The 55,461-nt window shown below is 36.9% G+C and overlaps 1 long non-coding RNA gene across 2 annotated transcripts; it reads left to right on the top strand.

Annotated features, from left to right (window-relative positions):
- The first annotated feature begins 23,000 nt into the window (after positions 1 to 23,000).
- LOC131144101 (uncharacterized) lies at positions 23,001 to 46,107 on the top strand. 2 transcript variants are annotated; one of them, XR_009133694.1, is made up of 3 exons: positions 23,001 to 23,111; positions 45,486 to 45,658; positions 45,830 to 46,107. It is a non-coding gene; the product is annotated as an uncharacterized LOC131144101 (long non-coding RNA). The 2 variants fall into 2 exon arrangements; XR_009133695.1 differs by lacking the exon at positions 23,001 to 23,111 and adding an exon at positions 36,690 to 36,858.
- Positions 46,108 to 55,461: the final 9,354 nt, after the last annotated feature.

The following is a 55,461-nucleotide window of genomic DNA, read 5'->3' as shown; positions in this document are numbered from 1 at the left end:
AGTCTAGCTAACCTCTATGCATTACTCATAGTCTTAATTGTTGCCTAATTACTTTGTCTTACCTTAATTCGCTATTGGCCCGTGATATTATTTTTTTGTATTCTTCTGTTTAAGGAAAATGTGTCTTTCGTTTTTAAATTTTCTCTTGTTGTTTAACCAATGATGAGAAAAGACATAAGATCAAATTATGCCAAACTCATGAATAGTTAGGTTTAGTTGAGCGCGTTAGACCATTATAGATATCATGTCAGGTGAATATATGCAAGTTAGAATAGATCAAATGCAAGACAACATGGACTTGTTGATTATAACATAATTACTGATGAAGATAAATTGATAGATCGATTAGTCTATCCCTTGCTCTTACAAAAAAAAATGAGTTATCATATTCATTCATTAGTCAACACTAATCTCACTCTTTTTCATACACCAATATTTGTTACTTTAGTCATCATTATGTCTGAGGAAAAACTCTTTAATGATCTTGTTTTATAGGAGATTACTTGGTGCTATTGTGAAAAATTATAGACATGAAAAATTTTAAAAATACAAATTAAAACAAGAAATATATGGGAATTAAAATTTGAAAATGAGCACTAGTTAACATTTTCAAAATTAATACAAATTAAAAAACCTAATTGAACACATGTTCTTTACTGTCCTTGAAACAAATAATAAATAAAAAATATGATTAGAATAATAAAATGCAAAGGAATATAAATTGAAAATAGTATAAAATGAAAAAAAATAATTATAATTATTTTAGTTACTTATTATATTTTCAAATTCATTTCTACCGATGCTTTGAGAACAATCCTATTGTACATCATAGTTAAAAAATGGTCTTGTTTGATTTGGGTGCGACCCATTCTTTTGTATCTTTGAGTTTTGCTAAATTGTGTGGGGTTGAGATCCAACTCATGAACGAGGTATTGTCTGTAGCTACACCATCTGGGACTATATCATTTTATAGGAGGATGTTAGCATATTGCCCAGTGTTAATTCAAGTAAGGCGGCTACAGGCGAATCTTATGGTATACGACATGTTGGGGTTCGATGTTATATTGGGGATGGATTGGTTGTTCTCCAGTTATGCTACAATCGACTGTCGTAGGAAGGTGGTAGTGTTTAGACCTCCTGGGGAGCAGGAGTACGAGTTTATAGGGTTATGTGTGCTTTCGACGCCACAGATTCTATTGGCACCACAGGTGAGGAGGCTACTCTTGGACGGGTGTCAGGGGTACCTACCTTATGTGAAGGAACCGCCGCGAGATGAGTTAAGACTTGAGGATATTCAGGTAGTCAGCGAGTTTTTGGACATGTTTCTAGATGATTTACCCGGTTTATATCCGGATCGGGAGGTGGAGTTCGCGATAAAGTTACTACCTGGCAAGGCACCGATCTCTAAAGTTTCGTACCGGATGGCTCCAGTAGAATTTCGAGAGTTGAAGGAGCAGTTGCAAGAATTACTGGACAGGGGTTTCATTCGACCTAGTGTTTCGCCCTAGGGAGCTCCAGTACTGTTTGTGAAGAAGGACGGGTTGATGCTTATGTGCATTGGTTACGGTGAGATTAATAAGGTAATTGTGAAGAATCATTACCCTTTGCCTTGTATCGATGATTTCTTTAACCAGTTGCAGGGGACGTAGGTTTTTCAAAGATCGACCTACGGTCAGGGTATCATAAGGTGAGGGTCAGATCTGAGGATGTTGCAAAAATGGCTTTCCGAACTAGATATGGCCATTACGAGTTCTTAGTCATGCCTTTTGGGTTGATAAATGCTCCGGCAGTATTTATGGATCTTATGAACGAGGTTTTCCATGCGTACCTAGACCGGTTCGTGGTGGTATTCATTGATGATATTTTGGTATACTTGAGAAGTTCGAAAGAGCACGAGAACCATCTGAGGTTAGTATTACAGATTCTGCTGGAGAAGAAGTTGTATGCTAAACTGAAGAAGTGTGAATTCTAGTTGGATCAGATTGCATTCTTAGGCCATGTGGTGACTCGAGACGGTATATCAGTTGATCCTAGCAAGATTGAAGCTGTGGTTGACTGGGTAAGGCCGAAGAGTGTGCAGTAGGTTCGGAGTTTTTTAGGACTGGCAGGTTATTATCGTCGGTTTGTAGAAGGGTTTTCTAAACTGTTTGAGCCTCTGAATCGATTGACCAGGAAGGGGGTGAAGTTTGAATGGACCAATGATTGTGAGCAGTGTTTTCATAAGTTGAAGCACCGACTGGTTACTACTCCAGTTTTGACCATTCCTTCGGGGGATGGTGGGTTTGTGATTTATAGCGACGCATCTCTAAAGGGTCTGGGGTGTGTGCTTATACAGCAGGGTAGGGTAATAGCATATGTTTCTCGGCAACTAAAAGAATACGAGAAGAATTACCCTATGCATGATTTAGTGTTGGCTGTTGTTATATATGCACTGAAGATCTGGTGACACCACTTGTATGGTGTACAGTGCGAGATCTTTATTGACCACAAAAGCCTCAAGTATTTCTTCACGCAGAAGGAGTTGAATATGAGGCAGAGGCGGTGGCTTGAGTTGATTAAAGACTACGATTGCACCATCAGTTATCACATGGGGAGAGCTAATGTGGTGGCTGATACATTGAGTCGGAAGTCGAAACCTACGGTTGTATCTGCAGTTGTAGCTCAGCATCACATCAGACAGGATCTGGAGAGCTCAGATATAGAGTTGGTGCATGGTGATCATCAGGCTTTCTTTACTAGTTTGGTGGTCCAGCCGACTTTGTTTGAACGTATAAAGGCCGCGCAGGCTAGTGATGCGGAGTTGGTGGAGGTTATGAAAAAGGTACAGTAGGGATTGGCTACGGAGTTCAACATCTCTGAGGGAGGTGTGTTAAGGTTTGGGACCAGGCTATGTGTTCTGAACAACAATGAGATCAGAAGGATGATTCTAGAGGAAGCACATCGTTCGTCGTATATGGTACATCTTGGTAGTACAAAGATGTATCGGGACTTACGCGAGACCTTCTAGTGGTCTGGTTTAAAGAGGCAGATTGCTTAGTTTGTGGAGTAATGATTGACGTGTCAGCAGGTAAAAGCTGAATATCAGATGCCGGTAGGGCCGTTGCAGCCTTTGCCTATTTCGGTGTGGAAATGGGAGCATATTTCCATAGATTTTGTGATCAGATTGCCACCAGCACTTCACGGGCAGAATGCTATCTGGGTGATCATTATGGTAGATTAACGAAATCTGCTCACTTTATACCGATGAAGGTTAGCTATCATTTAAGTAGGCTTGCTGACTTGTATGTGCATGAGATAGTTAAGATGTACGGGGTACTTGCGTCCATTGTATCAGATCGAGATCTAAGGTTTACTTCTCAATTCTAGACGAGTTTGTAGGAAGCACTGGGGATGAAGCTTACTTTCAGTACAGCGTTCCACCCCTAAACTGATGGACAGTCAGAGAGGACGATACAGATCTTGGAAGATATGTTGCGAGCTTGTGTGTTAGACTTTGGTGGTAGCTGTATACAATTTATGCCACTAGTAAAGTTCGCTTATAACAACAACTTTCAGGCTAATATCGAAACGGCACCGTTCAAGGCTTTGAATGGTCGGAGATGTCGATCTCCTTTGTATTGGGATAAGATTGGTAAACGTCAGGTGTTAGGACCTGAACTTGTGCAGCAGGCATCTAAGAAGGTGGGTTTGATCCGGAAAGGATTAATCAGCTCAGAGTTAGCAGAAGAGTTATGCAGATGTTCGCCGTCGTGAGTTAGAGTTCGAGGTGGGGGGTAAGGTATTTCTGAGAATCGCTCTGATGAAAGGGGTGATGAGATTTAGGAGGAAGGGCAAGCTGAGCCCGAGGTACATCACATTCGAGGTTCTTGAGCGAGTGGGTCCGATAGCCTACAGGATTGCACTACCCCTAGCATTCTCAAGGGTCCACGATGTATTTCACGTATCCATGTTGAGGAGGTACGTGCTGGATCCATCACATGTTATCAGTTATGATGATTTGGAAATTGGGGATACTTTAGTGTATGAGGAGATACCTATTCAGGTTCTGGACTGTAAAGTTCAGAAGCTTCGTACCAAAGATATACCATTAGTGAGGGTATTGTGGCGGAACCATGAGGTTGAGGAAGCTTCTTGGGAATTGGAAACAGAAATACAACGGAAGTAACCGCAGTTGTTCTAAGTATGTGTATATTTCTCTACTTTAGGTTGGGATAGGTGGTTAGTCGTTGGGAGTGTACGTTATTGTGAACTCCTGAGACGGTTTATGTTTGTAACCACGGTATTCTTCTGCCATAAGTGAGGGTATGTATGTATGTGTTATGATGGGGTTGTATTGTAGTAGTCACCGGTTTCTCTCTAGAGTTGCGTGTATGTGTTCAGTTGTATGAATGAGAGATTGCAAATTTCGAGGACGAAATTTTTGTAAGGAGGGGAGACTGTAAGAACCCGAACCGTGATATGTGGGTTTAAATAATAAAAAGAAGGGTAAAATTGGAATTTGAGCGGGCTTCATCGACGAAGGCTTTGTTCTGCTTGTCGACGAAGTTTATAAACTCGTCGATGAGGAGAAGCCGCAAGATTTTGGGAAATCGAGAATCTCAGGCTTGTCGATGAGGACACTATTTCGTCGACGAGGGTAGCCGGGTCAAAGGCTATAAAAAGGAATTTACATTACTTCTCAACTAAGAAATCTAAATATCCTCTCTCTATCTTTCTAGAAACTCACCATATACTCTCTCTCTCTCTCTAGAATTATTCACCGTTCATCGTCAGATTCAACAATCCAAAGTTACCACGAGGATCGTGAAAGGATTCTCTACAAGTTCTACAGATCAGATTTTCGGTTCGCCCATTTTCGAATTTTGGCGTAAAATCGAGGTTAGGCTCATTTTTCAATTCTGATCTGGTCGTTTTGTAGAGAACATTTTTGTGAGTACCTTCTGTACTGGGATTTGTAGGTTTTGGAACTCGATTCGCTGTTTAGGAGTCTTGGAGTTCGGGATTTGTTATTTGGAGGAAATTAAGGTAAGGGGAATTGTGTTTATATCAGTTATTTTTGAAATTATACTCAATAGAACTGTGATTCACAGTCCTCTGTGCATTTTGGTTACTCATTTGGGGGGATCTAACGGGTAAAACTATGGATTTTTCATGATTACAGTTTTAGGAAAAAGGGGGTATCGGGTTGCATCCCTGGTTTTGTTGGAAACCAAATGTATATGATGATTTATACTGTGTTATAAGGATGGTCATGCCTTAACTTGTGTAACTATATGTGTTTGGAAAACCATGATTTTAGATTACCAAATGAGTGTAGTTTGTTTGGTTATATGAGCATGCATGTGTTGTATTTTGGTTGAAATGCGAGTAGGAACGGGGTTCCGAATTTGTTCTAGGTACTGAGAGTGTCCGATTTTATATCCATGGGCATATGAAATCGCTAGGCCATGTTTGGCAAGAGTGTCCAGCTCTATATCTGAGGGCGTGAGTCTTACCAGCAAATCACCAAAGGGTGTGGATCCACCAGTTTGTGCTGGTACGATGCCATGGGAGTCTGGGACTAGCCATGTGCCGGTGGCGCCGTGTTTCGCGGGTTAGTTACGAGCCAACGCTGGATATCGCGGGTCGGCTTCAGGGCGAAGGGTGTGATAACACCGGGATTGCTTGATCATGTGTGTATGCGTGTATGCACTGTTGTGAAATTAGTACAGGAATTGCATTTAACTGTGTATATGTTGCGTCATGATAACACTCAAATGCCACACACCGATATAACATGTATTCTTCCTTATTGAGAGGTGTCTCACCCCTACTGTATGTACATATTTTTAGGTCCTTCGAGTAACCAAAACTAGCGTCCTTGTGTTGGGAGCGTAGTGGTCGGTGTACTGCAGGTAGCGCTTGGGTAAGTGTTAGGACTTTTATTTTGTGGGTTGCCATTTTGAGATATGTTGGCCACCCGATTGTACGTTGTCTGTTGGAGCCTTGATTTTGTTCTTGTATAAACTCTGGTATGGTACTGTATGTATATAGAAAAACCTTTTTCCACTGCGTATATGATTGTATGTGGATGTGTACTGGGTGCTTGGGAACCCCACGGGGTCGGACCCTCATCCACTGTCCTGTGTCTTTGGATGGTTTGTTTAATATCGAAACAGGTTAGATTACATTTTCAACCCTGGCTCCCATTTTCGGGTTCAGAGCGTGATAGGATATCTCTGGCGCATCTATTCTTCTAATTCCCACGAAACCTCTTCAACTGCATGATTGCGCCATAGTACTTTTACTAGTGGAATCCTCTTTGTGCATAGTTCTTGTTCCTTCTGATCCAAAATATGCACTAGCTTTTCTTTGTAAGACAAGGCATCACTAAGTTTCATTGCCTCATAACTGATCACATGGGAGGGATCTGGGACGTATTTCCTCAACATGGATATACAGAATACGGCCATGAATTTTGGACAGCACCGGTGGTAAGGCTAACCTGTAGGCAACTGGACCCACTCTCTCAAGAATCTCGAATGGTCCAATATACTTAGGGCTCAACCTACCCTTCCGCCCAAACCTCATAACCCCTTTCATTGGTGCCACTTTCAGAAACACATGATTCCCTACATCAAACTCCAACTCTCGTAGGTGAGTATCTGCATAACTCTTCTGCTGACTCTAAGTTGTCCTGATTCTGTCTCTGATGTGTCTGACTTTATCATAATTCTGCTGGACTAACTCTGGCCCCAAAATATGTCTCTCGCCAATTTTGTCCCAATACAATGGAGGTCGACACCTCCTACCATATAACGTCTCATATGGTGTAATCTCAATCCTGACCTGGTAGCTATTTTTGTAAGCAAATTGAACTAACTGCAAGAACTGTATCCAACTACCCCCGAAGTCCAGTGCATAAGTTCGCAACATATCCTCCAATATCTATATAGTCCTCTCTGTCTTTCCATCTGTCTAAGGATGAAATATTATGTTGAACGTCAATTGAGAACCCATGGCTCTTTGCAAACTCCTCCAAAACTGAGATGTGAACCGTGGGTCTCAGTCTGATACTATGGACATTGGCACGCCATGCAGTTTAACTATCACCTGAATATACAACTCAGTCAATCTACTCATGGAGTAGTTAACTCTGATGGGAAGGAAATGGGCAGTATTCATCATCCGGTCTACGACTACCCATATGGCATCCTATCCATACAATGTCGGCGGTAACCTTGTGACAAAATCCATCGAAATATGCTCTCATTTCCATTCAGGAATGTGAAGTGATTGCAATGATCCCGCTAGTCTCTGATGCTCAGCTTTCACCTGCTGGCATGTCAAACACTACTCCACAAATTCAGTTATCTCTTTCTTCATGTTGGTCCACCAAAATAACTCCCTAAGATCCCTATACATTTTAGTGCTTCTTGGGTGCAATGTATAAAGGGATCGGTGTGCTTTCTCCAAGATAATCCTCTTAATCTCAGGGCCGAGAGGTATGCACAGCCTGGTGTGGAACCTCAAGGCTCCATCATCCGAGATACTAAATTCTGTTTCTTGACCATCCTACACTTTATCCATAATCTTCACTGATTTTGCATCTTTCATCTGAGCAACTTTAATTCTTAACCGTAGGGTCGGCTATAGTACCAGATTGGCAATAAATACCTGGTGATAACCCTCTACTAGTTCCACCCCAAGTCTTTCTAAATCCATTTGAATCAGATGCTGAATCATCCTTGTTGACACTGCTGCTCCTACTAATTCCCAGATCAGAGCATCAACTACTACATTAGCCTTTCTCGGGTGGTAACTGATGGTGCAGTTGTAATCTTTTATCAGCTCCAGTCATATCCTCTGCCTCATGTTTAATTCTTTCTGTGTGAAGAAGTATTTCAAAATCTTATGATCTGTAAAAATATTACACCTACCCTCATATAGATAGTGTCTCCAAATTTTCAACGTGTAGACCACCGCGGCTAATTCCAGATCATGGGTAGGATAGTTTTTATCATATTCTTTCAGCTCTCTAGAGGCATACGCTACAACTCTCCCTTGCTGTATCAGAACACATCCGAGCTATTTATGTGATGCATCACTATAAATTACGAAACTCTCTTCTTCTAAAGGAATTGTCAAAATCGGTGCAGTGATGAGTTGGTACTTCAACTCTTGAAAACTCCATTCGCATTCATCAGACTACTCAAACTTCACACCTTTCCTGGTCAATCTAGTTAGTGGGCTTGACAGTTTGGAAAAACCCTCAACAAACCTGTGGTAGTACCCAACCAATCTTAAGAAGCTTTTGATCTTCTGCACATTCTTCAGTCGTACCCAATCTACCATCGCCTCAATCTTGCTCGGATCTATTGAAATACCACCCCTAGATACCACGTGTCCAAGGAAGGTAATCTACTTCAGTTAGAACTCGCACTTCTTGAATTTCGTATACAGTTTTATTTCTTTCAGCACTTGAAGCACTATCCTCATATGTTCTTCGTGCTCCTTCAAGCTTTTTGAATACACCAGTATGTCGTCGATAAACACCACTACGAACTGGTCCAAATACTAGTGGAAGACCCTGTTCATGATATCCATAAACACTACAAGAGCATTTGTTAATCCAAACTGCATAACCAGAAATTCATAATGGCCATATTGAGTCCTAAACACCATCTTTAGAACATCCTCCACCTTGACCTTCACCTGATGGTACCCAGACCGTAGATCTATCTTCGAGAAAGTCTGTGTCGCCTGTAGCTGGTCAAACAAATCATCAATGCAAGGAAACAGGTATTTATTTTTGATAGTCACTTTATTAATTTCTCTATAGCCGATGCACATTCTCATCGACCCATCCTTATTCCTCACAAACAAAATCGGCGCTCCCCATAGGGACACGTTGGACCAAATAAACCCCTTATCTAACAGTTCTTGTAGTTGTTCCTTCAATTCTTTTAATTCCACCGGTGGCATTCAATACGGTGCTTTAGAAATTGGCGTTGTTTCCGGAGTTAGGTCAATTGTAAACTCCACCTCATGATCAGGAGGTAGTCTCGGCAAATTCTTTGGAAATACATCAGGAAAATCCCTTACTATCGGGATATCCTCTAACCTCAGCTCCCCTTCTGATACTTCCTTCATGTAGGCCAAATATCCCTGACAGCCCTCCAACAACAACCTCCTCGCCTGAATGGTGAATAACATCTATAGTGGGGTACGCACATATGTCCCCATAAATCTGTACTCCTCCTCTCTTGGAGGTCTGAATTCTACCTCTCTATGATGATAGTCAATACTGGCATAGTGGGCAGCTAGCCAGTCCATCCCCAAAATCACCTGAAACTCATGCATCTCTAAAACCACCAAATTAGCTAATAAAAACCTCCCCTGAATACAAAATGGATAGTTCCAAAGTACCTTCCTATATAACACTACAACCCCAGTCGGCGTAGAAACTGACAAACTGATGTCTAGTGGCTAAGTTTCTATCCCAAAAAATTTAATAAACTCTCGTGCGATAAAAGAGAGAGTCGCCCCTGAATCAAACTAACTGCCTCGGGGTGCCTGGTGACATCCTTAATATGGTCTAGGAGCAGGCGCATTCACTGGCGGTGCTCGACAGTCTCTCGCCATGTGGCCAAGCTGATAGCATTGGTAACATACCATCTCTTTGACCTAACACTCTCCTGGGTAGCTCTTGTAGCATCTGGGATAAATAGGGGGCATCAGTCTGCACTGTATCACTTGATCTCCCATCCCCTGTCTTCGACCTCCTCTACTCTCCTACCTTCTCCAAGGTCCCTGGCTAGAACCTGCTTGGAAATCGAGAGGCATAGGCCTCTTTCTCTGGCTCTATGCTCCAGCACCTCTATGTAGGCTGGTCTCAATCACTGTAACTTTATCTACCAGCTCTAAAAAGGTCTGGACCTGAAAGCCCACTACCTGCTTATACAAACCCTATCTCAAGCCCAAGTGTAAAAACTCTGCTGCCTTCACATTTATGATGGTAGCAAGGAAGTATCGCTCAAAGAATAACTCCCTGAAGTAGCTCTAGGTCACAGTTATAGGCTTAGGTCTCTACTCCTCTAATAATTTTGCTGATCTCCACCAGCGTTATGCCTCCCCTGCCAACTTGAATGCAGCAAAGGATACTTTCTTCTCCTCGGTACAAGGGAGCACTGCAAACATCTCCTCTATATCTTGGACCCAGTTCTCAGCCATGAATAGGTTAGCCCCTTCGGAGAATGACGAGGGTCTCATATGCGTGAACTGCTCAATCGTATAACTCCGCTCCCCTGAGCTCCTGGCCATCTTTGTCATCACCTACTGGGTGACACTACGTAGCACTGCATCGGGGTCTCCGCCGCCCATACTGGAAGGCCTTGTCTCATCACCTCCAACATGTGCATTGCTACTTCTAGGCTCCATCCTGAAAAAGATACAAGACAGCCTTAGAACTTTATCATCATAACACCACTAATACACTCAACAAACTAAAACCTATAAAATATTCTTTTATAACCATTCATCTTAACGTCCTCAATCCAAATTTAAGATTTAGTCCTACCACTCAGAAACAAGAACCGACGATAGTTTACTATGGTTTTCCTGAAGTCATCACCCTAGGAAAATCACAAAAACAATCACGAAACTCCTGCCTCCAGGCCGCAAGATAGAACCCTAAATTTCAATCTCATCCTCTAACAACAACTGACTTATATCTCAACATACCCATCTTATATTCTCATTAAAACGCATTCCTATACTCTGGTATTGTATTTCGCTGTTTACTAAAGTTTGTAGAACCTAACAACCTAGGCTCTGATACCAAACTGTGACGCCCCGATTTTCATATCATTTTTTTTGTATAAACAATAATCAATAAGTCAATCATCTGCCACGTCACAAACTTTGATACCATATCAACATAACCAACCCGAAGGGTACCGGATAAATAGTCAATCTCATACAAACTTGCCTAACAACGAAAGTTAATATTTACGAACCATCTAGAATACAAATACCAGAGAACTATCCATCCATATATACACATATCTATACACATATCCAAAATCAACAACATACCCTAGGGGATTACACAAACACATCCCCTATACAAAACACTTACCCTGACTATCAGGGTACTAGCTCCCCTCTATCTAGGAGCTCTATCTCCTTATCTATCACGGTTCCCTGAAATATTTAAATATTTAGGTGAGACACCTATCAATAAAACGGAATAAATTATTTACAGTGTATGGAACATGAGTTATATCATAATATATTCATTTTAATGATTATATCTTTTGAGAAACTATACAAATATGTACTCATAATCATATAGTTATAAAACATAATTTTATAAGCTTTGATACCATTTCTCATACTCATACATATACAACCAATATTTATCGGCGAAAATACCTGAGGATAGGGGAGATTACATGCTCATACATGTAACGCCCCTCTGCTCTAATATTGTTTGTAACCTTGCTCGATTAATTCAGGTGCGGTTACAACTGATACTTATCAAGGCACTCACCTTACTCAGTAAGCTTCGGGCAAAGAGTTTTACTTCGCCCTAATTATTTTTGTCATTAAATTTACACTCTTTCATTTGTCATTTTCATTCCACAATATAACTCATGAGTGTCCACCAATAACAAATACACATTCTGTCTATAACTCATGGCTGCTCTGAGGATATTCACATCGTCATGCTTCCCCCCATGACCGAGTTGTGCGACCCGAAGGCTAGACCTAACCGCAATTGGCCTACCCAGTGAGATCAATAAGGAATTTTTCTGTCTGTAGTACGATTGGCCTGTCTACACTTGGTTCGGACTCTAGGTGGCAAAACTAACCATCTCATTGGCTCAATCGACTGCCACGCCACACTTTCCACGAGACCGTGTGGTTGCACGAACACCTCACTAGCAACGGTACCATGCTCTCTATCCAATAATCGTCCATCAGGGTTCTCATTTCACATTTTAGTATTCACATTTCAATATTCACATTTCAGTATTCTCATTTCAGTATGTTGGTTCATCTCATCACATCAGTAATATTCTCATCATTTTATGTTTCATTCTCATTATATAAATACACATTTCATCTCATAATAGTACATATCTCATTTCACGTATTTTAACATTTCTCAATAAAACATATCGATATTCCTTATTTCCTCGTTTATTATATAAAATATTTCTATGCCTATATATTATATTCCATCACTTTCTAATAAAATACACATTGGTATATCACAATTCATCGTTTTCAATAAAACAATTATGCATTCTACTTTTCATCATTTCCCATATTTCAAATCTCATATCCTCACAATTCAATATATAAAGCATAACTGGGTTTCCCCTTATCTTCATTTCTGCATAAAACATTTCAATATATATATATATATATATATATATATATTGAAATGTTTTATGCAGAAATGAATATATATTAGTCTCATTATTCTCAATGCAAATCACATAACCCAGTTTCAAATACATTTCCAATATAAATCACATGCCACACAATTTTATTTGATATTCATATCATAATAATCATTGGAAAAATATCATATTCTCATTTTTACATATTTACTCAACCAGTAATTTAAAAAAAAAAAAATTACTGTTATAATTTATTCCTCTTACTTGACTTACTGAGAGGCCTGCTAACAACCCTAAATCCACGCCTCTCGGTGTTCGAAGTTCAAAACCCTGAAATTCACATTTACCCAACTCAATCAATTCAACTCCCAGAATAATGTATCATTCAGTATTTTCCTAGGCCCCAAATACTCTAAATTAACAATTAAACCCTAAAATACCTTAGTTACCATGGTTTTGGAGTGGTGCCCAGGGACCCCAACTCAACGATCCGCTTTGATTAATTTGTAGAGAATCTCCCCACAAACCTCGTGGTAGCTTCTGATCATTGAATCGGGCTAAAATCGGCTAAAATTAAAGAGAGAAGGTGGGCTGGCCGTAACCTAGAGAGAGAAAGTGAGGGAGAGGAAATTTTCTCGCTGAAAATCTGATTTTTGCCTTTATATAGACGGCTGGCCACGTGTAATCATCGATGAGAATATAAGCTTCATCGACGAGTCAATGAAGACCATTCATCAACAAAATCAATGGGTTCGTTGACGAACCCTGAAAATCTGAAATTTTCCCTAGCTCTCGATATCTCCTTATCAACTAGCGCAGGACACTCGTCGACGAGTCCCTGCTGCTTTGCCCTGTAAATTTTCTTCCTTTATTCTTTTCTTTCCCTTTCTTTTTCTTTTCTTTATTTTTCTCATTTTCTCATAAGTTAAATTCTCTAGATCTCTACATTGGAACTTAGGTCAAGAGATAAAGGTGTAGATTCACAAGGCTTACATTGACTTGAAACTAATGGTAAGCCAAGATTTTAACTCTAATGAAGCTTGAGACTTGATAATGCAAAAGCACCTATTGGAAGTAAAGGAACACATATTCACAAGGCATTTGGTGACTAGTAATTGATGGAGACCAAGATCTTAAGTTTAGCAAAATTTAAGACAAAATGATGCAAAATTGTTGAAAGTAGAGGGTTAACCTTGCCCTAACAATCCTTCACAATAATGTAAATCTACTAAAGTGTTAATGTCAAAGTAATTAGCTTTGGCCTTTTTTTCTAATTGTAATCTTCTATGCTTCAACAACCCTAACCTTGGCATTTTCAATGGCTTCACTCTTCTTTGCTTTGGATTTATCTTGGGCCACCCTAAACTTAGTTTTGGTATAAGTTGATTTTTTTTTTTTTTTGGTGAAGGATCACAATATACGGGAATTGGGTTCAATTCTCAAGGCACCATTGAACATCCATATTTTTAGCTAAATTGAGCCTTATAACATACAACATAGGAGTTAACTATCAAGCTCTCACATTTAGGCCAGATTACATAACCATGTAAAAGGAGAGATGACACATCTTGATAAAGTTTGGAAATTTTGGCTCATTAAGGATTTGTTAGACATCTTATATAGCCCCTTCTTGTCCTCTAGCAAAGATTACCCCTTTAAGATCATACTTGCCTCTTTCTCATTAACAATGATGGACTTGTTGGCCCTAGGCTCTTTCAAAAGTGGATAAATAGGCAAGGGGTAAGGAAATATGGAAATATGCCAATCCCACTTGCTAGTGTGTAGTAATAACTAACAAAAGGGTCCTAACATGTCTTTTTTTAGTCTAGTTCATTGACTGTCAACTTCTTTTCTTAAGCTCATTAGTGGGAAGCCTTTACTAGCCTCCTTCCCTTTATCCACCATGATAGTGGACTTTGGGTTTCATCTTAGCATCTTACTCCAATCTTTTAATTTAGAAAATTAAAAAGGAAAGTAAGATCAACGTCCCTACAAGGTACAACTAAGTGGTTAGATCATAAAAAAGTTAAATAACAAGAAAGAAACAAACCATCCTAAGCAAAAATTGTGGCCATATTTTTGAAGGTAATCAGCTTTCCAAATGAATTTAATTCAACCCTATTTAGGGCCACACTAATTTCCATCTCCTTTTGGAAAAGGAATAGGCTGACCAAGTGTTGCATAGAGTTACCCCACTCCATGTCTATACCCCAATCCTTCTTCTAACTAAGAAACAAGAAGTCCTTTGACTTCTTATAAATGAAATTTGGGGTTTTGGGCATAACACTTTTGCATTCCCTTTGCAAATAAGTAATACTAGGCCACATCATCAAACAAGCTTTTAATTGTGGAAAGATCCTAAAAGACATCAACCTACATTTAAACATCACTTTTAACTAAAAGATAAACGAATTATCGTAGGATACACGAACCACAAGGGGCTAGTTAGGCTAGAGCAAGAATGTAATGGCAAACAACTTTTCTGATTAATGAAGGTAAAGGAAGATTTAACCTAGCCTTGAAATCATTGGCATAAAAGCAGACCTTACCAAGAAGAATGATATCAACTTTATCAAAAGAAGAAGAAAATAGGATGGAGGACTCTTCAAGGATGAAATAGAATACCCTAAAAGCAGAAAGTCAACCACAACCAAGGGTCACCTATGTTGAAGGGTTTAGACGTCTTAGAAAATCTTCCCACAAAAGAAGAATCTCTACCTTTATAGTTAGGGATTGACTTCATTACTAAGAGGATATACTAAAGCAAAGCTAGAAAACTCAATTCATATGCCCCTCAAATTGATTGATGGTAAGGTAGCACCAAAAGACACAAACTCATTGTTACCTGCCATGTAACGACCTCAAAATCTTACTATAAAGTGAAACATAATAAATAAAATGATCAACCCGAATTCATGGGTAGCGGGGACACCTGACATAAACAGCGGAAACCTAAGCAGCAGTAAAAATAATTTACATACATCAAACCATTAATTACATAATACCAGAGTCTACTATATTCCCAAAATACAGTATTTGAATTCAATCTCCAAAACATCAAAATAAATCTAGAATCTTACAACAAAAATCTCCTGATTCTAACTCAAAGCTTACCCTTCTAGCAAGGAAGCTCAACTCACTCAACGGCGGTCACGACCCGCCGGTCTCTCAGGGTCTCCTGAAAAATTAATTAAGTTCGAAGGTGAGACACTTCTCAGTAAGGGAAAATAAACTAAATACAGTTGTGTGGCAACATGAACATTAAAGGCAATTATACATATACAGTACATTTCATATTTCTGTAAACGTCTATCATATCGTACTGAATAATCATATACTTTCATATTTGCTAATAAATCATATCGTACATAAGACATCTGTTATAACTGATAATATTGAAAACATGCACAGGATGAATAACTAGCTGATGTCATGTATTACCCCCCATGACAGGTTGTGCAGCCCGAAGGCGGGACCTGACAATGGCTGGCCAACCACTGCCGAGCCAAAAATGTCTGTAAGTACGATGGGCCTGCCACACCCTGGTCTAAACTGTCAGGTGGACGTCCACACTCTACTGAAAGCCACATCGACTATCCATCTCCCACCCCCCTCGTGGGGTGGTTAGCACTAATCTGATCATAAGTATCTGATCTATAAGCTACGGTACCGCGCTCTTGAACTGAACTGAACTAAACTAAACTAACATCCAGGTTCTAATAACATATAATACATGATAATATAACATCTTTCATAATTTCATAAATACGGCCTCGTACTGAACATTTCATAAATACGGCCTCGTGCCGATTATTTCATAAATACGGTCTCGTGCCGAAATCATTTCACATATGTATATCATTCTGAAAATAATCAATTTATCATGTATTTTCAACCTCATAATGTACTGTATTCTTTCATAATTTCTCAAAACATATTTCATTCCTATCATTGTCATATCATGATATTTTTCCACGAAAAATAATATTCATGCCACACCTTTGCTGTATAAAACCATACATTGTATTCTAAAATCATAGTTTTTGACATCTCATACATACATATTCATTTCAACATATTAGCAGTATTTTCCCAAGTATACAATTCTTTCGTAATATACAGATATAATACATGCTTTTCTAAAAGTAAATTTACTCATACATAATAATAATTTGCATGGAAAATAACTACTTTAGTTTATTCCCTTACCTGACTACTGAGAAAAGCCCCTATAAACTCTGGTCTCACACCCGTAGGATTTCCTAATCAATACCCTAAAAATGAAAACTTTCAGTACTAAACTTCAGTATTTTCATGTGTATATCATTTCTTATAACTACCGTAAGACCAAATTTGGCTTAAAAAGTCTTACCTCAACTCAGGGATGATTTCCAACTTACTTTCACCAACGATTCGCTCTGATAGATTTGGAGAGAACTTCCCCAAGAGCGTCGTGGTGGCTTCAGATCGTCGAACCAACGGAAATCTGGCCCGAAATCGAAGAGAGAAGAGAGAGAAACCGAATAGAGAGAGAGAGAGAGAGAGAGAGAGAGTAAAATTTTGCTAATTTTTGACATTTAAATCCAGGTTTTTGATATTTATTGGACTAGATTCGTCGACGAGTCACGTCATCTCATCGACGAGTTCTTTAATAATTTCGTCAACGAAACCCACTCCTCATCAACGAAATTTAGTTTGCTCAAAACCTCTCTCAGTATTTCCTCGTCGACGAATCCTATCTTCATCGACGAGATCCTCTTATACCCTCGTCGATGAATCCCCTGTGTTCGTCGACGAGGCCCTAATAATTTCCCTTCCTCTTTATTAAATTACATTATTATTATTCGGGTTATTACATGCCATGTGATCAAAAGGTGGGCTAAATAAGATTGTTACCTCAAAGAATCTTCTTTAGACTCACTAGAAGAAAAAAAAAAGACAATATATAACCAAAGGATGACCAGGAAGTATGATGAAAATACAAAAATGGAACACTAGAGAAATAGGAAAAGGAAGAAGAAAGTTAAATTTGGAATATTGGAGTAATTGGCCTAACATGGAGTTGGAAAGCATTGGAAGAAGAGACTTCGAATATGAAGATTGCAAAAATTCAAAGCAATAAAAAATGTCATAATTCGAATGCATTAAAATATTGTTCATGAATGATATGTACTGAGTGAGTATAAATGGTTAGAATGCACGCTCAGAGTCACTAATGATCATAAAGGGACATGTGCTCCCTATGCATTGAATTGTCTTTGAATATGGACTGTGATGATTCACATAGACAGAGTTGCAGGGATATTGGTGTTATTTCAGGGTGACTTTGTGGACAGAATCGTAGGGAGACTTCTTTTGCCATCTTAGGGGGGTTCTGTGGAGAACCGATATGAAATGTCTACCGCTTGGTACCCAAAGACGGGCTGTGATGTTTGGGATATGTCAAAGGTACCCCATGGTGGTGCAATGGGGTGTTTCGGTGGGCAACAGAGTGGACTGTCAGTTGTGAGATTTGTTGAAAAATATGCGAGGGGTTTTGGTGATAGAAGGTTTGCAGTAGCTTTTGTGTTTACTATTGTGGGAAGGCCTTGTTGGAAGCCCAGGGTGAAGTCTTCGGGTGAAACATTTACAACTGAATCAGAGTTGTTGGTAAAAGCTAAAGCTACCATCGACAAGTTCAAGCGGCATTGCTTGGACTTGGTGTTTGTCTTTAGTTGTTAGACGAGAGGCAGCCCCAACCTAACATCCCAAGTTCAAGGTGGAGCAGCGAGCTCATGTTTTCAATTTCTCCTAAAGGGCATATGATTGCCAAGGTGAAGATTGTTGTGAATTGTGGCTCACATACTGAGTGGATAGCATACACAAAGGGAAAACATGAAGGGAATCAAGCAGCAACAAGGAAAACAGTCAACGGTAAGGCTCTAATTGTCAATAGTTTGGAGTAGGATTTTAGATAATTTGTATTCTGTCTGAAACCTTGGATGGTTTGGCTCGGGACACCTAGGGCGGATTTCAAATTTTAAAAGATGAATGTTTGTATGGTTGGGGTTGGAGGGAAAACCTTCGGAAACTCTATATATATATATATATATATATATATCATATGTGATATATTTAGAGTGTCAGTTGATAGTTGTTGAGAGAATTGAGAGGTTCTTGTATTGATCTTATAATTTACACAAGAAGATAGTGAATCCTTGTCATTTGCTCTTGTGGATGTAGGCATTTTCGAACCACGTAATTTCTTATGTCTTTGTGATTGTCATTGCTTTCATTTACTTGTTATGGTTGTAGATTATTCTGTATTTTCATCATTAAAGTGCTACATTGTGTGATTGATCATTTTACACAAATATATTCCATTGTGCTGTTTGGGGGTTTTACATAACACATTGGCACTAAAAAGTTTGACATAATCAGGTTGACATTATCCACATTTTTAAAAGTCATAATAAAATCCATGAAATTTAGTAGATGATTACGTTCACACTTTAACAATTTGGCATAATTATTTAGTTAGATATTTTAGTTTTGCCTCTTCTAGTGAGAAATCAAATATTAAAGTCAAATTACTAAATAGGAATGAAATTTATCACATATTGCACCATGTAGACTGTACGCAAAGTGATGTAATTATAGATTTTATACATTACATAATCACTAGCCTTGATTAATTAGTAGTGCTAATACGCGCATATTCGCCCTTTTTTAATCCCATTTGTCATATAAAAAATCTTCAAGAATGTTAAATTTTTTATTTTTATTTTTTGAAATTTGGAGGACAAAATTGAGTATTGATACCATTATTATGGGGTTTGCAGTTAAAAGATACGCAAATGCCAAATAGACGATAGAAATTTTATTTGATTATTTTGTTTATATTATCGAGCAAAATTCAATGAGAAAAATAAAAGCAAGGATGTCATGTCATCGTGACAACACAGACACAACACATATAATCAGTATAGAATCAATTCAATATATAATGTCTAATTATATTTTCAAAAGTGGTTTTGTTGCTTTATGTGGTTAAATAGTTGTAGGTGTCATACTCTTTAAAGTTATAAGCCTTCTCTTTTTGGTAGATCGAGTTTTTAAACTTCAAACGCTATCATATTCTTTTCAAATTTAGAATATGAGTTTCGGTGCACAACCGAATAAAGTCTAACTTTCTTTCTTGTCACCAAATAAAACAAAAATTGATTGATTTTAATTTTTAACCTAAATTTAATTTGACGAATTAATTTAAAAAAAGAAAAGAAATGAAGGGGGTGAAAGGAACAATATTGAGGTGGAATGGACCACAAGCATGTGGTTCACTTGTTTTTAAAGATTCTTCATTCTCAACCCCCGTGATTTTAGAAGCTAGCAACATTACCTATTATATATATAAAATTTTTAAACTAAAATAAATTAAAAGCTTGATTGAACAAATGCTCATGTTTGTCCCTGCATTTGCGAAAATAAAATTATTATAATTATTTTACTTTATTTGAATTTCGGAGATTGGATTTGGATATAATTTGTGTGGATTTTAAAAAAATTAATATAATTTTGTATTATCCTTTATCTAAATCCGCACAAATCCAAATCCAAACTTCGAAATCCATACATCCAAACGCTATAAAAAATGCTTTTAAATGGCTTTTATTTTTTTTAAAAATTTCATGAATATTTTTATATTATCATTTTATTTTAATTTTAAGTAAAAACTATTTGCACTTATTCCACAAAGAATAATTCTAGATAGTAAAATATTATGACAACAAATTATAAAAAGAATTGTTAGTTTTTTAAAAACAAATGAAATTGATAACAAAAGAAAAAAAATTGATATGAAAAAAACATGATGTTTTTTTTCATAATCTCTTTATTCACTATATAGAAACAAACCCCACTCCCCCCTCCCCAAAAAAAATAAAAAAACCAAACAAACCCTTATAAAATTCATGTAACTCTTATATACCACAATAGTAGAACTGTTTTTTTTTAAAAAAAAAAGAAAAAAGAAAAAAATGGTTGCTATGTAGCATGCCTAGTACTATAAAATCTTTGAAGGCCAAAAAAATTCTCAACCTTAAAAGCAAAAACATAAGCAAAGTAAAAGAAGAGACAAAAGCAAAAGCAAAACAAAAGGCTCTCCAGTTGTCTGCTCTATGCCCTCCAAAGTAGCTGCACTGAGAATGATGATCAGTCACTTGATTAGTAGCCTTTACCCATTTTCCAGTCCTATGTATAGTTAGTAGGCGGGCGCAGAGCTTTGGACTGCAATCAAGCACAATATTTTAACACATGATTGCTATCCCCATGATGAATTCCATTCCTATGTTGATTGTCTAATATGCTTCCATAAACACTTTGTTTTTAGCTTTTGCTCTCTTAGTTGGAAGGTGGACTCGGCAGATATTTTTTTTTTTTTGGTTTAGGAAGTCAAAGCATTATTTGCATTCATGCTTCCATTAATAAGAGAAACCCGACTAGGGCTAGAGTTTGGCGCCATTATAATATATGTTTTTTGATAATGGACAATCTCCTTCTTGAGAATTCGGGATGAACTTATTGCGCTGGGACCTTTTGGGCCAACAATTATTAACATTTGGTAATTTTGGGCGTTTTTGTATGAATCAAACCTAAAATCTTTTATAGTCTCTTGTCTGTTCTTACTACTAAACCATAATGCTCACGATCAACTTCGGAACTATTATATTGAAAGTCTCAAGTTTTAGGCTGGGAAGATGATGAAAAAGTACATCAAATAACAAACAAAATGCTTCTCCATCACATTATAGGTCTTGTTCTCAATGAAAAAGAACATGGATTATTGTCTTCTTTACTTCCAGGTGTAACTATTGTCAATACCTTTGTTGATAATTCAAATATCTTCGTTACCACCATCGTTCACTTCTTCGTTGGCGACCGAAATGCATTCGTCGAGAGAATTGTAAGATTACAAACAAATGAAGATTGAAACATACTTGTTATCTTAGACCTTTAACGATCAGAAAATTGTTGATAAATCGAGTAAAGAAAACTAATTACAGAAGATAAAGAAGGAGAATTTCTTAGGAGAGTTGGAGAGAAAATTATTTCATCTATACTATATAAAAATATGAAAAATATAAATTATGTTATGAAAAAAAATATCCATGTATTTTGAAAGAAAAAACTAAAAACTCCTAAAAAATATAATTATAAATTAATTTGTAAACAGAAGTATCATTATTTTTAAAAGTAAATTTATATAAAATTAATCTTTTTAAAAAAAATAAATTTTTGTATTATATATAGATGTATGGATGGTATAAATTATTTTATTAAAAAAATTATTCTTATAATTTGAAAGTGGCACCAAATATTTTTAAAATAAGTAAATTTCAATAATATATATATTAGTAAAATAATTAAAATTATAAAATTACATTTAGAGTGTAATTAAATTTCCATATGTAGAATGTTTGTGCTTTATAAGTTAAAATAAAATACTATTTTTTTTATAAATAATTTTAGATATTCCCACTTTAAAATTTATAAACTAAATTAGGGTAAAACTTATTTTAAAAAATTATCTAAAATTTATTGATAATTATAAAATATTTTATACTATTATTTACATGCTACTGTATTTATAAATAACAGGGTTGTGTTCTCGGAAAATGATTTTTAAAAATTTCACATATTTTTTTCTTTCGGTATTGATATTTAAAATTGGGCATCTAATAGAAAAATTAGTACTTCCCCCACTCTGTTCTTGTTTTCTCTCACCCCAATCGCGATCTACCATCATGCTTTCCTGAAATTTCCCCAAATCTATTTGTGGTGCCGTCGGTGTGGCGTCGCCGGCCAAGTTCATAGTAGTAACCAATGCCTTAATCTCCTTGTCTTCTTCTTATATGCCTTAATCTTGTCTCTCTTTTTCAAAGATTTGATGGGGAATTTCTTTTGATTGTTTAGGGATTTGGTGCTAGTTTGTCTACTGATAAACGGTAGGAGGTGAGGATTTTTTCCAGTGCTGAGTAGACGCAACTACCATAATACCATTGGTGGCATAGAAATAATGGTGTTTTCTAAGCTAAAAGCCATTTTAGGAGGAGGATGAGCTCTACCTGCGTGAATGGAGCTCAATTTATATTTGATTTTTTTTTTTGATCTTTTTCTTTTTGTTCAATTGGGAAGCCTGGCCATGGGAGATAGCCCATTTCCCATTTCATATTCCTTCTCATCCCTCTTAGGAAAGACTTATAACATGAAAGTCTCAAGTTTTAACCATTGGGATGCTTCTAATGCTGCTTTTGGGAGCATGAATTTCTGGCCTTGGTTTTGGTTTGGATGGATTTGGACAAATTTTAACATCATAATTTATATTACATTTTATCCAAATCCAATATAACTCTAAATTCAAGGTCTATCCAAACATAGAGTAAGGGTTTAATCTTAGGAGAATCCTAGTTTTTAAGGTAAAATTAATGAAAAAGCAAAAACACAGAGGGGAATGAGAAGAATGCATTTATATCTTCTTTTGGAGAAAAATATGGTTAACTGATTCTGCCTCAGCCTTACATATAAAAAACAAATCATGACTGTAAGCCCTCTTTTCTGCAGATTGTTGAGGGTTAAAAATATTTCCATGCACGGGCTTCCAAGCAAAAAAGGCAACCTTTGAATGGACTACTGTCCTCCAAATGTGAATCCAAGGGGAGTTGTTGCAATTTGTTCCCAACGGTGAGTGCTTCTTTTATAAAGATGTGACAGTGAAAATGCCATTTTTGTCCAATTTTGGCTCATTGGGGATGTTTTGATGATGGAATTTGTATAGACATCTGTAGAAGTCAGAGGGTGTGTGATGTTCCCAATCTGCCATATTCCTTGTAAAAGGAATGTCCCAAAAAATTTCCTGATCAGTGATTTGGAGCTGATGACTGATGAGGGCATTTCTATCACAAGCCAAGTTGTAGATGGAAGGAAATGCTGCTCTAAGATTATGATTCTCATGCCACACATTGCGCCAAAAGTAAACATTGGCTCCATTTCCCACTTGAAATGTTACAAATTGGAAAAATTCATATTATAATTATTTCTATGTATTATTCTTTATTATTATACCTAACTTATAAATATTTATTATTAGTTAATATTATTAGTAATTTATTCTATAGTTGTATATATTGACATATTATTATTTATATGTATATTATTAAAGCCCCCCCTCCCCCCAAACGAAACCTCCTCTTTAATGGGTTTGAATTTTGAGCTGCCCTCCCCCCTCCCAAATTGATTACCTTGGCTCACTTTGCCCATTTTTTATTTTCTGTTGGTCTACATTTTGGAGATGCGGACAAAAATCAGGCAACAACATTCTGGCCATTTTCTGTGGGTTCCATTCTTGTAATATGTTTGCTCTTCACCCCATTTTTGTATTTTGTTTTTCCTATAACCCCAATTTGGTAAAGAACTCAACATAGATATGACCATAAGAAAAAGGTATTTTCTAAGTAACCTACTCTTCCCAACCCCCAACACCCCACCTATTGGGACCAATAAGGGATGACAAAGATCCTCTTAAATTTTTATGAGCAAAACCACGCATAGTGTCATGATCCCACATCGGGCATGTAATTGGGAGATCTTGGTTATACAAGAATTGTATAGGCTTCAATTTTGTGAGGCGCTTTTTATTGGAAAAACCATGAGGCCCAGGCCAAAGCAGATAATACCTTACAGAGCTACTCTTGCACGTAGCACCTATATTGCATTTCCTTAATATATCCAGCATAGATTGGGGGTACCTAGAAAAGTTCTTTTCCTTTGTTCAACATAATGAATTGCAAGTTGATGGAGATAATGGTGGATTCCTAGTATGTGGGATTTGAAGAAACTTCCATACCTACCATGACATAATAATAATAATAATAATAATAATAATAATAATCGTAATGCAAATGAATTTAATTATAATTTTTTTCTGCAAGAAGATTAATGAGAACAGTTTTATCTTTGTTTGACCTAAAGTCAATCTCGAGCAAAAACCATAGTTGTATTTTCTGATAGTTTCGGTGAAGAACAACCTTTACTTGGTGATGCTGGGGCAGCATCAAGAATCTGCAGCCATGAAAGAATGTAGGAGAGGAGAAGTGAAGAAGAAGAGGGAAGAGAGGAGAGAGGAGATATAAGGGGGAAACTCACGTAGTCACATTCAGTTCAAATCAAATTCAACATCAACTGTCTACAACATAGCTTTCACACACTATTTATAAGGAAGCTTGTTCATATGAAATTACACATAAACTCCTAAAACTACATTACATTATAAACATACCCCTAGAATACACAAATACTACAAACAAGCCCCCAAGTATGCATAGTATTATACTAATTAAACTAGACACATGATAAACTACTAACTAAACCCAACAATCCCTTAACCTAAATCTTCTTAAATATTCTCCAACATGGATCTTCCCAAGGTCTTGCTTCTTGTCCTACATCGAATCTCCTCTAATTACAAAAATTTTGGCCTTGAAATTTGAAATGCTGGAGGATCAGAAGTAAGAAGCAAACTTGGATTTTTCGAATGCTAGTGCTTAAACCACACCCTATTGGCAACACCATAGAATTGAATTGAGAATTAGCATCAATGAACATATCAGGGATGACAAACTCAACAATAGGAATCTTTGAGAGACTTTCGATGCCTTCAAAAACACGTGTTTCCTTGCTTGTAGTGTCTTCAAGTTGAGTGATTGTGATTGATTCTTTGTCTTGGTTTATTGGTAGAGTGGACTTCAAAATGATTTTCTTCCCACTAAAGTGGTACATATATGTATTCTCATGTCCTTGAGTCACACCAAAATCATCCAATCAAGGAGAACCCAGGAGTACATGGCCAATCTTCATAGGTATGATATCACACCAAACATTATCAAAATAAGCACCCATGGATAGGAATCAAACATCTTAGAAACATTGAAGTTAGTGTTATCAAACCAAGATATCTCACGAGGCTCTGGGTGAGGTTCTAGGTGAAGTTGCATACAAGTGACCCCATTTGTAGAAACTATATTCATAGGGCATCTTCCATCAATGTTAATTTTGCAAACATTTCCTAGAAACTTGAGAAAGGCATGGAAAAACTTAAAATTGTGCCCAAGGTATGCTAGATGGCATTCCTTTGTCCAATAATTTGTCACCATATTGCTGGATTTGTACATATACTCACTGCAACTATAAATCATCAAATGTCCTTAACACAAGTTGGCCACAATTCTCAATCTAATTCATGCAAAACCAGAAGTTGACTCTCAGTTCTCAAGAGCTATCTTCTAGCCACCTTTAATCTCGAGTATCATGTAAAAATGAAACAAAATTCACTTATAAACTCACAATTGCAGCAACAAAACCTGATTTTTTATGGTGGCAATGACAATTTCTAGCATTTTGTGCTAAACAATCTCGCTTGCTTGCAAAATATTGCGTCCACTATCAAAATATCTCCTTGCTGGTAAAAATATCATGGAGGAAGCTTAAAATCTCGTGACTGGAATAGTTTCTTGGGAACTGGAAAATACAAGGCAGATTGGAAATTTTCCTCATGCACATTGCTGGCCCGTGGAGCGAGTGAGCCTCCGGCGATGAAATTTTTGGCAGAGGTAGATCAGAGGGTGGGGAATACAATAATGGTGGTGGTGTGATGAGACAAATACAGAATGTTGGGCATTTTGAAGGGCCGATGGTTGGGGAATCTTCTGCTGGCATGTGGAGATTTTCCGGCGGTCAGACGGCGATGAAACTTTGCAGGCATGCCTTTTGATGGTGTCTGTTTCTGATGGTGGTGGTGGTGTTGCAATATGTGGGAATTACGGTTTCGAAGTCAGAGGCATGATTGTAATTTTTCTGGAAAGTTGCAGAACAGTGCAAGCATGCTGGTTTTTGGCTTCTGCAAGATTTTGATGTCGCAAAGGGCAATAGGGGGTTGGATTGAACAGAAAATGAGGAAGAAGATTGAGCAAGAGCAAAGAGAATTGAGGGGAGGGAGAAGAAGTTACAGAACAGAGGAGAGGGAGAAGAAGAGAAGAAAAAGAAGCGGCAGCGGAGGGAGAGCTCTGATGTCAAATGATGCAGGGACAGCATCAAGGATCTGCAGCCATGAAAGAATGTAGGAGAGGAGAAGGGAAGATAAGAACTGAGAATAAGAGAACAGAATGGGGGCAGAACAGAAAATTAGAGGAGAACAAGAAGAGAAGAAAAAAGAAGCAGCGGCAGAGAGGGAGAGAGAAGTTACAGAACATAGGAGAGTAGGAAGGAGAGAAGAGTGAAAGGGGAAGATGGGGGAGCTGAAATGGAAGAATGGAGATCAAGGTTGGGCTTTGATGCCAAATGATGCAGGGACAGCATCTAGGATCTGCAGCCATGAAAGAATGTAGGAGAGGAGAAGGGAAGAAGAAGAGGGAAGAGAGAACAGATGAGAGAGGAGATACAAGGGTGAACTCACATTCACTTCAATCCAAATTCAACATCAACTGCCTAGAAGATGGCTTTCACACACAATTTACAAGAAAGCCTCTTCGCATGAAATTACACATATAACCCCTAAAACTTCATTATAATACAAACATTGCCCTAGAACACACAAATACTATGAACAAGCCCCAATACACATAATACTATACTGATTAAACTAAACACATAATAAACTACTTACTAAGCCCAACAATCCCTTGAACCAAATCTTCTCAAGGGTCTTGCTTCTTGTCCTACATCACTTGCTCTTGTGGAGAAAGCACATTACAGTCATGCATACTTCATCCTTGGGATTAAAAAATTGCTCAGTTATTTATGAAATTGTTCTGCCGCAGCCTCTATGAAGAACCTTTTTGACTTTTGTCAATTATGAAATTGTTCCTTAGCCAGTTTACTTCTAAGCACACCCTGAAGTCAATTTAGGAGCTGGGTCTCTCTATCTCTCTCTCTCTCTCTCACACACACACACTCACCAGAGTTTGAGTTTTCTTTTATTTTCTATACTTTCTTGGCAATCTAACAATGCTCTCTACTTTGTTCTTTTCTTAATTTAATTCAATCTCATTGTTTATTGCTAGGTGTTTTTTCCGATTGGATTGGAGAATAAAGTTCATTGATTTTAGCATTTGGAATTTGTGAGAGCAACTCATTGAGTGCAAGACACCAACTTGAAACGAAATGCAGGTCCTTTGGGATCACTATATGAAAAATTTTACTATTTACTATCGTTATAATTTCCATGTGCTTTTTGAAAAAAAGAAGGTATTCTCATCATGATTCATCCAATATAACTTCTAGTTCTTTGAAATTCAAGCATTGAATTCTGAACACCAAATGAACTCCCTTTCTAGTTTCAATTTTTTTTAATAGAAAAAGAGTTCTTTGATAAAGATGGGCTAAAATTACAAGAAAGGAGGATAAGATACCTCCTAAAATTCAAACATAAACAAAGAGATGAAAGCATTACATCAAAGCCCCTTTCCAGTCCTTTGAAGATCCAACAGCAAATTCCTCGAAAGAAACCCAAATATTGAGCCCAAAAAGAAGCCATGATGTAAAGCTATCCCAAAAAAAATGCAGGGAATTTGTTTTGCCATTGAAAACAAATTCCTTTCTATCCAAAAAATTGTCTAAAACTGCACATGTCCATAAAGCTATTCCCCTCTTACTCCTCCCAAAGCCAACATTAACAGTCTGGTGAAGCACCATAGCCTCCTAAAAACTGAGGAAGAAAAGACCCAAAGCTAACAAATGATAGCTGGTCTCGCTTGCCTCCAAACACATCTTACAAATATCCAAACTTATGGCCCTGTGAAGCCTCTTCATTTGCAGCAAATCATTAGTGTTAAGAGCCAGAATCCACATAAAAGCCTGCTCTTAAAAGGAACCTTAGCCACAAATAAAATGGTTCAGAAGAAAAATAGAAGGGCTCGGCCTTTGCAACAACTAGGCAAGAAAATATTTTTTTGGAAAGCAGACCAGAAGAGTCTCTAATCCAAATCCTCATATCACCACCCATTCGAGGAACAAAAGAATCCAGCACTTGCAACAGTATGGTCATATCCTGAATTTCTCTCTCATTGAGATTTCTAAAAAAATGAAAATTTCCAAGAAAGAGAGCCCTCACCCAAAAGAAAAAGAAATAAAAAGCATTAACTGAGGCATTATGCAAGAGAGACACTCTGGATGACGGAACAAAGATTACAATGAAACCTCACGCACGAAACATCTTCCATAAAATGGATATGATTCCCATTCCCATCACAGTAACAGGTTAAAAAAAGAAATGAGCTATCTCGGAAATCAATTTCCAAGAGCTAGTATAAGAACTACCCCTAGTATCCCTCCTTTTTCTATGCAATTGATACTTGCTTTTAGTAACCATGTGTCATGACGATTCAACCTCTGAGAGGAATCTTCATAACCATTTACCAACTAGCAAGATTATTTCAGACACCAAATTCCCGAGGCCCAAAACTCCCTCAGATTTAGGTCTTCTAACCTTCTCTCAGCCAACTAGATAATCCCTCTTTTTTCTTTCCAATACTTGACCACTGAAAATCTCTCATAATCCTCTCCAAGTAAGTAGCCACCCCTGCTGGAACTCTAAAGGGAAAGAAAATAAATATGGATGTTGGAAAGAACAGCACTAATGTTAGTGAAATATTTGTTAGTTGCTTTTTCTGGATTGCTCCTAGCCTTTTTGGGGAGATGTTTCTTTCTCCCTTGTGTAAATTCTCTTCCTATTAATGAAAAACTCTTTTTCTAAAGATAAATTTTTAGAAGAGAATATGATATTTTAATAATTAGGTTGTGTTAATGGGGGTACTTTTGTCCTTAAGACGTGATAAGAGAGCAGACCTGGAGCTGTACGATTGTATGTAGCATCCAGGAAACTGCTGCTCAGTTCTTTCCTCTCCGTTTCTCTTCTTCTCCTTCTCTTCTTTTCTCCTCCAACTCTAACTTTACAACATGGCATCAAAGCATTGTTCTCCTTCCAATCTGATTTATCTGAATTGGTTTTGATACTCTGTTTTCGTTTTTTTTCTTATCCTTCCCTAATCAATCCTCAAATCTGATTTATTGGTTGGTTTGAGAGTCGTTTGAGGACACCCTTTTTCTGTGTTAGGTTATGAAGCATCCTTGGCAGGAAGCTGTGTGTTTTCATGGTGATTTGTTGATGTGAACTCAGTTGTACTCTGTTTCTTGTATGCTGCTGCTGCTGCTGCTGCTGTTCTTCTGTCACTCTGTTTGTGATTTACTGATGATGCTACTTTGTTGACGTGTATTTTTTTGCAATCTTGTACTGATTGCTGGTTGGTTTCAATTAGTGATCAAATATTTATTTCTTTTTTTCTCTGCATTTGTTTCCAGTTGCTGCCAGCTGTAATGCTTGGAGCTGCTGCCAGGTTGTTTATTAAATGCTTGCAGTGCTTTTCTCTGGTCTGCTCTGTTATTGGTGGTTAAGTTATTCTTCCCTGGATATTGTAAGCTCTGTGGTCATAACTGCCTATTGAAGTTCTGGATTATTGGAGAGTTTAAGTGTTGTAAGTTCTGTATTATTATTATTATTATTATTATTTTATTTTTTTTTCTGAAGCCCTGTAAGTGCGTTTGTGTCAATGTGTGCTGCTCAACTGCTCAAACTCCTTCCCATAATAAGTCAGCCATGGATACTAACTGTAACTATAGTAGGGAAAGTTTTGGAGAATGGGGTTTGGATTGTGGTCGTGGCAGCAGTTGCGTAATATGATGAGGTGTTTGCCGTGGCAATTCTTGAATCTGCACACTTTGTGACAAGGAAAATCATACCTTTAATCGTTGTTGGAATCTCCTTGGGAAACCAGCTTGGGCCAGTAAATCTCTTGCAGAAGGCGATTCTACTATTGACATTTCAAACGCACCTAGCCACTCTACTGTGGAGTTGAGTACATCATCCAACATGTCCTGAGAGGAGTTTAACAATTTTTTTTTTCATGGTTCAACAACTCCAAATTCAGTCATTTTGCTACTATGGCCTATTCAGGTACAATCAAACTTCTTGCCTCTTCATCCTCCTCACCTTGGATTATAGATTTTAGTGCCTCCTCTCATATGACAAGTACTCCCAATTTGTTTGAGTCCTTAGACCCCAATTTTTTACACTAAGGTTACTCTTGCTGATGGTTTGTTTACATTGTTTTCTGAATTTGGGAATATTCTTTCCATTCCTTCTATTCCTTTTGTCCATGTTATATGTGCCTAAATTTCCCTTGACCTTTCTACCAGTTAGTCAACTAACTAATTCTCATGATTGTTTTTTGACCTTCTTTCTTTCTTATTGTGTTATTCAAGATCTCCAGATGAAGAAGAGGATTGGTGGAGTGCTTGAGAAGGATGGCTTGTACTATTTCGATGATGGTCATGGTGGACCCAATTCTTGTCATACAACTTACTCAATTCCTACTCATGGTGCTTCTCTTGATCATTGGCATGCTCGTCTTGGTCATCCATCCCTTCAAAAACTACAATTTTTCATATGTTCAAGTCCATTTCTCGTTTTGAGTGTTTTGCATGTAAATTGGGAAAGCATATTAGGACATCTTTTCCGTCTAGAGTTAAGTCTTGTAGTAAATCATTGTTTTCTCTTATTCATTCAGATATTTGGGATTCATTTGGAGTCAAGAATTTGACTGGTCATCAGTATTTTTACTCATTTCTGCTAGGAAATAAAAACTCAGTTGGGCACCGATATTCAAAATTTTTTATTTGATAATGCACTTGAATTTATCCAAAATGAGCTTCAGTCTTTTTGTGGACAAAGGGATTATTCATCAAACATCATGCATGCATACCCCTTAATAAAATGGAGTAACTGAATAGAAAAATTGACATTTACTTGACAAAGTACGGTTTTTACTCCTTCATATGCATGTTTCTAGAAACTTTTGGACTGATGCTCTTCTTATAGCTTGTTTTCTACTCAATAGGATGCCCTCAAGACTTGGGGGACAAATTTCCTTCTCCATTGTGTACCTAGAAACATCCATGTTTTCTATTGTGCCTTGTGCCTTTGGGTGCACATGTTTTGTTCATGCTCCAGATACTAGTCAGGACAAGTTCTCTCCTCTTGCTGTTAAATGTGGCTTTGTTGGGTGCTCAATAACAACAACAACAATAACAAAACCAAGCCTTAAGCCCCACTAAATGGGATCGGCTACATGAATCCATTTCTGCCAAATTATGCAATCATGGACTATTTCTTTAAACAAATTTAGGGCTATTAAATCTTAACTCATGATTTCATTCCAAGTTATTTTAGGTTTATCCCTACCCTTTCTACTACCCCTCACAACAACTAACTCACTCTTCCTCACTAGTGCGCTACATGGCCTATGTTGCAAGTGCCCAAACCATTTGAGTCGTCCCTCCCTTATCTTATCTTCTACATGAGTTACATATACTTATTGTGAATATGTTCATTTTTTAATTTATTGTTCAATGTTATACCATTCATCCATCTAAGCATTCTCATCTCGGCAACTTTCACTTTTTAGATATGTTGTTTCTTAGTTGCCCAACATTCTGATCCATATAGCATAGCTGGTCTTATAACCGTCCTATAAAACTTTTCTTTTAATTTTAAGGATATTCTACAATCAAAGTACACTTGAAGCACTCGAGAACTTAAAAAGGATATAGATGTTATGCTCCCCACACTAGTAGAAAATATATAGTGCTAATGTCACGCTTTTTTAGGGGACACCCTATTTATCCAGTTTTAGGTCCTCCTTGGATGAATATATTTTGTTTCCATCAATGATTTATGGTCCTCCCCCCCTCTTGTGTTGATCCTCCTATTCTTACCCTTATCCCTCTCGTGAAATCTTCTGCCCTTCTTCCAAATCTATTCATTACTAATCCAAAGAAACAAATGAAGGTTTATGAACCATGGAAAGCAAGCACAGACATCAGTATCACCATGCTGGCACTTCCTTTGCCAATCCCTATTTCAACTTCTGTTTGTGGATATCCATCCCAATGTGACTTGGATGTGCTCATTGCTCACCAAAAAGGTACTCGAACTTGTCACTCATTATGTTTCTTTTCTTCACCTTCCTTGTCCTATGCGTTCTTTTGCCTTGTCTATTCCTTAGTTTCTATCCCTTCCTCGCATGTTGAAGCACTTGCTAACCATGGGTGGAAGCATGCAAAATGGATATAGAAATGGATGCCATGACCACTCCAGGGACATAGGACTTGGTGGATCTTCCTCATGGTAAAAAGTTGGTTAAATGTCATTGTCTACACCATCAAATTTCTTTTAGACGACTCCATGGAATAACTTAAAGCTCGGTTGGTTTCCAATTGGAACACCCAAATGTATGGTATTGATTATTTTGGGACCTTCTCTCTGACTGCTTGATTGAATTATGTTCGTGTATTGATTTCATAGGCAGTTAATTCTGATTGACCCTTATATCAGTTGGATGTGAAGAATGCCTTCTTGTACAAAGATTTGCAGGTGGAAGTATACATGGAGCAACCTCCTAGGTATGTTGCTTAGGGGGAGGATGGTAAAGTATGCCAGTTGCATGAGGCCATTTATGGTCTTAAACAATCTCCTCAAGCCTGGTTTGAAAAATTTAGTGTTGTAGTTTCTGCATTTGGCTTTATCCAGAGCTGATCATTCAGTTTTTGTTTACAAAATGGAGACAGATGTTATACTTCTAGTTATTTATGTTGATGATATCATCATCGCTAACAGTGACCATAGTAAGACTGCAGATGTTAAGCAGTGGTGTCAAGCAAAATTTCAAAAGGGCTTGGGTATTCTGTGTTACTTTCTTGGTATTGAGATTGTAGGGTGTAGGAAAAGGTTGAATCTATCTTAGCGAAAATATACTTTGGACTTGCTAAGGTGATACTGGTTTTTTGGGAGCTGAGTCAGTTTATACTCCTATAGATTCTATGTGAGGTTGTCTAGGGATGTTGGATCGGACACTGAAGACAAACGTCGATATAGACAGTTGATTGGCAAGTTGATCTACTTGACTATCACTAGACCTGATGTATCTTTTGCAGTGGCGGTGGTGAGTCAGTTTATGGAAAATCCCAAACAACCACATTGTGGTGCTGTTTGTAGGATTTTGCAGCATCTCCAAGGCTCTCCCTGTAAAGGTTTGATATATAAATGTAATAGAAATTGTGAAATTGTGGGATAATTCGATGCAGATTGAGCTGCTTCTATTGATGGTCGAAGGTCTACTACTGGATATTGTACATTTGTGGGAGGTAATCTTGTTACTTGACATAGCAAGAAACAAACTACTGTAGCAAGATCTGGTGCTGAAGCTGAATATCAAGCTATGGCTCATACTGTAGGTGAGCTTATGTGGCTGAAGTCTTTTATGTCAAATATGGGATTCTTGCTAACGAAGCTAATAGATGTATTTTGTGATAATCAAGCTGCCATTTATATTGCTAGCAATCTACTATTTCATGAGAGGATGAGGCACATAGAAGTTGATTGTCATTTTGTGAGGGATGTTGTGTTGAAGATATTGGGCTTTGTGGAGCCTAGTTTCATTTGATCCGGATGATGATGACCCGACCCGAAATAATGCTGCGTGGTGGCCCAAGCCATACTCATTTTCCCCTGGGAGAAATTCTTTGGGCCCGTTTTGTAGCCCATTCAGAACCCTATGCGCAGCATATAAAACAATTGTTTTTTGGTGATTAGGTTAGACCGTCATTTTGAGAGCGAGAGAGAAAATCATTATACGGCTTATTCTCTGTATTTTTCTTCCTGATAATAGGGAAATCCCTGCAACTCCGTGGACGTAGGCCAGATTGCCAACCACGTAAATATTGTCTTGTGCGTGTGATTGTTTTTCTTTGGCGTGGATTGTTTCTCTATTTTTTTTTTGTTTCTCACAAAATTTGAGAATTTCATGTTAATTCCCAATAGAAGAAAGTCGTGATCTCCCTTTGTGAAATCTGTCAATCAGCTAGACAATGCTTTTACGAAGCCTTTATTAAGCTCGCCTTGTTTGTTACAAGCTGGGTTGGGTGATATTTATGCACCTCCAGCTTGAGGTGGAGTGTTAGAAGAGAATACGGTATTTTAATAACTAGGTTGTGTTAATGGGGGTATTTTTATGCTTTAAGAATTTATTTTTATTAATAATATATAAGAGGGCAGACCTGGAGCTGTACGTAGCCTCCCGGAAAGTGCCACTCAGTTCTTTCCTCTCTTTTTCTCTTCTTCTTCTCTACTCGTCTCTCCTTCTCTTCTTCTCCCCTCCATTCTAACATTACAACATAAATAAGCCTTTTCGAACATTGCAATCTGCTACCCTCCCTCCACTACCAGCTACCAAGAGGTAAGAGGATTTGCACCAAGAGGGAGACCTGAATAACTAGGAGGCCAGTCTAAAATGGTACAGTACTACAGTGAGCTAAAGTGGCAAAAAGCCTCTAAATCTCCTTTGCCCATATTTATACCTGCAACCCCCCACTGTTGAACATGTTGATCTTCAATCCTGAAATTTTCTCAAGAACAGATGACACCTTAGCCAAGATTTTATAAAGACTAGTAACTAAACTTATTGGCTAGAAGTCTTCCATTTACTTAGAATGTTCCTTCTTTTGAACGAGGGTAATAAAAGTATATTTAATACTTTTTTCCCACCACCCTGTTGCAATGAAATTGATTATAACATATGTAATTTTTCTTTTTTGCAGCAAACAACGTATGCATAAGATATATAGAGGCTTGATTCTATGACTGTTGATGCTTTCTTTAGTTTAATGCATACAATGGACTGGAACATAGCATGCTGGCAAAAAAGAATTAGTATTCTTAGGTTTGCTCAAGTGCAGTGGTGGGATGAGCTGATAGATCCTCCATCAAGAACCCATCCTATGTCCTCATTATGATGATAGCATATGGATGAGTGCATGCTTTGGGTATCATGACTGTATTATTGCCCATGTCACAAAGTCGTAAACACAGGCTTGACATTACCAAAACTTAATTTGATTATATGCAAAAATCCCAAATTTATTTTTTTTAGGCCCATCAGTCTTAGGATGGTTATAAAACATGAAATATATCATTCTTAAACCAAATCATCATAAAATCATATATTTGCAGTCAAGCTTCCAATGAAAATTGCAAACCCTCTTTTGATTGCAAGTTTTGTGTGGAACAGTTTTGGAAACTGGATTCTATGGACAGATGGTAAATGGGAAACAAACTGCTGCTGAATCAGGCCTAAACTTGTATAGTTCTAAAAAAAAAAAATTATTGGGCTATAGAGTAGATTACTGTTAAAAATCAAACTGCTGATGGTAATCGGCTGCCACATAAAACCTTCATCACTAGAGGTGATATTTAGATGGCAGGGAGAGACGACAAATGGGAAATCCAAGTTAATGGATAAGAATCCTTTTCATTGACATGCATAGATTTTTGGAGGAGGTTGCAGGGAATGTAAATTTTGAGGACTGGTCTGGGATATCCAAAGATGTTTTAGGTTCTCTGAGGCTTTTTTTTTTTTTTTTTTAGGGTCCTTGGTGCCAAAACTGCTGTGGTGCCAAGAAGGCGATGGTCCCATGCTTGGCCTAGCATTCTGTGTGCGCGCGCACATGTGTGTCTGTCTGGGGATATGTAGCTACTCAGTTCCCATCCTGGCTAGCAAAGGTACTGGGAAGGGGAGTTGGCTATAGTCTTGATCTCAAGTATCTTCACCCAAGTGGCCTCTTCTTCAATTGACCCACTCCAATAATGTAGTATCAATATATCAGTTATATAATAATATATGCACATGCACTCTCACTCTTTTTGGGCTAGAAGCAATGGAGAAATGATTGAAGTTTCAAAATGTACACATGCACTCTCTCCTTCGTCTTCTTTTTCTTTTAGTCTGTGGTACCCTTCCAGTGGTCACATAGGGTCCTCCCACGAAACTAAAACCCCCAACACCCCTCCTACCCCTACCCCCAAAATCACACACCTCTTTCTAAAATTGGGAGGAATCTGCAATATGGGGATTTGAACCCTAGACATTCCCCAAAGGTGCCAAGATGTGAACTGCTGAGCCAAAGCCAGGTTCTACACATGCATTCTCTTGGCTCTTGTTATTTACTTCTAAGTTTCATATTTAGCACGATTTTTTTTGCTTCGGGAATGGGGTGGGAGTGGGGTGTCAGTAAGTGGATGTCAATATCTAATCTTAAGGATTGAAATTATCTATCTCCATGCTGGATTCTATTATCTATAGTTTATATGTTTCACAGGTGTCCCTGCTCATGAAGATGTTTCGTTGCCCATTCTAATTCATGTGGTCAACAATGCATCTCAACTTACCAAGAGTTTCTTATTCCCCATCCTGAAAGGCAGTTAGTGATTGGATTTGATTGCAAGGATGTTTGCGTTTGTCAATACAGAGTCATTTGCATCATGCAGGTGAAATTTTCTTTTGTATACCATTCTGACTAAGATAATAGTTTTCTTTCAAAGTCCATTTTGACCAAGATAATTTCATATGCTCTTTAAATCTATGTTTTTGAAAACCAGTTACATTAGACAAAATTAGGAAACATCAGAGAATTTGTATGTTAGATGTAGCCTGTGTCCTAGTATCAGTGTTTTTTAGGAGGAGAAATATGGTATTATGATCAGTAAAAGAGATAGACAACAAAGGTCACTTTTCTATCAGAAGGTTTCATTAAAATCAAATATAAGATTTTATGAGAATTTAATAGAAGAAGTTTGGAGAAAGAAATACTTCAAACTAGATTCTTCTAAAGCCAACTTTGAATAAGATCCTATTGTGACAGATCTAAAAAGAGTTAAAAAAGGTCTAGAATCACAACTAATAGAGATTGAAAGACAGATTAGTCTTTATCAATCTAGAATTAGGCAGTGTGAGTGGTAGTTAGAACAACTCCACAGAACTCTAGGATCAGAATAAGACGGCCAAAATCTCATTCATCTTCAAAAATGAAGGATAGTCAGTCCATCACGAATAAAATTATAGAAATAATGAAAAGTTATGAGGACAAAATACAATCTCTCAGTAGGGGAGAAGACCCTCAAACGTTTCAAGTTAGAAGTAGCATATTGGGAAGATATACTGCTAAAGACTATGAAGATGCACAGGAACAAGAGGTTCAGAGTGCTCTCAGAGACGTTGATGAAACAAAAGTTTTGTCAGGCATAACAGAAGAGTGACAAAGGGGGAAAGGAAAATTAATTAATAACAAATTTATTACCTTTTCCTGATATCTTTCTGCAACCCTGTTCAAAGCTGTAACAGGTAACCTTTCGTTTCCCACTAGTATGCTTGGTGTCTATGTGGAACCTCTGTGAACTCTTCCAACGAGCTTCCTTGGGCTTCCTTAGAACTTCAACCGTCACATTCTAGTGTTTGGAATAGAAAGAAAGATTCAAAGAGAGAGATTTCTTGAAATGAATAAACTTGTATTAATGTTTCTTAATTTTCCCTCTCCGATCATAAGGGTCGGAGCTCCCTTAAATAGGCAAGCAAACGTTAATGGATAAGCACAACTTGTTTTCTCAAAAGCAGATGTCTGACGTAAAGCAAAAGCAAAACCTACTTTGACATAAAGTAAAAGCTACTTTAATAAAAGAGGGGGACAGCACATGCTTTGCTGACTCACCTTTTCAAAACAAAACAAAATTCTGACAACTTTAATAAAGCTACTTTTTTGACTAAATACACAAGATATGACCCGACGAATCGTCCTTTCGGCGAGGCCTAGGATATGACACATTTCTGGACAGGTGTCTGATATGACCTTGAGTAGTCCGCTCAGTCTGGCCTAGGATATGATGATCATTTGGACTATCATCTAATCTGTTCACTTGGCAAAGATCTCGTCCTCCTTCAGAGATCTTTCAGGGCACTAATGATTTCTTCATCGTGCTCCTTTTTTACGAGTACTATCTGAAGATCACTCTTCATGACCTACGTTGAAGGAAGATGATGCTCCCAATTCTTAATTTGATTAATTATATCTCTTGCATTGATTGCAAATTCTGCTAAATTTGCTTCTTCGAATTTCTGGAGAAACTTTCCTTCAATTGCAATCAGAATTTCATGATCTGAGAAAAATATACAGTCTAAAGCCATCCTAGCTTCTAGAAGATAAATTCCCTATAAATTTTGAACCAAATCATAGAATTTTCTATGTTTCTGAAAATCCTCCCAATCTAGTTCTTCTTCATGAAAATCTGAGACTATTCCTTCTTTCCAATCCTATGGAAAAAGATTCCAGAACAAGACTTTTCCTGACTTCAATTCAATTGGTTCAATATAGCTAGTCCACCAAATCTGTCTTGGATTAGTAAAATTTAGCACATATTTTACCATTGCTGGCAAGAATTCGAAAGCTTGCCCTGTCTTGCTAAACCCAAAAAACTGAACTTCTCCTGTCCTAAAGGCCTTCTGTACTGCAATAAGAAGTTTAGGGTTAATATTTTTGGTAATGTGTAGCTTTGGAATACACAATCCACTTTTCATCCAAAACCTCTTCAATTTTGGATATTCTGAAATACTGACTATCGCTCTGGTAGTAAAACTGTATTTCTGTAGCTAAATATCCATTTCCACCTTGAGTTTAATCTGCTAGTAAATAAGTTCGGATATACTCTCCCTATTAATAATTTTGAAGTATTCTAAAATAATGGATTCAAATTCTTCCAAAATTTCTACTACATCTCGAAGATTGACTGAAAAAGTTGTATTTGCTGGTGTTACTGGATTATTAATAATCCCTTCTAGCAAATGTCTTTTTCCCCTTGTAATTTCTGGAGTCATTCTCAGAAAGTCTTCAAGAACGTAATCAACATCGACTACTTCGACTTTTTCCCTATCCCTCCTGGATCCTGAAACGTTTTTGTTGATTGCAACTACTTCATTTTTCTGCATCTCTTCTCCTTTCCACTTCCTGGCTCTAGGATTCTAGGTGCATTGAATGCTATAGTGACCAAACTGACTGCACACGAAGCACTGAATATGACTTTTGTAGCTGGGCTCTTCATCTCTCTTGGATGAACTTCCCTTTTTCATCAGACTCTATTCCTGAACTGGAACTGGACGTTCTCTTTTCTGAGAAACGCTTCTCTTTCCTCTGCTACTTTCTTCTTTCTTTCTGGGGTTGAAAGTTATTTGACTCTGTTTGTCAACAAATTTGGCAACTGGGCAATCTGCCACCTTATGCCTTTTTTGACAAATTGAAAATCTGGAATGACCGCTATTGCTACTGCTACTGCTTGCCATCTAATCTGCAAGAATTCAAATATCTGGTTAGAGTATTAGCAATAATATTATCTCTTCCCTTAATATGTTCTACATTAAAGAAGTAATATTGTAGCTCATTCCTCCATCTAACCAATCTTGCTTGGGTGCATCGTTTTAACTTAATTCCCATGAAATGCTTTACATAGGAACTATTTGTTCTAACGATAAATGGTTTACTCAAGAAAAGTTCATTGGCCCTAATTCCTTTAAGGACTGCCAATAATTCTTTTTCATGAACTGGGTAATTAAGCTTTGCTCCATTAAAACATCCACTCCAGTATCTGCTGAGATGTTCTGTTTTATCAATCTTTCTGATCTTTAAAACGCACCCCCATGCTATATCTGAAACTTTGGTTTCCAGAATTATATCTAATTCTGTCCCATCTGGATATTCTAATTTTGGCAAATTTTTGGCTTCTTTCTTTAAGGCTTTAACAATTTCAATATCCTTTGAAGTCCAATTTCAAGGATTCTTTACTAAAACCTTTTTCTGAATTGGTGCTGCCTTTTCTGCCAAATCCTTTATGAATTTTCTAATGTAATTCAATACTCTTAGAAAGCATTGACAGTCTTCTATCTTTGAATTCATTAGGGAATTCGCATAGTCTTTCTGCTATGTGTGGTTGAAGCTCCTCTTCATTACCTCAAATTTTTAAACCTAAAAATTCTATCTGAGGTTGCATCCAAATGGTTTTCCTTTCTGAAAGAACCATTCCTTCTTTTCTAAACACTTGTGCCACCTGCTTCAAATGTTCTAAATGATCCTTAGTATTTTTACTAAATACTAAAATATCATCAATGTAAACTGCAACAAATCCAGTCATTCCTTCAAATGTTTTATCCATTCTTCTTTGGAAAATTCTCGGGGCATTCTTCAATCCAAATGGCATAACTAGCCATTCGAAAAGTCCAATGGGTGCAGTGAAGGCTGTAAGAGCTACTGCTCTTTCTTTGACCTTTATTTGCCAGTACCCTGATTTGAGATCGAATTTATAATAAACTGAAGGTTTCTCCCTTCTTATTCTATTTCTAAGAGACTTCTGATTAGGTAAATTATACCCATCGTCTCTTGTTTCCTTATTCAGATCTCTTTAATCAATAACCATCCTCGCTTTTCTTCGTACTTGCTCAGCATGATTTGTCACCATGAATGTTGCACTCCTGTGCTCACTCGTGCTATGCCTAATGAGTCACAAATTTAATAATTCTAGAATTTGCTTCTCAAATTCCTTTATCATTTCATTTAGATAACTGATCCCTTTACTCCTGATGACTATATCGAGATTTTTAAGCACAATATCAGCTTCTGGCATGGCCTTCTGCCATAATGCCTGCGGATTCTCCGACCAGTTTTCTGAAAGCATCTTTTTGATTTCTTCAAGACTACTTTCTTCTTCTTCAAACTAATTTACCTTTAGAATACTTCTTGATATCAATTCTTTCCAATTATCAAGTTTCTCCTGATAATTAGATTTCTCTCCCGATTTTTCTTCCTCTACTAACATGTAATTCTTTACAATAGTACCTGAGGGCTTCGAAATGAAATGATTGTCTAGGATAATTCATTTTGAAAATATTGTAAATGGCTGATATTTTCTAAGGAATTTACTTCCCAAAAGGAAATCGTCTAGTAATTCTGGAATTAGGTCAAGAATTTGCTCCTCATATTCTTTGTCATTCATCCTTATTTTTACATTTCTGACAACCTTTCCTATCTGGAGAATAGCATTGTTACCAATTATAACTCTTAAGATTTTCTGATTCTCAAGTCACTTCTGGAAATCTAATCCTAGTACATGACCATGTATACCCAGTGTCAATAAGGGCTGTACATTCTATCTTACCGATAGAAATGTTAACTAATGTTGCCCATTCTTCAAATTTGGCGCTTAAAATGGATGCTCCCATATATGCTATATGAGACTGGTCTTCATCTTCATCTGCATAGATAGGGATTCTCATGGTTCTCTGACCAACTACCCTTCTACTACTTGACGGTCTTAATTCAGATGGTCCAGATCCTTCTTACCTAATTTTTGAATTAATATCTTCCTCTCTAGATATACTCGCTCTACTAGGAGTATAATCACTTAGAGGTTTAGTGATGATTAATCTATTTGCCTCTTGTCTTACTGACTCTGCCAAAAGATTTTTCAATCTTTCTTCTGTTCTTGGGGTTACCCAAATCTAAGGCTAACTTAGCACTCTTGGATTTATAACTTCGGGTTGTAACCCTCTAACTAAGTCTGCTTGATTTGTCTTAAAGAGTTGAGTGAACCTACTAACTCCCTTTTTGAGGGCTGGTTTCCCCGTATTATAGAACTTTAAATACAATCTGGCAATAATTCTAATGCACCTCCTATCTGGGCTACATTTTAACATATTCTGCCAGTCACGCGTATTAACTTTAATCTGTAGAGTTTTCTCCACACTTTTGTCTTGGAGGTCAACATGTAAATCTAGTATTACTTTTATCCAGGCTGCTCCTGAATGCAAGTTAGCCCTTGCTCCACCTAGTAAAGACCTACCAAAATTTCCAATACTTCCATGTATAACTGCAATAACGATAAGAAGATCTTGCCCTTTTCTTACTAAGGGATCAATTCCAACCTAGATGATTCCATAGTGGACATATCTTGCCTTTTTATCCATTGCTCTCTAGACCTCTTGTGTGGTTAGCAATGGAACTATAAATGTTCCTGCATCCATACTGGATACTTCCGTTGTTATCTCTTTCTCGATTACCTTTATTGTCTCTTTGTAAGGTATCCATGAGGTCTGGTATGCTTCGGCCCAACTGGCTCGAGGCATCCTCCATCCTATTGTGACAGATCTAAAAAGAGTTAAAAAAGGTCTAGAATCACAACTAATAGAGATTGAAAGACAAATTAGTCTTTATCAATCTAGAATTAGGCAGTGTGAGTGGCAGTTAGAACAACTCCACAGAACTTTAGGATCTGAATCAGACGGCCAAAATGTCATTCATCTTCAAAAATGAAGGATTGTCAGTCCATCACAAATAAAATTAGAGAAATAATGAAAAGTTATGAGCACAAAATACAATCTCTCAGTAGGGGAGAAAACCCTCAAATGTCTCAAGTTAAAAGTAGCATATCAGGAAGATATACTACTAAAGACTATGAAGATGCACAGGAACAGGAGGTTCAGAGTGCTCTCAGAGACATTGATGAGACAAAAGTTTTGTCAGACATAACAAAAGATATCCAGAATGCTCAGGATGAGTTGGATAAACTTTTACATCGTGAAAAATGGACAGAAAATGAAGTCTCAGAGATTTAGAAGAGAATCAATAAAAGGCTTAATGAGGTAGAAGACCTCAAGGCTAAGAAACTAGCCAGTGCCGAAAGAATCCTTGCAAGAACCAGTAAGGGTTCAGTAAGAGGTGGAATTGCAAGAGCAGAACCATCAAGTTTTTGGGAAACGGTACCGGTAAGTTTTCCAGAAGTTTCATCTTGGGATGCTAAGCCAGTATGGCAGCCCCTAAGAATGGAACCACATCCATGGGAGCGAAAGAAGTTATCTTTCAAGGAAATGCTCCAAATCACGGTAAAACAGCAAGAGTCTGTTTTAAATTATCCAGGAAGAATTCAGGAGGAATTCAGACCAAGGAAAAGTGTTGCAGAGGGAGTATCCCAGAACAGAACCATCCTTAGGCTTAATTGCGAGAAGGATCCCGCAGTTGTGATTGATGATTGTGCTATGTATATTAGATATCATATCCTTACCAGAGGAATAGAATCTTGTTCAGTGGAGCAAGCATATAAATTTGCAGTAGTCACACTAAGAGGAAATGCTGGAGATTTTTGGGAGATACTTCAAAGGAACTCAGATGTGAGTACCATCATTATTAACACCATCAAAACTCCAAATGAAGTAATTGCTATCATAGCTGATTTCCTCAAACAGGAGTTTGTAGGATATTCGCTAGTTGATGAAGGGGACAAGCTAGTTGAGAAGGCCAGGATGGCTCTCACAAAGATTCAGATCTGTGACATGTGTTACTTTGAGGAGTTTCTTTGTGAATATCAATAATGGTATTACAAGCTCGAACCACAAGATCAAGCGTATGCAAAGGAAGTCTTTATCAATAAATTACCCGGTAGTTGGCCAGAAGTGGTAAAACAAGCCGTTAAGTAGAGACTAGAGAGAGATACAGAAGTATCATATACTCTCGGAGTCAGAGCAGAAATAGTAAGGCAAATGATAAGACTTTATTATATACAGAGGCATATGTTTCAGGATGTAAGGAACATGCCTTATGAATTCAGACTGTTGTCCCAAGATAAGTGGGGTAGCAGGAAGATATGGATGTAACCAGAAACCAACTAAATACTCAGAACGAGTAAAAACTAGTTGTGTAGATGGAGTTTGCCATAAGAAAAAGACTAAAGTATCCAAAGTCAAAGGAAAGACTTGGAAGAAATTTGGGAAAAGAAAGAGCTCTAAAAAGGGGTAGAAATACCCAGGAAAAAAGATATCTTAGACCCAGTAGGGTAAGAGAAGATGTCAAGGAATCGTTCAAAAGGAAATATGGACGATATCCCAAATGTCCACAAGGAAAATCCTTGGAAAATTGTGACTGTTGTTGGTTTTGTGGCAAGAAGGGCCATAAGGCTAATCATTGTCCAGAAGCAGAAAAAAGGAAGGGTAGCCTCGAAAGTATCTTGATGGAGAACACTTCAGAACTGCTTTATGAACCGATTTGGGGTGAGGAAATAGACTCAGATGATGAGAGTGTTTATTCTATTTTCTCAGAATATTCTGAATCAGGATAAGAAAATGAAGATTCAGAAGATGAATCTCTTTATAATCTTAAGCTAAGTCAGTTAAGACTAGCTATGATAAGAGCAGCACTAGAACTAGTTTCTCTAGCAGGAGAAGAAGAAGATCTAGTGCAAAATGCAGAAACTGAAATTCCTTCAGAAAGTAGGGATTGTCAGGAATGGAGGATGCCTCAAGCCAGTTGGGCCAAAGCATACCAGACCTCATGGATACCTTACAAAGAGACAGTAAAGGTAATCGAAAAAGAGGTAACAGCGGAAGTATTCAGTACGGATGCAGGAACATTTATAGTTCCATATCTAACCACACAAGAGGTCCAGAGAGCAATGGATAAAAAGGCAAGATATGTTCACTATGGAATCATCCAGGTTGGAATTGATCCCTTAGTACCTCTTTCTCGATTACCTTTATTGTCTCTTTGTAAGGTATCCATGAGGTCTGGTATTCTTCGGCCCAACTGGCTCGAGGCATCCTCCATTCCTGACAATCCCTACTTTCTGAAGGAATTTCAGTTTCTGCATTCTGCACTAGATCTTCTTCTTCTCCTGCTAGAGAAACTAGTTCTGGTGCTGCTCTTATCATAGCTAGTCTTAACTAACTTAGCTCAAGATTATAAAGAGATTCAATAACACACGTTATTTGTAAATATAGAGCATTTTGTTTTAGTATATTGTCATATGGTCACACACTCAAAAATGGCTTTCTAAGAAACTAACTATTAATATCCTCAAGCTGTAAGATATATTGGGGAGGTAGAATAAGTGGTCTCCATCTGAGCGAATTAGGTGTGTGCGGAGATGTAATGCTAAAACTTTAACATGAAGGTATTCCATAAACCTGGACTGATGTAACCGTATTTCAAAACACTCCTCTAACTATTTTTCAAGTCCAACAAGATATTGAAAAACATGGAAATAATACAAAACAACCTGTATCATACTTATGATGCTTGTTGGATGTGTAGCCATGGTGCTTGTTGGAGAGGAAGCAGTTGTCACCAGATGCAGAACAAGTAGGAAGCTAAGGCCGCATGGATTATTGATCCATTCATGGGTTGCAGAATGAATGAAAATATTATCATTCTTAAACATTGAGGTGAAGAAAAACATGAAGACAACCTTGGCACTATGTTTGAAGGTATCTGCTATGATGATGAATGTTATTGCCTAGCAATCTGGGTTTCTTCTGACATAAACTCATCCTTTTATTCAAAAAAGAATATTGAAAGCTAGAGTAAGTTTTCTACCTAAATACTTCTTTCGATCTCATGTACATTCTTGATGAGGTTTGTTTCATGAATATTATCAGGTGCTAACCCAGACTGTCGGTTCATTTCCTTCACTTTTTGGTTGTGTCAATCAAGCTGAGGCAACAGCAGAAGAATTGTATTGAAGATTTTTACCATCAGAAATACTATGTTGTGTTTCGAGTTTTGTTTTTTTTTATAAAAAAACATTTTTATGCATGTATAATAACTTCATTTCTTATGCCCTCTCATTTGCAGTAAGTTTATTATAATCTGTAAGAAAATTTATGCAGTGTTACAATTATTTAGCTAAAATCAGTATGGTGAAGTTGGCTCCTTGCTAGTAAAATGGTACACTGAAGTGGGAAAAAATAATATAAAATGACTTTAGCACAGTAACCTCATCACATGTATAATAAAAAAAAAATTGATAATAATATTGCCAATAACAGTAGTTCTTTAATGATGTTATTATGTGCAACATTAATATTATTAGTACAACACACATAAATCAAGCTAAGCTTGATCCAAACATCAATGTGAATGTTTCTTCAAGATTATCTCAAAAATTGCAGAATAGAATATTAGAGGGTTATATGTCCCTTTAAGCGAAAGGAAGTTGCAAGGCTTGCTCCTGCAATGAATCTTAACATGAGAATTTGTGAAGTTGAGGTTTCACTTGATGTTAGTGTTAAAAATTACAGAATTCATGATTAAAAATTGAGAACCATCAATTTATTTGATTAATATTTTTAAAATTAAAGCAAATTAAAAATTTGAATGAAAAAATACTTATTTTTGTCCTTGAAACAAATGACAATTTAAACAGTATGATTAAGAGAGTTAAAAAAAAGAGCTACAAATTTGAAATATTTAATAGAAATAAAAATAATTATAATTATGTTAATTATTAGATTTCAAGACTCACTTTTTAGAGAAAAATCTCATTAATAAAAAAGAGCAAAGTGGTGCACAAAGTTTCTGTGTATACGGGGTTTGGGGAAGGGATGGACCGCGATGGGTATAATAATTGAAAAATAGTAAAATAAATCTAAATGACTTATTATTTTTCTTCAATTTTTTATAAATTTTGTGAATATTTTTATTGTAATTATATTTAAGTTGACATGGTCATTTTATTTTAATTAAAAAGTGTCTAAAATGAATGATTTGATTTGTAAAAATTAAATTATGGATATTAAAATACTATGACCCCAAACAAGTAACTGGAAATCATAAAAAAATTCATTTTATTTTTTTTTAAAAAAATTGAAAACATAACTAGAAATAGAAAACCCGTTTATCATAATTTTTTTTTTTTATCATACAAAAACAAAAAAAATATATAAAATGAGTAATCCCCTAAAGTGACGACAGATGCTTTTGAAGCTATTTCTCAACAAATTTATAGACATCGACATTCCATCTTTAAGGAAAAATTTGTATTTACTATTTCTCTACTTTCTATAATATCATTGATATTGCGAAGTTCCTTTCAATATACTTCTCTCAGTACCTCAATTCAAAATTTCTCTACATTTTGGATCTCTTTCATATATACCTCAAATAATATTCAAGATTGAAGGGAACTTTTGGAATTATCTTCTACACTATTTTTGTAGAGCTCAATCACTCCCTTTGGCTTCTTCTTGGTGATTTTCACACTATTAGGGACTCCACAGGAAGTAGCAACACTATTATTGGCTCCAACAAATTAGGTATTGGAGATTTGAGAGAGTTCCAAATATAGACTTGTATTGATGACTTTCCTTATTCTGGCCTCTTTGTACATAGCCCAATAAAGAGCCTTATCTAAAGGAAGATGTATTGAGTTCTCACTACTCAGCAAATTGAAATTCACATCACTGCTCAACTCTAGCTAGCAAACATTTCCCTTGAAGGCTCAAAACTAGATTTCAACATTACTTTCAAAATCTTTTGATAGTTGTAAATGTTGATTGGTTGAAGTACATTAATGTTTAGTGCCTATCAAAAATTGAAAAAAGCTAAAGGGGAACTTGAGGAGGTTCTATATGAAGTAAAAGGCTGTATCCAATGCACAAAGCTCCCACTTTGAGTGGGATCTGAGAGTTTCTGAAGTAGAAATCTAGTGTGTCATGGCTAATGACTCCAATTTGGAATAATAATAAAAAGTTATACACTTTTTGTCAAAGCCAAGAAGACTAGATCTCGAATTAAATATTTGATCAACTTTGAGGATATTAAAAGTGAGGTTATCTATTGCTTTTAGAATCTTATGGGGTCCAAGAATAAAGTTACAACTTCCATCCAAGTTTTTCTTAATGATCTTGATTTTGGTTGGACTGAATATGAAAAGCAAATACTCATCCTATGTTTGGAGAGGGATTCGATTTGAATTTGTATTAAATTTGTATAAGATGTAATATAAAATTGTATTAAAATTTATCCAAATCTAGTCAAATCCAAAATCCATAGTTTGAAATCCATGCTCCCAAACACAATGTCAATGTCCGTATCACAAATGAAGAGATAAGAGAAAAAAAAATTTCTATAACAAATCTCAAAATCCTTATGCTTATAGTGAAACATTTTATAGAACTTGCTATTAAGAAAGATATCATAGAAAGTATTTTATCTTTCTTCTTCTTCATTTTTTTTTTTTTGCAAGTCTCTAAGCTATTAAAGCAAGTTTGTGGCATTATGCAGGTCAAATTGTGCTACCAAAGCCAACAAAATTCAAATGGAAGAATGTTTAACAACCGGAGAAAATACCTCATTATAATCAATGCTTTCCTTTTGTGTGTAGCCCTTAGCAACCAATATAGCTTTGAAGCAAACATTATTTTCATCTGGAAATCTTTCTTTTTTTATATAAACTCATTTGCAACCAATTGCTTTCTTACCCTTTGGCAGTTAGGCTAGCTCCCAAGTCTGATTCTGATGAAGATACTGCATTTCTTCATCCATCACTCTTTTCCACTTGTCTGATTCAGAGTTCCTTATTACTTCTTTGAAAGTGTAAGGAACATTATCATCCACAAGTAGAAGTACATAGGCCACTATATCAGTATACTAAGTAGGTTTTCGAATTTCTTGTCTTGGCCTCTAAGAAACAATTTATTCTTGTAGTTGTGAAGATTCTCAAATTGAAATCTTCTCTTATTGTACACTATTCCCCATCGTAACTGGAGAGTTACCTTGTGCAGTCTTATTTCTCACTGGGTTTCCCAAAATTATCTTAACCTCCACCTGCTGTTGAGTACCACTAGTCTTTTGTTCAATTGGTGACTCCTTGTGTAACGAACTGAAAAAATAATTAATAAAAATAATAAAAAAAGAGAAAAGGAAAGAGAAAAAAATATTTTAAAGGGTTTCAGCAAGAAATCGTCGAGGAACTAACTAGTCTCATCAACGAGCGTTCTGCCTTAGCTCGTCAACGAGGGCACATGTCTCGTCGACGAGGAGTTACCAAGAGGGGTTTTCATAATATTGAAATTCATCGGCGAGTTTCTGTTTTTGTCGACAAACGGTGTGCTTGGACTCATCGATGAGTCCACGTGTCTCGTCGACGAATCCTTGCCTATAAATAGCGAATCCTTTCATTTTCAGTGAGGATTTTCTACATGTATCCTCTCTCTCTCTCTCTCTCTCTCTCTCTCTCTCTCTCTCTAGAAAAATAGCCCTCTCACCTTCTCTCTAGGTTTTTGGCCCCGTTTCTCCTCGATTCAACGATCGGAAGCTACCACGAGACTCCTAGGAAGATTCTCTACAACATAAGCGGAGCAAAATTTCGATTTGAGAAGTTTGGGAAACATCCCAAAACCAGGGTAAGTGAGATAATTTAAGGTTTTATTATTATTTTGAGATATAAGGAACCTAAGAAGTATTAAATGGGTATTTTTCTGAGATTTGAGAAAGTTGGGATTTTTGGAATACAGGGTCTCATTTTGTTCAGTTTAGGCAGGAATCCCAATGAGCGGGTAAGGGGAAATATTTTAGAACAACATTTTTATTAATTTTTAAATCGTCTAATTTTGGGTATAAATTCTACATATTCAGGTATAATTTTCTGAACCGTGCAAGTATTGAAAATACTATTTTTGAATATATTATATATTGGGAAAAATTGTGTGGCATGAAAATAGCTTTGAAAATTAAATGGTTGCCAGTATTGTGGGATAATGAATTATTGTGATTGTGAATACTGTTTGGGCTATGATTTCTGTTTGGTTGGAAATATTCCTTGGTTGTGGATATTGTTTGATTGTGTATATTGTGATAGATGTGTGGATGTGTTTGAGTGGTTGGATTTGCTTTTGATTTGTGTTATGGTTCATGTTAATTGCGATATAGCGTTCACAATGATATGAGGAGGTCGTTATATCATACCTGATACAGCTGTCATATAACGTTGGTTGTGGTATGAGGAGGTTGTTATATGGACGTTTATATTGGGGGGTAAAACATTGGCAGTGGTATGAGGAGTTTGTTTTACCTATTTACCATGAACAGGGTGGTGTGTGTTATAATCTATGTAATGAAGTCTTGTGTGGACTAGTCCTATGTGGACATGTATGTTGTATGTATGACAGTCTTGTGTGGACCAGTCCTGTGTGGACGTTACATTCTGTGTGAATATGGACCCTATATGGGTGAGAATGGATAATGTGTATATCCTATATGGAATGATTGTGATATGTGTGTGCATGTGGAACTTTATGAAATGGTTATTATTGGTTGCGGGTGACTTTAATTACTTAAGTATTTTTGGTAAAGTAAAATTCTCCACCCGAGGGCTTGCTGAGGAATGCGAGTACTTTGATAATTATTTGTTGATACCAGAGTAGAGAAAAGTTATTTGTATGGGCGGGTGACCTTCCCTATTCTCGGAGACTTTACCTGGATATATAACCCGGGGCTTTATTGAGAAAGGTGAGTACCCTCGTATTAGCACTATAGTAGAGGGAATCTACTTGTATAAGTGTAGAGACCCAAAGAAATTATAATGATTAAATAATAAAGAGGGAGAAAAAGGAAATTGTAAAAGGGGGTCACAGCAGGTCCTCGTCGACAAAGTGGCTTATTGGGATTGTCGACGGTGACACGTGTCTCGTCGATGAGAAGATACCGAGAGACTATTTTTTAGCGCTAAATTTCGTCGACGAGGAATAAGCGTTCGTCGACGAACTTCCTTTATGGCTTCGTCGACGAGTGTAGAAAAATCGAGTTATATGGACGAAGCCATGAAGGAAGTTCGTCGATGAATGCAAGTGTATAAATAGCCCAAACTCGATTTTTCTACAGGAAATTTCACGAAAAATCACTCACTCTCTCTCTCTCTCTCTCTCTCTCCTGTTCGTCCCTTCCCCCTTCTCTCTAAGATTTCGAACTGGATTCTTACCGGTTCAACGATCCAAGACCACCAAGACACTCATAGGGAAGTTTTCTTCAAATCTGCTGGATTGGATCGTTGGTGGGGCTAACTTGAACTTCATCCCAAATTCAAGGTAAGACCTTTTATTTAGTATTTTGCTTTCCCACAGTTGTAGAAAACGTAGTACTTGAAGAAATACTAAAGTTTTGTTCAGGGAGATATTATTTTCAAGATGTTAAACGGGGAACCCTGCAGGTGTAGGACTAGACACTATAGGGATTTTTCAGTAATCAGGTAAGGGAGTGAACTAAAGCAGTGATTTTTCATGAAAATCATTATTATTTAATAGCAGATTAATTTTCAAAAAACATGTATTATATATGAGTATATTTGTGAAAATGTATATTTGGGAAAATAATGTTGTTACACAGGAATATATATTTTTAAGTATGAAATGTCAAGAAATGTGATTTCAAAACAAAATTCATGATTTTATTCAGTATTGTGTGGCATGAATATCATTTTACGCATATTGTATTATGTTAAGCCAATTTTATAGAAAAAACATGTTTCAGTTATTTTCAGGAATAATGTGATAATACAGTAAACTATGATTTTAGAATATATGATAAATAGTATATTTATTCATATCAGTATGTATGATATGTTCAATGCAAGGCCATGATTAATACCCAACGCAAGGCCGCAGTTATGAATGTATTCGGCGCAAGGCCGTAATTATTTATGTTATTACAGAATTCATAAAAATGCTATTAATTATTTACGTTAAACAATATATTATCATGTACTATGTAACACCCCGAACCCTTAATCCTGGGTCCGATGCGTTATACCTGATAATATCCTGATAAATCATAATTCATAACATACGCAGCAGAAAACATAATCATAATCTCCATAAACATAGTTCTATAATACCAACATTCCATAATACCTGAGTTTGCTATATCCTATCTAGAAATCCATAAAATTTATCCATCACCTGCATTTTCCATAGATACGTACATCTCCAACACATTTCAATATTTTCACAACCATTCTCTCACAACATCCTTAAAACATAAAGACATAAAACATAAACATATACGTCCCCAAAATATGCTTAACATATACCCTTTCTTATATAGTCCTCAAAAATGTTAAAATACCCTCGAGCTCCTAAGCTCGACCTCGAGGATGTCCTAAATAAGAAACATTCATATTCGGGTGAGACACATCTCAGTAAGGAAAGGAACATACATATTAAAAGAGGGTGTGGCCAACATAAGGTATATGAATATCATTTTAATAACACTTGCAAATCATTAACATAACTCTGAAATCATTTTCTGAACCTAATCAAACACATGCAGAAATTTAGCCCACGAGATTACTTAAGGATAAGGGTGATTACCCGCCCATACAAGTAGCACCTCTCTGCTTTAATACTTAGGTAACCATAAGGTCACAACTAAAGCATACCAAGACACTTACATTTCTCAGTAAACCCTCAAGTGTTAACTTGATCTCGTACTCACGCATTCAACCATAGTTTACGGCAAAGACCTTAAGGATAGGGAAATCTACCCGCCCATACAAGTAGATTCCCTCTACCCTAGCACGTTATATAGCTACTACCACATCTGAAGCTCCTAGAGCACTCCCCTTTCTCAGCAAGCCCTTAAGAGGAGAGTTTGCCTCGCCCAATAGTAACATGTTCTACATACATAATTACTTCTAATAACATAGTACATTCTTCCTTTCTGTCATTATTCATTCATACACATCTATTTATGTTCATAACTTAAACATTGCATTTCATTTCACTTTAAGTGACTCTTTCCCATTTACATCATTCACATTTGTCATTTCATTTCATGTTCATTCCATTGTCATTTCATTGCATAACATTTTCATTTCATTCCTTTGTACTACAGCTGGTCTTTAGCCATCATTTGTTAGTCCACATAGAAATGCGTTAGAATTTGCTACAGTTAGTCCACGTAGAAATGCGCTAGAATCTGATAACATGGTTGTCTTTCAGCTGTCTTACATTTACATAGTTGCATTTAACATACACAAGCAACATTGTCCATATCCTATTTTATTCATAATTTTTTACTTGCTTAACCTACATCTCATACATTTAGCATATATTTGCATAGAATCTCATGTCACGCAATTTAATAGTAAAGTTCATATACATTTCTTACAAAATAAGTCAACCCATAATTAACATTTATATACTGAAAATACATTTCATTTCTTACTTAATTCTTCGGAAAATCTCTTTCACTTTCATTTGTTTACTTTCACATATACATAACTATATAAACAATCCTAAGCTCAAAAAACATAAATTTCATGGCTGACATTTTAAACCCACATAAAAAAAACATATATACATAAATAACATGTAATTATTTTTAATTCATGAAAAACCTAATTTAATATATAAATTTCCCCCTTACCTGACTTCAAACTACGTTGGCAGGATCCTTGAATCGATACCCGCAGCGCTCACTTGGACCCTGAATCTAAAAAATCCTAGTTTAATTAAAATAAATTCCAATTTACTTAAATCTTAAGAAAAATACTTATTTACTACTTCCTAGGCTCCAAATAACAATATTTGTTAAGGAAATCCCAAAATAACTCATTTACCCTGATTTTGGAATGTTTACCAAGCCCCTTAAACCAACGATCAGATCCTACAACCTTGAAGAGAACGATCCTATGAACCTCGTAGTAGTTTCGGATCGTCAAACCGGGTCAAAACCGGCCCAAAATCGAAGAGAGAAGGCTGGGAGATCGTTTTAAAAAGAGAGAGAGAGAGAGAGAGAGAGAGAGAGAGAGAGAGAGTTTGAGAATTTCATGCTGAAAATGAAGAAAAACCCTTTTTATATGCAGGGCTTCGTTGATGAGACACGTGGGTTCGTCGACGAGGCACTGTAAAGTCTTTGTGGATGAGAAGATACCATGGTTGACGAAATTCAGGGTTTTCGAAATTCTCTCTCGAGATTTCTTCATCGACGAGGAGCAGACTTCATCGACGAGCTTAGAAGGACACTCGTTGATGAATACATGACATTCATCGACAAGGCCTGCTTTTCCTTCTAATTTCTTTCCTTTTTCCTTCATTGTCCATTAATCCATTTCATTTATCATATTTTCTAATTATTTAAATTCCCAGGTCATTACTGTCACGACTTGCTTAATTTCCCCATATATATATTTTTTAAATATAATAAAATCAATATCACAAATCTCAGCGGATCATAATCAACCTGGACTCGTGGGTACCAGGGATACATCAGAAATACATCACGGAAGCCTATGCAGCAGGAAATATAAATCATAAACACCTCATTATACCATACATTATAATACCAACAATCACTGTATACATATATACACTTCACTCAACCCAAAAAGATGTCTTAGAGCCATTTCCACAAAATACATCCGACCCTATCAAAATACTTACCCTTCTGGAAGGGCAGATCTGCCGTACTAGATCAGCGGGGCTTTACCCGCTCTCCTATTAGGGGCTCCTGAAAAGTTTATAAAATTTTGGGGTGAGACACCTCTCAGTAAGGGAAATAAACTAATACTAGTGTGTGACAACATGAGTATTTCGTGTTATACATATATTGTATAAAAACATATCTAATTACTATTATGTCATATCTGAGAAAACATATATATATCATCATAACATGGCAGAACATACTGCATTTTCATAATCATATTTCATCTCATAGAATATAATACAAAAACATTCCTGGTAGGTTAGCTAGCTGTTGTCATATATTACCCCCACATGACTGGGTTGTGTGGCCCGAAGGCGGGACCTGACAGTGGTTGGCCGACCACTGCCAAGTCAATAGTACATTATGTAAGTCTGATGGGTCTGTCAGACCTAGTCTGTACACCAGGGGTGCTCACAAACTTCTTAAAAACCACATCGACCATTCAATCTCACACCACTCCGTACAGCGGCGTTAACAGAGATATCATGATCATGAAAACTATGAATACATAGCAACGATACCGTGCAAGTGCTAGCATAGACCAAGCCAACCAGGTTCTGATATCATATAACATATACAAAAACTGTGATACATGGATATTTCATATCATTAATTATCAAATCAATCATATCATTTTGCATATATACATATATCATGAAAATCATCGGCCCGTACGCCGATATTACACATTTTATCATAGCTCGGCCCATAAGTCGGCAAACCATAGCACAACCCGTACGCTGGCAAGTCACATCCATAGTTCGGCCTGTACGCCAACAAATCATATCATAGTACAGCCCGTACG

The sequence above is a fragment of the Malania oleifera genome, chromosome 12 (genome assembly GCF_029873635.1).
Source record: "Malania oleifera isolate guangnan ecotype guangnan chromosome 12, ASM2987363v1, whole genome shotgun sequence".
NCBI classification, from domain to species: Eukaryota; Viridiplantae; Streptophyta; class Magnoliopsida; order Santalales; family Ximeniaceae; genus Malania; species Malania oleifera.
The sequence above is the reverse complement of the archived record's forward strand: the minus strand, read 5'-3'. Positions and strand labels throughout refer to the sequence as shown.